Source organism: Pinus tabuliformis, chromosome 7, assembly GCF_031772625.1.
Source record: "Pinus tabuliformis cultivar Carrire ecotype Pingquan chromosome 7, CPIR1, whole genome shotgun sequence".
Taxonomy (NCBI): Eukaryota; Viridiplantae; Streptophyta; class Pinopsida; order Pinales; family Pinaceae; genus Pinus; species Pinus tabuliformis.
Genome location: NC_142293.1, coordinates 1,480,389,803 through 1,480,461,891, shown reverse-complemented (window position 1 = coordinate 1,480,461,891; position 72,089 = coordinate 1,480,389,803). Strand labels below are relative to the sequence as shown.

The following is a 72,089-nucleotide window of genomic DNA, read 5'->3' as shown; positions in this document are numbered from 1 at the left end:
AAATATATATATATAATACATGCCTCAAAAAAGCTATTAAAAATTATTAATGAAATTATAAATCAAGATTTTGTACTTCTCACATTGTTTTGCAACTATGCCAAGTGATTTCAACAACGCTAATGTATTATTAGTACTAGCTTTAAAGTTCTAAACCTACTCTTTTGTCTTGAACATGAATATTTTTTTTCCCTGGAGTGGGAAAACCCTATCATAACTATTATAGTAACAAAAATATAACTTCACATAATATTTCAATATTTAAAAATAAAAAAATTCATAATCGCTTAGGGTTTCTAGCTTGTTATCAACCTTGAATAACTAAATAAACTTAAAAGAAGTCCTTACACATGTTTAAGTTTAGTTTATTTTAGGTTGCACCTTATCTTCTCCTTTCCCATATTTTAGCTCTCAATCATGTGAAGGTGCCCTTTTTATAATTGAAGATGAACTTTCTCCCGCATCACATGAGAAGCATCTCATAAAGCTATATAACATACCAAAAATAAATAATATAAAATTTTGTCCAATCATCGCTTTAATGTATAATGCACTTTAATGTATAATGGAGGCGAATATATGCTTTACTTGAAAGTCAAGACTTCTACTTTATCGTCAACATATGGATGGAATTCAGGAGTTATCCTCTGTGATGTAATTTGTCCGAGAACTAGAATTAAATTTGATGAGCTGAACATACACGTAAGAGGGTGTACTTTGTAGGACTTTTTAAATTTGGAATCTTAAAATCATTAGAGTAAGAAGGTATTAATATTATTAATTTTAATTTAAAATATTATAGGAAATGTTAATTTTTTATTTATTTATCAAGTTTAATTTTATATTAAAATTATATAATATTTTAAAATTTAATATAAAAGAGATAGTAAGATTTGTTTTATTGGAATTAGAGGTGTTCTCCAATTCAATATGGAAGAGAAGTTGTAATTTCCAATCTTTATCTAAATAAAAATATTAAAATAATAAAAATAAAAATAACTCTACGTTAAAATAAAAATAACTTAAACAATATACAGTCTCCACCATAAAAGTCCGGTGTTACCTCTAACAGCCAAATGAAACAAAATATCAGAGGCAGACAACAAAGTATGCAATAGCATAACCCTCCTGGCACCTAAACCCTTCGGTTATCAAAGCCCATTAAAGAACAAACTAGTTAAAGCACAAATACTCCGTGGAATTGCCTGAATGATCATTCCGCGTCCAGAAAGAGGAGTTGTGACCAATTTCGACGCTCCTCCCAAATCTTGGGCACCACTAAAACCACCATTCCACCTGAAAGGAGCAATAGTGTTAGAAATTTGTGCATACAATTAAGTTTACAATCGAAATGGGGAAAACAGAAACTCAAATTTAATAATCCTTACCCAGAGATGGAAATCTGGGTAGAAACCCTTATCCCTTCAGAACTCGGGCACGGGAAAAACATATTGCACCTACCAAGGAAATCCAGAATTGACTGAATACATTTATGGAGCCTCATGCAGATCGACAAATCACTCAACAAAGGATTCAAGATATTGATTACCATAGCTCGGAACAAAACATTCCTCTGAGCAGTTGAAACCCTCATCGGAATGAAAGAAATGGAAAAGTGACATCCAACTCTAGAGGCATAGAAATCTGAGATCCCTCTTCGTCGTTTGATCATCTCAATGACTGGGCACCGTTGATAGGGAGCTCCCTCCAACGCTAACAGCAAGGCAGTACCATGGGCAAACACACAATAGGAGCAAATACATCACACCTCGATCAATTCCCACAACTTCAGCATTAACACCGTAGGTCAGCAGGACTACAGGAGTAATAAATATCACAACTGATTCACCGGTGGTAGTAAATGACTCCAGTCAATCTTGGGAAATGATATGACGGAATATCCATAAAATCGTCGGATTAGATTAAGATATGATCATGTGTATTCATGTTGAACATAAGACATGCCATTGTTTATATATATATATATATATATATATATATATATATATATATAATGATGTGTTTGACCTTAGACTCTGACAAAAAATATAAAGGTAACGACAGTTTGGTATTATATCCTAGTGCCATCATATATATTAATAGTATGTGTAATTTCAAGTTACAGTTGTAAATATTGCCATTTTTTTTTTACATAATATGACAGGTAGATGTGTGACATATGGTATCAGAGCGCTCAGGTTGCCAAACTGAGACCTTTGGAATAAAGAAATAACAAACTCGGTGATGTGCACGTAGGAAGCAGGGAGCAGTCAACATGAGGAGAACAAGAATTTACCACATAGGTTCGTAATGGGAGCAGGACCAACATCATTTCAGGAAGGCAATCCTGAGGTTTGGGTGTAGTTGGGCGATGAGCCGCGAAATACCGATACAGATATCATGGTGACTGTACAAGAATTGAAGGATGAGATGGCCCGACTACGGGCAAACAATGAAAGACTGATGCTGGAGTAGGAAAAAATTATGAAGAGTCTATCTGATAGACAAAATCATCAGCCACTAGTCCCTAGCCCTGAACATGGAAATATGACAGGGGAACAAGAGTTTCGAACTGAGAATGTGGAAACAAAAGGTGGCGAAGAAAATCATGAAGAAGAATCAGATAATGTGTCAAATCACAAGACATAGAAAAGGCAGAAAATGGAACTTCAAGGGGAATTCCGAAAAATAAAGCCTCCTCTCTTTGATGGTGAACAGGAAGAGGCGGCGGAAGCATGGCTCATCAATATGAACAAGTATTTCCAGTTGTATGAGTATGACCATAATCTGAAGGCTTGTCTGGCTATTTTCCAGCTACAAGGGAAAGCCACACTGTGGTGGGAGGAAGTAAAAATAGTTCGAGTCAATGAACAAAGCATAACCTGGAAAAAATTTCAAAGATATTTAAGGAAAAATATCTAACGGAGAGATTTTATGACGAAAAAGAAAAAAAGTTTCATGATCTCTGGCTGGGCCAAATGTCCATGGATGAGTTCATAACAAAGTTTACATCATTACTTCAGTATGTCTCTTACATATGCGAAGAAAAAGCAAAGGTGCAGCGATTTATCAGCAGTCTCTCGTTGTTCATGAAAGAACGACTGGAGTTTGAAAACCCAAAAACCATGGACGAAGTTATTCATAAGGCGTGGATCTGCTACTAGCAAAACAAACCAAAGGGAGATATGAGCAAGAGGTGGGTTGACAAAAAGGGAAGTAAATTTGTTCCCAGCCATAAGGGGAATAAGGGCATAGGAAACAAGGGATTGTATAAAGGTCAAACTAACCGGAATATGAATAAGAATCAACCCAGATTTAAAGTACCAGGCGAAACCAGGATGAATGAGCAAGCTGGCAGAACTGAAGCAGATTTAACTAACAGACCACCTGTACAGTGTTGGGGATGCAGAGGCCTGCATTATGTCAAAAAATGCCCACACCGCAAAGGAGTTGATCAGATTTCGCAAATACAAGAAGCATCTACAGTGGGAGAAGTGGCAAGAAGCCTCCCTAAAATTAATGCCGCCCTTGAAGACCATCAGGCAGAATTTCAGCCAACCATGGTTGAATTTGAAGGTAAAGTTTTTGACCGAACTATATCTATTTTAATTGATCCTGAAGCTACCTTGAGTTATATTAGCCCCAAGATAGTGGAACAATGTAAATTGCAAGCTGTCAAGTTTAAAAATCCCTGGTTAGTACAAATAGCCAAATGAGCAAAAAGAAGATTTTTGGCCAAAGCCAGTAATTGCCCTCTAATATTAGCTAATCAACCTATCATGGCAGATCTGAATTTGTTACCCCTAGGTTCATACAGCATCCTTATAGGTATGGATTGGTTGGAAAAACATTGGTCCCTTATTAACTGTAAGACCAAAACCATTAATTACCGGGATGAGAAAGGAGAAAGGCAGGAAATTCAAGGTATTCAAAAACCTCTGCAAATAAGACCTGTAACAACCTCCCAATTAGAAAAATGCATCAGAAAAGGCTGCCAGGTTTATGCAATACAAGTAGGGTACGCTGACTCTAAAGATAAATCTGTTTCATTAGAAAACATACCAGTGGTACAAAATTTTCTGGATGTATTCCCTGAGGAAATCCCAGGCCTACCCCCGAAAAGAGACATAGATTTCACCATTGAGTTAATTCCAGGAGCTGCCCCAGTCTCCTGAGCCCCTTACCGTATGAGCATACCAGAGCTAACAGAATTGAAAATGCAGCTACAAGAGCTGCTTGATAAAAGTATATCCGCTCCAGTGTGTCCCCTTGGGGAGCTCCAATGCTTTTTGTTAAGAAAAAAGACGGAACATTGCGAATGTGCATGGATTACCGTCAGTTAAACAAGCTGACCATTAAAAATAAGTACCCCCTACCTCATATAGATGAGTTATTTGATCAGGTAAAGGGTGCTATCATATTCTCAAAGATCGACCTCCGCTCAGGTTATCATCAGATCCGGATAAAGGAGGAGGATATAGCAAAAACAACATTCAAATCTTGTTATGGACATTATGAGTTCGTAGTGCTGCCTTTTGGGCTAACTAATGCCCCAACAACCTTCATGTGTCTCATGAACAATATATTTCATCAATACTTAGACAAGTTTGTATTAATATTTATTGATGACATATTGATCTACTCTCAGAGCTTAAAAGAACATAAGGAGCATCTCTGTATTGTTCTACAAGTCCTAAGAGAACACCAGATGTATGCTAAATACAACAAATGTGACTTCTTTAAGGAACAAATCCAGTACTTGGGACATATCATCACCAAGAATGGAATCGCAGTAGATCCAGAGAAAATAAGAACTATCATGGAGTGGCTGGTACCGAAAGATGTAGCTGACATAAGATCATTCATGGGTCTAGCTGGATATTATAGGCGATTTGTGGAAGGTTTTTCTAGGGTGGCATATCCTATTACCTCTGTGCAAAAGAAAGGAAAAGCCTTTAGGTGGACCCCCGACTATCAAAGGAGCTTTGATCAGCTCAAGCATCTCCTTACCACCGCACCCATTTTGAGCATTGTTGATCCTAATAAAGAATACGTGGTTTGCACGGATGCTAGCAAGGAAGGTGTAGGTGGCGTATTAATGCAAGAAGGCAGGGTTGTTACCTATGACTCCATAAATCTTAAAGAGTACGAACAAAAGCATTCAACATACGACTTAGAACTAACAGCGATGATTCATGCCTTAAAGATGTGGTGACATTACTTGATGGGTAAGAAATTTCTGTTAATGACTGATCATCATAGTCTAACAAACTACTTCAGACAACCCACTTTAAATGCTAGGCAAGCTCATTGGGAAGACTTCCTAAGTGAATTCGATTTTGAAATCAAACATTTGAAGGGAAAGGAAAACCAGGTTGCGGATGCCTTAAGTCGAAAGGTAAATTTTTTATATGAAATTTCTTTCAGTGAATCACGAACAACTTTTTATGAGAAGATTCGTGAAACAGCCATGCAAGATTTAGTATATAAACATTTATGGCAGCAAGCAAAAATTTCGAATAGCCATGAACAACAATTGGGATATGAGGTAAATTCAGAAGAATTGTTGATTTATAGGAAAATGTTATATGTGCCTAACCAGAAACATCTTAAAAATTTAATTTTAGATGAATATCATAAGATTCCTTATGCAGGCCACCCCAGATACCAGAAAATGATTTCTTCCCTGAGAAAGGAATTTTTCTGGCCTGGTATGAAGAAGGAGGTAGCATAATATTTAGCCAGATGTCTGGAATGCAAATAAAATTTGAGCACCAACACCCAGCAGGATTACTCCACCCTCTGCCTATTCTTGAATGGAAATGGGAAACCATATCCATCGATTTCATTATCGGACTGCCTAAGTCAAAAAATCAAAATGACTCCATTATGGTGGTAGTGGACAAATTTGGCAAATCTGCTCATTTCATACCAGTCCAGTCAACTTATAAAGCAGTACAAATTGCTAATATCTTTATGCAAAACATTTTTAAATTACATGGGATACCCAAGATGATCATTTCCAACCGTGATGTGAAATTTACATCAGCCTTCTAGAAGGCCCTTTTTGAAGGATTGGGCACATAACTACACTTCAACACCGCATATCATCCTCAAATGGATGGACAGACGGAGTGATTAAATCAAGTAGTTGAAGACATGTTGCGAACTTATGTAATGCAACAACCATCGAAATGGGAGGACTACTGCACTTCGTAGAATTTGCCTATAACAATGGATACCATACATCTTTACAAACGAGTCCCTTCGAAGTGTTATACGGACATATGTGCCGGACACCCTTGAGTTTGAGTGGTCTAGAGGACAAGTTGATGTTAGGACCAGATATGTTAGAGGAAATGGAGGAGATGGTGAAAAAGGTTCGAGCCAATTTGAAAGTCGCTCAGGACCGACAAAAGAACTTTGCTGATCGGAAAAGAAGCTTCTGGGAATTTCAAGTATGGGATCATGTTTACATTCGAGTGTGAGCCAAGAAAAGCACCTTGCAATGGACCAGATGTGCTAAACTAGCACCCCGATTTTGCGGGCCTTTCCAAATTTTAGCTCGAATTGGACCAGTGGCTTGCCTTACCCAGCCACATTCGTGTGCACAATGTTTTTCATGTTTCTCTACTTAAGAAATACATTTATGATGCTAAACACATAATCAATTGGAAAGACATTCAGGTAAAATATTCAATAAGTTTCTCTTTTAAATACAGATTTATTAAACAAGCTGGTTGATGACTTAACTTGTTTTGTTGCTATGTATAGGTCGAACTGGAAGGCGAGTTCTTGGTCGAACCTCTGGTTATACTAGATCAGAGAGAAGTAATGCTGCCGAAACACGTTATCACCCAGGTTAAAGTTCAATGGCAACACTATGGGTTGGAAGAGGCCACCTGGGAAGATGAGCAGTTTATGAAGGAGACCTTTTCGAATTTATTTTCAGGGAGAAAACATTGGGACGATGTTACATCTTGGGGGGGAAGATGTGATATCCCCAGACCATGTAAATATTTAAATTACTACAAACTAAACAAACTATTTATTTTCTCAGTTATAAAAACTATTTTTCGCAATTTAATTATTTTCTTAAAAAATGAAACAACGGTTATCAATAAATATTATTTTACTTGCTAATTAGTTAGAAAGACAATTACCTGTCCCTAACTGATTTCTTGAGGATTTATTCAAGAATATCAAGAGGATAAGGGTATCTGAGATCAGGAATTTGTGAACAAGAAATGAAGGAAGAAAATCTGTGCTAATAGGTCAGACATACTTTCCAGTGGCTACGTCTGGTTTGGACCAGATAGCTGAGCTTCTAATATTAAAAAGGAAGAAGGTTCCTAAATCAGGAATAGCTTGGGGGGAGACTGACTGTGACAATAGTCTCAAGGTTGGGAGGCAAAACAACAAGTAGCAGGGTCTAGAGTTGGACCAAATCTGGCAGATAGCGAAATCCAGATAAGTGGAAAACCCTTACAGTAATTAAGTAGGGAATCTGATATGTAGTTTTCTAGTTAACCTATGCTTGTTGATAGTTAAATATTTGTAATTGTTAATTGATAAGTAGTGGAGAAATATTGAACTCAGGCATTTTGTTTTAATAGCTTTGAAGCAACTTTCAATATCTAGTTAAAGTAGTTATATTTTCCAACCCTCATGGAATGTTCAGTAGAATAACAGAAATAATCAAGTATGACAGAGTTTAGATAAGTAAGCCTTATGGCCAAGTTTATAAACGAAATAAGCAGAGGAATGTCTAAAAACCTATGCTAATTATAAAATCAATATAAACATGCAAGTGTTACTACACATATCTGATAACTACCAAAACCCTAGTCTACGAGTAAGACCGTAAACATATCATATCACATAAAGTAGGGCAAAGTGAGAATCTGAACTTTGATGTTCATTATAACAGTTTAATAAATAAACAGTGAAAGATTTCCATACTATATAACAGAGAGAAAAGAATAAAAGATCAAAACTCTGATAATAACAGAGACCTTTTTATCAGTCAATTAAATAATCAGTGAACCACTTATGCTAACTAAAGGAAGAATGAATGGAATAACCGGGTTCTATTTATCAGAAACAATTATCTACTTGCTCGTAGGATTTAAAGACACAAATTATACATTTATAACTTGTAAATAAGGAATCCCTTGTCACGGCCCGACGGGTTATGGAACCCCGGCCTGACTACACACAGTCATTTCGCAAACCACATATTCAGATTTAGAATAAATGATGCATTACTCGCTAAAAGCATTGAAACCCTCTTTCCTTGCCAAAACTTACTATATATATATATATATATATATATATATATATATATATATATATATATATATATATATATATATATATATATATATATATATATATATATATATATCTAGAGAGTTACCAAGAAAACTGAGAAAATAACTTAGACAACCGCGATGCAAGCCAAAGCTGGGAAGCATCTTAATAAGCCAGTCAAAGTCTCATATCCGAGAAAGCACAAGAGAGAATAATTCAAAGTTGGGTTGGGGAGATTAACCACCGCACCCTTAAACAATATACAGTCTCCGCCATAAAAGTTCGGCGTTACCTCTAACAGTCGAATGAAACAAAATATCAGAGACATACAACAATGTATGCAGTAGCATAACCCTCCTGGCACCTAAACTCTCCGACTATCAAAGTCCATTAAAGAACAAACTGGTTAAAGCACAAATACCCGATGGAATTGCCCAAATGATCATTCTGCGCCCAGAAAGAGGAGCTGTGACCAGTTTCGATGCTCCTCCCAAATCTTGGGCACCATTAAAACCACCATTCCACCTGAAAGGAGAAATAGAGTTAGAAATTTGTGCATACAGTTAAGTTTACAATCGAAATGGGGAAAACAGAAACTCAAATTTAACAATCCTTACCTAGAGATGGAAATGTGGGTAGAAACCCTCCTCCCTTCAGAACTCGGGCACGGGAAAAAAATATTGCCTCTACCAAGGAAAGCTAGAATCGAGTGAAGACATTTATGGAGCCTCATGCAGATCGAAAAATCACTCAACAAAGGATTCAAGACTATCGATTACCATAGCTCGGAACGAAACCCTCCTCTGAGCAGTTGAAACCCTCACCGAAATGAAAGAAATGGAGAAGCGACATCCAACTCCAGAGGCATAGAAATCTGAGACCCCTCTCTGTCGTTTGATCATCTCGATGACTAGGCACTGTCGATAGGGAGCTCCCTCCAAAGCTGACAGCAAGGCAGTACCATGAGCAAACACGCAACAGGAGAAAATACATCACACCTCGACTGATTCCCACAGCTTCAGCGTTAACATTGCAGGTCAGCAAGACTGCGAGAGTAATAAACATCGCAGTTGATTCACCGAGGTAGTAAATGACTCCGGTCAATCTCGGGAAATGATATGACAAAATATCCATAAAATTGCCAGATTAGATTAAGATATGATCATGTGTATTCATGTTGAACATAAGACATGCCATTGTGTTTATATATATATATATATATATAATGATGTGTTTGACCTTAGATTCTGACAAAAAATATAAAGGTAACGACAATTTGGTATTATATCCCAGTGCCATCATATATGTTAATAGTATGTGTAATTTCAAGTTACAGTTGTAAATATTGCCATTTTTTTTTTACATAATATGACAGGTAGATGTGTGACATTCATGTGGAATATAGCCTAGATCCATCTTAGCTCCGTATCTCTATTACACTAAAAAAGGAGGTTTGAGAGATTTGATCTCTCCACGGTTGATAGATTTAGAGTTAAGATAAATCTAAGTTGATTTATTTATAATCTTATATACAATAGTTTCATTTAATATTACAAGTTTAGTGCAAACCTTTTATAGTTTATCTAAGTTGATTTATTTATAATTTTACATACAATATTTTCATTTAATATTATAAGTTTAGTGTAAACCTTTTATAGTTTTTACTTTTTGAGGATGAGTTTTGATTGAAATTTGGCTAGAAATGATTGAAATGGTAAATTTGAGTTACAAATAGATTAAGTACTTTGGGTTTTTTTAGACCTTGAATTGTATATGTTTTTAAAAATGCATTTCAAATTATTTATAATTTTATATACAATATTTTCATTTAATATTATAAGTTTAGTGTAAACCTTTTATAGTTTATCTAAGTTGATTTATTTATAATTTTTTATATAATATTTTCATTTAATATTATAAGTTTAGTGTAAACCTTTTAAAGTTTTTACTTTTTTCAGGATGAGTTTTGATTGAACTTTGGCTACAAATTATTGAAATGATAAATTTGAGTTACAAATAGATTAAGTACTTTGGGTTTTTTTAGATCTTGAATTGTATATGTTTTTAAAAATGCATTTCAAATAATAATAATAATAATTGCATTATCTAATTCTAACTAAGAAACAATGAAATATAAAAGTTGAAATTTGGTCATTATATGAATTTGACTTTTCAAACTTGCTTCGCTAGAATTTGACTACAAAATCTTTGCTAAAATTACATCTTTGGGTTGTTAAAATCTATTTTTAACGTAAAATTAGATTCAACATGGTTGTATGTCATTACATTTTGCAACATTAAGGATTGATATTTGTAATTCAATCCAAGATGCGACTTTAACATCAAATTATTGTAATTTATTAAGCAATAAAATATTTAACCTTTTAATTAAATTATTTTATTTTATTTTATTTATGTTCAATAAATTTTAAATTAATCTTGGGTGGGGTGACGATCGAGATAGAGGGGGAGGGGGCGAGGGGCAGGATGTTGTCATCCCACTTGGCCAATGGACCAGGGGAGGTGGCAACATGCCCCCGTGAATAATTCATGACGTTGATATGTGGCAGGTAGGCCGTCATTCTTGCCAGCTACACCATGGAAGTAATGGATTTGGAAATGAGCTAGTTACCATTTTGGTCGTGCATAATTTGAGTTCCCACTCTTGTCGTTCTAATGCGAGAAAGGACTTCACCCATGGCTCTAAGCCCACATCCACAATTCAAGTTTGTTTCTATGGCAAGTAGCATGTAGGGGTACCTGAGTTGGGAGCTTACAGGGACTGAGACATGCTTGGCATGGTGTTATTTACAACTAGACCCTAACATGGTTTTGACTACCGAAAAGCTGCCTTATAATTCAGGAATTTGACAATTCAGGGGAGTTGGTTCCCTCTCTACTTTGCGGTAATGCTTTGAAACTGGTAATATTGGTTTTCAACGTAGAAATGTTATTAGTCCCTATTCTTTGTTCTCCTGCATGTTGGTCATCTCATCATTTTCTCTAGTGCTCGGGCTTTTCACTTTTCATTTCTTCTCCCCTTGTTCTTGGTCGTTTCCTTCGAGTGTCCCCCCCTAGTTCTCATATGGCCTCATCTCCCTTCTTGGCCCATCCCCCTCTTTCCTGTCCTTGGGCTCCCTTGTTCCTCTGCAATGCTTCCTCTCCCTCTTGCTTCATATTGCTCCATCTTACTGCATGCTCCGCCTTTTGAGTTTATTTGATGCAGATTCCCACTTTGGTGTATTTTGGTCAATTCCTTATCTAGGTTCACTTTTTATCTTGCCCCTCCCTTTGTGCTGACACAACCTGCATATCTCATTAGAGGTCCCTTTAGCTTGGTGATTCTCTATTCGATACTCGACTTACATGGCACTCCTCCCAATTCCTTGAATCCTTGAGTCTATTTTGATGTTTGTTCGAGCCTTACCTATTCTCTAACCGTTCCTCCATGCCTTGTCAATGAGTGTGAGTTCGGAGGGGTGCCAACTATTACCAAGAGCGGGCCCACAAGGATATTGCACACATGCATCATCTTTTGGAGGACGCTACCTCTCACTTTTGTGACCTCATGCCGAGACCCATTTAAGAAGAGCTCACCCGTACTAAGGGGAAGCTTCCTCTCGTAGACTACCCCTCTTAGATACAAAGGTTGTTATTGAGTCGACATATCAGATTTCAGACACAGGGCTTATGAGAGGCCATTTTAATAAGTATATGCACATAATTGATATCTAATGGCACATGAAATTTTTACTAGGGTGCACTCTCTTAGACTGGCATGAGCATCACGTGAACATTCTCCATTCCCTTGAGCATCTGCATCAGCATGTGAAGGACTTAGATTAAAGGATGGAGCGTATTGTACAACATCTCAGCGTCTCCCCTTGACAGGCGGAACCTCCAGAGATAATAAAGAGCCCAACCAGGTCATTGTGACAGTCTTAGACCCTTCTGCCTAGTTTTTATCATGTCTATGCTTTATAGTTCTTTTGTTAATGTTGGTTTTCTACAGTGCTTCTTAAACGAGATTCTCAGTTTTTGTATGTCAAATTTTGTATCTCCTAGTACTCAGTTACCTCTAAAGAGTAAATTTTGGATTTATTTAGGTCTCCTTATTGAAAGTTTGACTTGACTTTTCAATTTATCATATAATTTCTAGTTTTTAATGCAATGCAGTTGAACATACAAATAAATAAATACATTTTAAATTAAATTAAAATAAATCTAAATTAATTTAATTGTTAAAATATTTTATCATCCATTTTTTATTATAAATGCATCATTAATTTTAATCTTTAAACAATATTATATTATTTAATTATTTATTTATAAATAATATAAAATTCAAATAATTTAATATTTATAATAATAATGTTATAATTTTATTATAAATACATCATTAAATTTTTCTCTTTAAACAATATTTTATATTGTTAATTATTTATACATAATATAAAATTCAACTAATTTAATATTGTTATAATAATAATGTTATAATTTAAATAATATTATTATAAATTTTTAAGTAAGTTTATTTTAAATAATTGGGAAGAATAACTGTGATTTTTTTAACACATAATTGATTTTTTATAAATACATTATTATAATAACTTTTAAAGTGGGATGTGATTTTGAATTTAGAAAAATATTTAAGAATAAAATACTTGATTATATACTAAATATATGATTTTAATTTAAAATCATAAAATTTAAAAACTTATATACTAAATATATGATTTTAATTTAAAAACATAAAATTTAAAAACTTTTATATATATATTAGTAATCAAATTAGCTTATCAAATTTTGGAATTTAATAAGCTAAATACTATATATATATATAATTCAAAAACCTTTATATGATGATGATGATGGTTAACGTCCACTGAGACCAAAATTTGGACTATTGGACCTAAAGAAACGAATTATTTAGTTTGATTTAAGATTTTATTCCTATGCTCAAAAAGCTTGGAGAGAACCCTCCCGAGCTCACTGTAATTCTGACAATGTAAAAAGCTAGGAAGGTCAGTATTGCAACAAAGATTTTGAAACTCGGATCTAATGTGGTTGTACCCGGGGCACTTTAAGAGGAAGTGATTTTCATCCTCGATGTTCGTATTCTCACAGAGATGTCAGAACCTTCCCATCCATGGTGTTTTAGGAACTACCCAAGAACTGCCCAACTACTCGTTTCACTATGGAGCTCATGAGAGTCCGTTCTAATCTTGGCTATATTAATTTTTTTCTTTGAGCTAGTTAAAATAGAGAGATAATTTTGATCTTCTAGGGTGGGGTTGATGACCTCCTTATAATATCTTAATTTTCTTTTAGCTGCTAAATCTTTCTCACGCCACATTTTTTCTTTGAACTTAGAAGTAACAATATTTTTAATGTTATTAATGTTTTGCAATGCAACATTCTCGTCGATCTCCCAATGGTTTAACCAGGCCTGGTGTCTTTATACCAACCTCGTTTGAGCCTTAGGTGGTTTTGGCTGGAATTGAAAGCTAGCTTAGGAAGTCTATGGTCTCCTATGTTATTGAGTTTGTGCTTGTACAACACAAGCCTAGTCATAGCTAGTCTCTCGATAGGGGATAAACCCACTTCTATAAGGAGAATAGGATAGAGTGTGTTGCTTTTAATTTTGAGGTTATATGTTATACAACGCTTCTAGATTTGCTCAATCATTCTCCAAAATTCTCTAGAGATGCTACAACCCTAAACCTCACACCCATATAAGATAACTGGAGTGACTAAAGTTGAAATAGTTGACGTGCTAGAAAACAATATATATTAACTTTTTTCTAATTATAACTAAATTGCAACAACATTATATTATATTTAAAATAAGGAAATCATGATAAAGATATCTTATCAAATATTTATATTTGATATTTTAATTAAGATTTATTTGATAAAAATCATCGAAATATATTAGATTCATCAAATTAAATTATCAAATTTTGGAATTTAATAAGCTATATATATCAAAAAAGAGATCACTTGGAACATAAAGCTCAAGAATTTTTGTTTTTTATTCTTAATATAAATTTAATATTATTATAATTTAATAAGATTTTTAATAAAATTTAATATTTTATTTGTAAATATAAAATTGTATTTATTTATAAATATGTATTTTGAGGTGTTTGATAAAGTATTTATGTTATTAAGTTTTAAGAATTCGTTGAATAAATTAAATATGAAATTTTTCTTTAAAAAGTAATTTATTAATTTATTTTATTTTTTATTTTTGAAGAGGTAAGTTTTTTAATTAAAGTTTGTTTATAGTTTACCATTCATAATTTATAGAAAATAGATCATTTATTTTTATTACTATCTATAAATCATGAAAAAGAAATATAATATTTGAAATGTTTTTTTTTTTTTTTTAATTTCCTAAAAAAATATCCATGTCAATATTTTGTTACAATATTTTATCATTTTTAAAAATGTTCAAAAATAATTTTGATGACTTTTATCACAAAAATTTTAACTAAAATATCAAATATTAATATTTGATAAGATATCTTTATCATGATTTCCTTATTTTAAATATAATATAATGTTGTTGCAATTTAGTAATAATTAAAAAATAAGTTAATACATATTGTTTTCTAGCACATCAATTATTTCAACAAAAACTATTTCAACACAAATAATTTAATGAATTTGTTTTCTTTTATAAGGCATAATAAAAATTACAACAAAATAATTTAATGAATTCCTTTTTTTAATTGGACACATTAAAATTTGTACGAGACATTATTAGATGATCTTATTTTGAGATTTTGAATATATTATAAAAGAAAAATATGTGGTTCTATTTTATTAACAACATGCACATTTAAAGAAAAAATGGTTAACACTATTATTTTTATTTATTTATTTATAATTTAAAAATCACATTTCAATTTGATAACATATTCATTACAATTTACTATTTATTATGTTTGGCATATAGATTTAGCGAGAGTTAACATATTCATTACAATTTATTATTTATTTTATCTTTGACATAAAAATTCTTAATTAAATTGTCACACATTACTTTCAATACATATTTATTACAATTTACTTTTTTGAACTTAAAATTATTACTTTCAATACATATTTATTACAATTTATTTATTTGGACTTAAAATTATTAAACAATATCTCACTTCCAATTTTTTCTAAATAATATTCCAGTTTCTATCTCTTTTCGTTATTCTTAAATTAAATTTTGCATCTTTTTTCTCCTACTGATTCTTAAACTATGTTCATCCATCATAATATATAAATTTAAACTATGTTCATCCATCATAATATATAAATTTTAACATATCCTTTTGAATATCATTCTATATTAGTTATAATGCTTACTTCATACTAACATATGCTAGCATACCAGTCTTAATATAGTATGCTTTTTAGGTCAATAAAAAGGTATAATAAATCTCTTATCAATCTAATTGTTAATTAAATGTTTAATAAACTTTGCATTCTTGGGTGTAAAACATATTATTTAAATATTTATGTATTCATAATAAATAATTAAATATAATAATTTAAAATAATTATAAAAAATTAAAATTTCATTTTTCTTTTAAACTATTTCACTTTAAATATAGAATTTAATTACTTACAATTTTCAACCAACTATAATAATGAAATAAAATATATTTAATATTTTAAATATTTTTTTACAACTTTTTTCATCATTTCTATTTACATATTATTCTACATTATTATATTCTCTAATATAAAACAAACTTTTAAATTTCCAGTAATACTATTATTAATATAGTAATTAAATGAATCTAAAACACAATATAAAATTCATAAAATTGTTCATAACAACTACGTGTATGGCTCAACGACCAGGATTAATAATGCGCACTATTTAGGAATTTTGTCTACGTTGTCTTTTCCCGATTGAGGCGCTGTCAAAAAATGTCTCGCGGATGAATACGACGGACAAATCTATGGCTAGAAATGAAAATACTACGAAATATTTGTATTTTTATAAAAGAAGAAATGCATTTATTGTGGATAATACGCACCTCTATCCACAAACAACCATTGACTGCAATATGACGAGAGCCCACTTGTGCCTGTGACCTTTTGCACCAACACATCCACCCAGAAGAACCCTCCTAAAAAGGTTAATTGAACAAAGCGTGATGATCATTAAGAGTCCCCAATTGTAGGCGAGGTCCAGAAGAAAATATGTCTACAAATTGTAGTATAGTATGGTTTAGAAGGGATCTGAGGGTGGAGGACAATCCAGCCCTTGCAGCTGGAGTGAGAGCAGGGGCAGTGATTGTACTGTATATTTGGTCTCCAGAGGAAGAAGGCAACTATTATCCTGGTAGAGTTTCGAGGTGGTGGCTCAAGCAGAGCCTTGCTCATCTGGATTCTTCATTGAGGAACCTCGGTGCCCGTTTGATTACTAAGAGATCTACAAACAGTATATCTGCTATTCTCCAAGTTATTCAAGAAACTGGAGCCACTCAGCTACTCTACAATCATCTCTATGGTAAGCCATTGTGGAAGCATTTCAGTGTTTATCATATAGGTGTTAGGTTCTGACTGTGTGATGCCCATATTGGAAAATTCAGTGTTGAAATATTGGTCATCATAGGAATTTCAGCTTTAAAGTGATGCCCATCAAAGAATTTTAAGATTTTGGGTGATTCCAATGAGAACTTTCAGGTTTTGAATGCTACCCATCATTAATGTAGTGTGTTGGCAATGCCTATGACGGGTTTTGAATCACAAGCATATCATTTTCAATGATTGAACAATGTCCGTTATGAGAATTTTGGGATTGGACTGACACCCATCATCGATTTCAGTGTTGAAAAATTGTTCATCATGGAAATATTTCATGGTTTGAGCGATACTTATTATAATATTTAATAATTGGAGCGTTGCCCATGATTGAAATTTCAGCTTACGGGTAACACAAATTTTTTTCTCTGTTTTTCTTTTGGAAGGAGAAATATTTCCTTAAATTCCCCCACTTTCAATATATCCAAAATTGTGGGGTGTTCACAGGTTTAACCAAATCTATCCTTGGCCCTTTAATACTTTTCACATACATATCTAACCCAAATGGGAGAGCCGGACTTGCTCTATATTCTCACTCCATAAACCTCAAACATTTTTCTTAAATAGATGTTAGGAAACCATTTTTCATAGATCCTAATCAAACTTCAGAGACATTGTGACTGGTTCCTGTAACACTTACAACTTAGGTGTTTGGCTGCAACAGTGATGCCATATTATCTCAATATTCTCTCTTATTTGTATAAGTTGGAGCTTGCCATAATCTAGAAACCCACTGAACAGAGAAGTCATTCGTGGCGTATTTTGGCTGATAAGGGTCCATTTTTTCTTCTAGCAGTTGCATATCCTGCAACAGCGTCTGAAGTTCATCCCTGCCCTTTAATTGTGATAGCTCCTGCTGTCACCCACCACAAATTGAGAATTAGCAAATGTCCCTATTCTCAATACTTGTAATTTGAAGTCGTTGAACTTTTTTGCCATTCTCACCAAGAGCTTACCAACCTCCCCACTTATTTCTTTAGCAAGTATGACGTGTTCTTCTCCATTGTAGAGAGTCCATCGTCAGGGCTTTTGTTATCCTCTCCTACCCTCTCTTTGCAATTTTCTCCAACAAATGGTGTTCCATCTGAATTCATTTCGTCGTCCTTGGACTGATTGTCCTTGGTTGCTTTATTAATTCTTTTGCACTTGGGCTCCTGTAATCCCTTTCCTTTCTCACAAGTAATCTTAATCCTAGTAATCTCTTCCACAGTTTTGCCCCAGTGAAAAGAATGCAATCCTTATGTTTAACCTGTTCAAAATTCCATAAACTGAGATTCATCTAGGTCATTATTAGGAATAATGACGTTACTTCCTCACTTTTAGACATGATTACAGCACCTACCTTACTACCTTATTCGTCATCTGTTTACTTTCTGTTGATATCATAAAGCGAGATGATATCAAATTTCCCCATTATTTCATTTACTTTTCAATATCTTGATTCTACTTTCGAATATATAGGTGATGAACTTTTATTATCCATTCCTATAATGATCTTAGATTTTTCTTTCTTTTCAAATGTTCTTAAGGCCTGGAATCTTGCCAAATGAATGCACCTAATCAATAGATCAAAATCGGCATTATTGTTAGAGGCCCAAATAGACTGAACCTTCACAGTAGACTAATCTTTCCATGCCTTCATGATCCCTTATCACTGCACCTCCCTCTGCTTTATCTGGTATTTACTTTTATAAGCATTGAAATAGAGTTTCCAACCTCCATATCCAGCGACTTTATGAGTCATTGTTGTCGCCCTTGTTGAATCTAACTAGTAAGTCCTGTTCTTTAATGGGAAAAATGTTCAGTGTTGGATTGCCCATTGTATAAGTTTTAACTTTTTCATTCTTTTCTTTTCTTTTTTTGGTTTTCAAACCGCAGAGAAATAAAGTCTGTCAGTTGTCCACATATTACGCTTTCCCAGTTAAGTTGCTGGTGCCTTGCTAGCTCCCCACGGGTTCACCCTCTAATCCCGGGTTTTCTTGATGGAGGACGGTAGTAACAAATATGAAAAATACTGGCTGGTAACCCCAAGTTCAGTGGGATTTGATCCCTAGATCTCTGTGAGCTTTCACACAAAAGCATCTACCAATAAAGATAACCCTTACGCTGTAGCTGTTTAAAGTTGTGAATGGTACCCATTACCATCAAAGCAATCTCAAGTCTGAGTAATAGCCACCAAAACATTTTTAATCTTGGTACTGCACAAAGTATAAATTTCAGGTTGTCTGGAAGCCTATCATATGATATTTTGTGCTGGAGCCTTCCTTTACCCTTGGGATTTCAGTTTTGTGTCATCCTCATCACACCATTTACAGTGTTGCACGTTGTGTACTTCATAAAATTTCAGTTTTTCATGATATCCCTCATTGTTAATGAAATTTTAAGTGTCAGAACATTGCGCACAATAGGAACTTCAGGTTTTAGGTGATACCCTGTATTTCAGAAATTTGAGTTTTTTGATGATGCCCTTCATTGTCAGTGGAATTTTTACAGTCAGAACGTTGTCCACAATAGAAACTTCAGGTTTTAGGTGCTACCCTCTCTACCATTTTCAGGTCTGAACCTTGTACCCGATACAAATTTCAGGATTTATATGATAATCATCATGTTTCATTTTCAGTACCAGAAATTTTAAGTTCCAATTGATGTCTGCCACATCCTTCACATATTTGGAGCAGAACATTGCTCACTGTAAATTTTCAGGTTTTCAAAGTTGCTCTCCATAATTCTTTTGGTGCTGGAATATTGCTCATCAGTGGTGCTGGAATATTGCTCATCAGATACATTTTTTTGAAATTCTGCTTATCTTACTTCATGGAAGTAATAAATATATTATAGAACACAGATTTCTATCACAGGAACAGCAAGGGTACTGAGAATTTTTTTGACCAAAAAAACCCAAAAGACAAGCATATTCTGCTGTGCATGTTATGAGCCGAACTGGTTCAACATTTGAATATCCAAAATAAAGAGGATAAGGTAAAAAAAATTAACAAGGATAAAATAATTATTAATATTGAACGAGATGATTACAATGGTATGTGATGTTTTGTATAAATATACTAGTCATATACACGACCTTAGATTTATTGTTATTAATATCATATATTGTATTATTATTATGTAATGTAGTTTTATGTACATAATATGTCCTCCCCTCGAGGGATGCTTTGTCCTCAAGGCATGTTAAGAGCAAAGTACATCTTCACTTCAATTGGTACCTCTTTTGCTTGAGAAGTTATTATTGTTCTCATGGTTCGAGAAACAAAATGGTAAGACTAAAGTTATGAACAATATTGTCACATTGTAAAAGGGTCAATCCATTTTTAATTGATTCTCTTAGGAAATGTATGCTTAAATATTTGATTAATGACTCTTTTGATTGTGATTGTGATTCTTTGTAGATCCTTGAAATTAAGTCAAATTGGAGTTCCAATATTTAGGAACGTGAATTAAGTTTTGTTTTGAGTGATGTTGGTAAGTTGGTTGTTCCATGCAATGACCTCTATGATTAGGTGGATGATACGATCTATTAGTTGAGCTTCCTTTTGAGATAATGGGTTTGGAAAAACGTACTTCACTTTTCACTAACTTGTCAATAACTTTGGGTTGAGATACAATTTCATCAGTGGCATCTGATCCATTCACTGTAGCCGATCTGTAGATGTTGCCATGCCCACTGATGACAGCTTAACTTCTTCATAGATAGATAAATTTTAATGGGTAGTGACACTTAGTTTTTTTTCACTTGGGCCCAGTATGAGGGTTATGTTATTTACCATTTGTAGCTTAACTTTTGAAAATATCGTTTATTTAACGAAGTCAGAGGATGTTTCTTTGTTGAAACTTAGATTATTCTTTTTCAATAATTTTTTAACTTCTTTTAGTAAGGCTTGACCATGCCTTTATATACCAGTAATTTTCATATCTTTATTTAATAAAAAGTTTCTCATATTTTCTCTTAAGATCTTATCTCTTTGAGTGAATTTTGATCATTTTGAAAAACCACATCTAGTACATCTTCTATATCTTTTGATGAGAGAATTTCTACACACGACTTCATAGCAAAGACCTGCAATGCTATCTTCTTTTATTAGGGAAAAGTGTCAACTATTTCTTCTCCAAATCAAGGTGAAAGCACCCAATGCCTCCTGATATGACCAACTTAAACTGATGTTGATGTTTTTGCACATTAAATACATTTAGAAGTGGGATTTGGACACATAATCAAGGATCCACAATTTTATATTATTTATTGCAGACAACTTTTTGTTATCAAGTGGGATTTGGACACATAATTGCCAATTAACAATCATATATTTTTTACATAAAATTTATTTTTTGAGACACATAATCACCAATTGACAATTAATTTTTACTTAATATATATATTTTTCTTATATAATAACTTTTCAATAATTGGTTTGTGAAATCAACATTAATATAATTAAATCTTCAAGTGTGATGTTCTCACTATTAAATCTTGATATACTTCTTGATGTGAACTTGGAGATTTAAATTCTTCAATCTTCACTTAATATACTCATTTTTAAATTGTAGTTCTGTTTTTTTTTTCCCGTAAGAAAAAAGTCGTAATTTTATTCATATTAATAAAATTACATTTTGTAGATGCCATAGGCATATGCAGATGGCTGTCCCTGTAATGTCAGGCAGCAAACAGAGAAATAACACAAAATAGCAGATGACTGTTCCTGTAATGACAGGAAGCAACAAAAAATAGAATAACAGAAAAAAAGAGTTCCAGCAAGCCTAAACTTTCCTTCCTTTCTTCTTCTCCACCCGCCGCCATCCTCCAGAGTCAGGTGTGGGTGTAATATTAGCTAGCTGGTTTTCCATTGTGATCAATTGAAGTTCTTTGTCAGATTCCGAGCCTTCTGAGCCATGGGTTCGTTTGATGCCACTTACTTCCATTTGTAACTCTTGATGCAGATCTGGAATGTGCGGCCCCAAATGAGTAGCTGGGGAATTAACTTCCTGAGATTGTTTCTGTCTCATTTGGGGGTCTGGTTCTGTCTGGTTCTCTGTATGTTCCACATTGATGTCTTCTTCTTCCACTGGGTCGGTGTGCTGCCAGCCTTTGGGCTTTTTTTGTTGTTTCTTGGTTCTCCTGAGGTCCTTTCGAGCAAATGGGCAGTCATATTGAAGGTGCCCTGTTGGCATGCAGCTTCTGCACCGAAACGCTGTGTTCTCATAGTCAAGCTGCTATATCCATTGGGTATTATTGAAGTTCAGTGTGATGTGGTCAGGTAGTCCCTGACTCAAGTCCACTTCTACACATATTCTGGCAAATGTAAATATTCCCCTGATAGCTCTGTCTTCATCCATTTTTAGGAATTTCCCAAGGGAATTCCCAATGGCCATTAATACTTTGTGATGCCAAAAATGTAGTGGGAGCCCATGTAGCCTTACCCAAACAGGCATTGTTGAGACTATCATTGTATTGGCGTCGACCAGGGGGTGGTAAAGAGGCCAGCACTGCCCCAAAACCAAGGCCCCTGATTGATAATGCTGTCTCTGTCTTGTTCTGTGTTAAATCTAACTATGAAAAACCCTTTGGGGCATAGGTAAATTTCACAGTTAGATGTCCATGTTGAAAAGATCCATTGGTGCAAGGCATCTGATTTTGGCCAGAAACCGTTAAATCTACAAATAACTGCATTCTTAGATAAATCGGTGTGTAAACTAGTTACCTCTGGCATAGATATTTGTAGAGATGGTGATTCTGACTTTTGTTCAACAATGTAGGGTCCTGGTAACTCTGTTGGCAGATCTGCTTTATTTTTCATTTTTTCCTTCCCTTTTATTGCATCCCGAAAGGAACCTATATTTTTAGAGCTGGTTCCAGTGCTTCCTCCACGCAGTCGGAGAGTTAGGATAATGGTTGAATCTTTGGCTATGCCATAGTGCTGGAGGGTTTTGTTGTCCTGCATACTGTACCCTGAGTAGATGAGATTTTGAAAGCGTGCAGGGGTTCCAAGGCGATCCTGGATTTCCTTTTTTAACGCATGGATGCTCATTGCCTTACTGAGCCGCATGCAAAAGTGTTTGCCCTCAATCACTTTGATAAAAATCTGAATCAGATCTGCTTCCGTGCTGGGTAGATTGGTCTTGTGGAGCCCTCGCTGTACCAGATCAGCGTCCATGCGAAGTGGATCGATCTTGTTGAACCCTTGCTTTGTTGGATCTGGCCGTTTGGGAGGTGATAGCGCATCATTCTGTTCAGCCTTTATTTGTATGGCCGTTCCCGACCTGTACATACCTCCCTTATCTTTAATCGTAACTGAATCAGAGTGGGATTGCAGATCTGGTGGGTAACAGGCTGTATTATCCACGCCATGTCCAAAATTTAAGGGTTCTGATGGCACACTATGAGATAAACCCTGAGTCTGCGTTCGTGACCTGTATGAAGGCCGACCTGCCACAAGGGACCGATTGGCCACGAGAGTTTTGTTATTCGGCCCTCCGTAATGCCAAATCCTGTTCTTTGTATTCGATTTTGGCATCCCTCTATCCGCTTTCCTGAGGGGGCTATCTGCTAGCACACCTCCATCCTTTTCCTGCAGCGTGGCGGCGGTGTTCAGGCATCCGGAAACCCTAGCCATCTCTCCGATCCAAGTCATTTTTTTTCATTTAGAATTATTCTAACTATAGTTAGAATTAATTTTTTCTACATCGTTTTTATTATTTAATCTCTTACTAAAATCAGACTCCCGATCTTATCTGATTGATATAAAAGGGGGGAGGGTGCAACACTAGGACTTCCCGGGAGGTCACCCATCCCAGTACTACTCTAGCCCAAGCGCGCTTAACTGCGCAGTTCTGATGGGATCCGGTGCATTAACGCTGGTATGATCGCACCCATCATTAAAACTAACCATGGACGGTTTTAAATTGTAGTTCTGTTAATAGGGCACTTGAGCAATTAATTTTAGAAACAATTTTTACTGGTCTTTGTTAAAGTAGGGAACTGTCTTGACTATCTATTACTTTACATTTTAATTTTATTTTTTTAATATTTTATGAAAAGTGTAAATTTCATTTTAAAATGATTATTAATAATTTTTTCTAATTTTATGAATTTTAATCTTTGACCAGTTGAAGAATTGTGATGGACATGTTTGCATTTTATGTTTTCAAGTATTAGTTAGACTTAAAATTATTTCATGAATTTAAGTTTTGTTCAGTTCAGGAATTGTGATGGACCCATTTGCCTTCGAATTTTTAAAGTATTTGTTAAACTAAAAGTTATTTTGAAAGTGCACAATTTTAAAAATTAATCAACCGTAGGACGTAATTAATTGATGTCTTGCTATTCACGTTTAACTTGCAAGTCAGAAATGTCTTTTCAAACAATAGAGCATGTACACTAGATGGGGCTGGGGGGCCGGCATTAAAAAGCTAATAATTTCATAGGAATGAAATGCATTCGAGATCCCAAATATCAATATTACCATGTTTATGGCAAAATTTTTGGAGAATACTTATTTTGTCAAGGTTTTGCCCACTTTTTGTTGATGGCTATACTCATCTCAAAACTGTTGCTCTTTCATTGTTGCCTTAATGGGGATATTGTCCAATTAGAGACGGTGACACCGTCAACACTACAAGCTAGTATAGGCATTATTTTGTTGTTGTTGTTGAGATATCTATTTGAAAACCGACAGATCTGCACCATAGATTTGATTGTGAATGCATGCTGTTTGAAGATCAGCATACCTGCAACATGGATTTGATTGTGAATGTTTCTTATGACTGAGAGCCCAAGGAATTCTCCTGTTGAGATGATTCCATGCTGTTGCTGTTGAAATCAGTAAAGAATAGTCTATTAGAATTGGCTAATATTAAGCACCATGCACTAAGCCAACGATTGGCTCACTGCTTTTACATCTTGTCTATTGGAGACTAAAGTAATATCCAATTAATAGGATAAAAAGCCAGTGAGCCAATGATTGGCTTAGTGCATGGTGCTTTATATTTGCCATTACAATTGGTTAAAGAAACAAAAGAGAAAGAGCAAAGAAAAGCCAACAAAAGACAAACAACAAAAAGCCAACAAAGAAAAGAAGACAAGAGCAAGAGAGGTTAGCACCTTGGACAATAGGACAAGCAAGAAAGGCTAGTTTGTTTTGTTTCTTTGTTTTATGGTCAGTCATTTCATTTATTCGTTTAATAATATGTGTTTAGTCATGCAATTTTTAACTCTTGTTGAAGACCTGAAAGCTATGTGCATCCATAAGTATCAGAGCGAAAGCATGGATCACTGCTTTTACACTTTGTCTATTGGAGAAGACTAAAGTAATATCCAATTGATAGGATAAAAAGCCAGTGAGCCAATGATTGGCTTATTGCATGGTGCTTAATATTTGCCATTACAATTGGTCGAAGAGACAAAAGAGAGAGCAAAGAAAAACCAACAAAAGACGAACAACAAAAGGCCAAAAAAAAGAAGAAAACAAGAGGCAGAGAGGTTAGCAACTTGGACAATAGGACAAGCAAGAAAGGCTAGTTTGTTTTGTTTCTTTGTTTTATGGACAGTCATTTCATTTATTCGTTTGATAATATGTGTTTAGTCATGCAATTTTTAACTCTTGTTGAAGACCTGAAAGCTATGCGCATCCATAAGTATCAGAGCGAAAGCATGGATGCTGAAGCTTTGCAAGTTCATATTCTGGAAATAATACCAGTACATTGAGTTCAACTCTAGGCTTAAAGCAAGTCCAAGAAGTTGAACAGTTTCCTCCAGTAAGGAAGCCACCGTAAGTACAACAAGGTTCTTATTGCTGCGACTACCATTTGTTCTTCATGCCAAACGACTAACAAATCTCAGAGAAAAGAAATTGAACAACTGTGGTTCAGGAAGGTTTATGCTGTCAAGGAAAAACGAATATATATATAACAAAACGAGCGTTACAATGTGGAAAAAGTCGAAGTCGGGATTAATTCGGCAAGGGTCCAAAAGTTGAAAAACTCGGCAAAGTCGGGAGTTTTTCGAAAAAGTCGGCAAAAAGTCGGCAAAATTAAAAAAATACAAAAATATTCATTTTAAAAAAAATCCGGACTTTTTCAATAAAATCCCGACTTTTTCAATAAAATCCCGATTTTTTCAATAAAATCCCGATTTTTTCAAAGAAAAAAAAATCATTAAAGAAACTACCACGATTTTTTGGAAAAAGTCCCGATTTAATCCCGATTTTTTCGTTTCTTAAAAAGTCGGCAAAAAATCGGCCGATTTAATCCTTTTCTTGAAAAAATCGCGTTTTGGGGAATAAATCCCGATTTTATCGGGACTTTTTCCACACTGCGTTAAACAAGTTGATTTCTTAGCAAAGAGATTGGACCCCAATTGCACTACTCCTTAGGGTATGGACTTGTGCGATTTCTCAAAAGGCAACACGTTCTTTATAAAAGAAGAATCAGCAGGTATCCCTCCCACGATGTGTACTTTCGCTTCGCTTCCCTTCCCTGCCTCTCCATGTTGGGCTTGTTTATCCACTTCAACTTCTAGACACCTTGCATCGCCCTATGCATGTGAGACAAGGGATATATGGATTACATGACAATGCGAAAATATAAACTCCCTAAAATTCCATAGGCTCTGGGAAGTGATTATGCAATCTCGACAGCTTCAAAAATTATGACTGGACTTGAGAACCATTGGCACATGGAAAACGAAACCCCATTAGGAAGACTTGCAGTATTGTTTAAATGATTGGTATTTAAGTATGCAATGCGCTTTTATTTTGGGGGTGGGGGACATGTAGAACAAAATTACATGGTAGTAAAGAGAACTGAGACATATGATGAAATCGGCATTTTATGGTGAAAAAATAAATAATTGTTTTTTTTCACGTAGAAAAAAATGCTGTTCCTGGTTATTCATATTTGAGGCAAAGAGAACTATCACATTTGTTATCTTCAAACAGATATATCTGCTATAAATATTTGAGTCAAAAAGAACTATTACATTTGTTATCTTCAAACAGATATATCTGCTATATATCTGTTCTTATACATTGGATATTTCTTTCATATTACACATTTCAAAAAACATAATTACTATAATCTTTATAAACTAATATTTGACTAATACTTCCTCAAAATATTACCATGTTTATGGCAATTTTTTTGGAAAATACTTATTTTGTCAGGTTTTTCCCACTTTTTGTTGATGGCTATACTCATCTCAAAACTGTTGCTCTTTCATTGTTGCCTTAATGGGGATATTATCCAATTAGAGATGGTGACACCGTCAACACTACAAGCTAGTATAGGCATTGTTTTGTTGTTGTTGTTGAGATATCTATTTGAAAACCGACAGATCTGCGCCAGAGATTTGATTGTGAATGCATGATGTTTGAAGATCAGCATACCTGCAACATGGATTTGATTGTGAATGTTTCTTATGACTGAGAGCCCAAGGAATTCTCTGGTTGAGATGATTCCATCCTGTTGCTGTTGAAATCAGTGACGAATAGTCTATTAGAATTGGCTAATACTAAGCACCCTGCACTAAGCCAATCATTGGCTCACTGCTTTTACATCTTGTCTATTGGAGAAGACTAAAGTAATATCCAATTAATAGGATAAAAGGCCAGTGAGTCAATGATTGGCTTAATGCATGGTGCTTTATATTTGCCATTACAATCGGTTAAAGAAACAAAAGAGAAAGAGCAAAGAAAAGCCAACAAAAGACAAACAACAAAAAACCAACAAAGAAAAGAAGTCAAGAGCAAGAGAGGTTAGCACCTTGGACAGTAGGACAAGCAAGAAAGGCTAGTTTGTTTTATTTCTTTGTTTTATTGACAGTCATTTCATTTATTCGTTTAATAATATGTGTTTAGTCATGCAATTTTTAACTCTTGTTGAAGAACTGAAAGCTATGTGCATCCATAAGTATCAGAGTGAAAGCATGGATTACTGCTTTTACACTTCGTCTATTGGAGCAGACTAAAGTAATATCCAATTAATAGGATAAAAAGTCAGTGAGCCAATGATTGGCTTAGTGCATGGGTGCTTAATATTTGCCATTACAATTGGTTAAAGAGACAAAAGAGAGAGCAAAGAAAAACCAACAAAAGACGAACAACAAAAAGCCAAAAAAAAAGAAAACAAGAGCCAGAGAGGTTAGCAACTTGGACAATAGGACAAGCAAGAAAGGCTAGTATGTTTTGTTTCTTTGTTTTATGGACAGTCATTTCATTTATTCGTTTGATAATGTGTGTTTAGTCATGCAATTTTTAACTCTTGTTGAAGACCTGAAAGCTATGTGCATCCATAAGTATCAGAGCGAAAGCATGGATGCTGAAGCTTTGCAAGTTCATTTTCTGGAAATAATACCAGTACATTGAGTCCAACTCTAGGCTTAAAACAAGTCCAAGAAGTTGAACAGTTTCCTCCAGTAAGGAAGTCGCCGTAAGTGCAAGAAGGTTGTTATTGCTGCGACTACCATTCGTTCTTCATGCCAAACAACTGACAAATCTCAGAGAAAAGAGATTGAACAACTGTGGTTCAGGAAGGTTTATGCTGTCAAGGAAAAACGAAAATATATATAACAAAACGAGCAGTAAACAAGTTGATTGCTTAGCATAGAGATTGGACCCCAAAAATATTGCACTACTCCTTAGGGTATGGACTTGTACGATTTCTCAAAAGGCAACACGTTCTCTATAAAAGAAGAATCAGCGGGTATCCCTCCCACGACGTGTACTTTCGCTTCGCTTCCTTTCCCTGCCTCTCCATGTTGGGCTTGTTTTTTTTTTCTGGGTGCTCCACTTCAACTTCTAGACACCTTGCATTGCCCTATGCATGTGAGACAAGGGATATATGGATTACATGACAATGCGAAAATATAAACTCCCTAAAATTCCATTGGCTCTGGGAAGTGATTATGCAATCTCGACAGCTTCAAAAATTATGACTGGACTTGAGAACCATTGGCACATGGAAAACCAAACCCCATTAGGAAGACTTGCAGTATCGTTTAAATGATTGGTATTTAAGTAGGCAATGCCCTTTTTTTGGGGGGGGGGGGGGTGTGGGGGACATGTAGAACAAGATTACATGGTAGTAAAGAGAACTGAGACATATGACGAAATCGGCATTTTATGGTAAACAAAAAAAAATTGTTTTTGTTTTTGTTTTGTTTTTACACGTAGAAAAAAATGCTGTTCCTGGTTATTCATATTTATTCATATTTGAGTCAAAGAGAACTATCACATTTGTTATCTTCAAACAGATATATCTGCTATAAATATTTGAGTCAAAAAGAACTATTACATTTGCTATCTTCAAACAGATATATCTGCTATATATCTGTTCTTATACATTGGATAATTGTTTCATATTACACATTTCAAAAAACAGAATTACTATAATCTTTAGAAACTAATATTTGACTAATACTTCCTCAAAATATTACCATGTTTATGGCATTTTTTTTGGAAAATACCTGTTTTGTCAAGGTTTTTCCCACTTTTTGTTGATGGCTATACTCATCTCAAAACTGTTGCTCTTCCGTTGTTGCCTTAATGGGGATATTATCCAATTAGAGACGGTGACACTGTCAACACTACAAGCTAGTATAGGCATTGTTTTTTGTTGTTGTTGAGATATCTATTTGAAAACCAACAGATCTGCACCATAAATTTGATTGTGAATGCATGATGTTTGAAGATCAGCATACCTGCAACATGGATTTGATTGTGAATGTTTCTTATGACTGAGAGCCCAAGGAATTCTCTGGTTGAGATGATTCCATGCTGTTGCTGTTGAAATCAGTGAAGAATAGTCTATTAGAATTGGCTAATATAAAGCACCATGCACTAAGCCAATCATTGGCTCACTGCTTTTACATCTTGTCTATTGGAGAAGACTAAAGTAATATCCAATTAATAGGATAAAAAGCCAGTGAGACAATGATTGGCTTAGTGCATGGTGCTTTATATTTGCCATTACAATTGGTTAAAGAAACAAAGGAGAAAGAGCAAAGAAAAGCCAACAAAAGACAAACAACAAAAAGCCAACAAAGAAAAGAAAAGAAAAGGCTACATGAGACGTAGGGCTGAGATACTTAACGAGATATGATTTTATCCAAGGTCAAGGTAGACAAGAGAAAAGATAGTTAATGATCTACTTCAGCAAGTACTATAGCACATGCCTTCAAAGAATCCCCAAGTTGAAGGATTATTTTCTAGAGTTCCCTCTTGGTGTGATGGCTAGGGCATCAAATTTCCGGATATTCCACTGTAAGAAATCCACCAAAACTTGAGGATCACTAGAGGGGACACTAAGGAAGAGTTCTATCCAGATGGAATTCAAAACACAATCCTCTAATGGATTTCGCATCAAGCCCTAGAGAGGCCTCCTTATCCTTAAAGGGATGAGGAAAAGAAGGTGAGAAGAGAGAAATTTTCGAGTTTACGGTGATAATCTATGAAACTGGATTCGTCCCCTAGGGCCCACGAATCACGAATCCAGCAAATTGGACACGATTCGTGTCCGAAAATCGGGACACATTGTGTCCGATTGGGACACGATCAAATCCGAATTATGTCCCGATTTTCGGACACGAATCCGAAAAAAGCTACTTGCGCAGTGTTAAAAGGCAAGTAGGAAAAGGGCACAACTGGAAAGGAAGATCACACCGGCTATGATACTCATCATGAGGATTATATTGAAAAGGGAAAATGATCATAGGCCCACCATTTCCAACGTATGGCTAGGAAACAATTACCTCATTTTGATGATATGAGGAATGACAAGACAAAGGTCCTATCAGTATCATCTTCAGTATCATAATTAGGGTCTTGGTCAAAGCGATGGTCATCAATCTCCCACTTCCCTTCCTTAATATGGAAATAATCACTAATGTCAATGTCCGAGGGGGGAGTGGGGTCATCTTTCCCAAGATCTTCCTTATGCTCAATGAAGGCTTCCTCTTGAATATCTAATGCTTGGCAAGCATGCTTCCTAGCTCGGAAATGCTCGAAAAAGTTATCAAAGAAGGCTTCAATTGACAAGATGCTCCTAGGCTTGCAATTATATAACCATGAATGATGACCATAGAGGGATCTCATGAACAATATTATAAGGACATCATGATGATCCACCTCAACACTTGAGGCATATGCAACAAATCTTGCCTCATGATTAATTGCAGAAAGCGGATCCCCATCAAATTTGGGCACCGCACGTATGATAGTCCATGTGACATGATTGGGGTGTCTAGGGATGCCAACGATGTCGAAGGTGGGGATATCATCAAAGAAAGGCATCTTATTAGGTTACACATGTCAATTATGTAGGAGTTGCTAGGGTCAATTTGAAGGTGCCTTGAGAGATGCTTGCTTCACCCTACAAGCATTGACCTTGAAGCTCAATGAAGAACAAGGGCTTCAGTCGTCCAATGGAGTCGCCAAAAGGATTTATCAATGATGTCGTATAGGAATGAGACACACGTCTCCTGTCCCTAGAAACAACGCCAAAAATGTTGCCACACAATCTAGTAGGGGTCCTAGGAAGGGTACCTAAGGGACAACTACTAGACCAAATGACAACAATGGGACAAAGGCCCACTGTCACCACAACCTAAGTCCCTTACTCTTGGATTTTCATTGACGGGAGGAGTCCCAATATGACACACTTGTGATAGATATGTTTGTATGGTAGGTTTGAAGTGAGGGAAGGTGGCTCATTCAATGGAAAAGTTCAATAAATGTGCGAGCTCTTGGAGAAGCTAGTAAGACTTTTCACGAAAAAAACCCTTGAAAATAAGGCTACACGAGACCTAGGGTTGAGATATTTAACGAGATATGATTTTATCCAAGGTCAGGGTAGGCAAGAGAAAAGGCAGTTAATGATCTACTTTAACAAATAGTATAGCACATGCCTTCAAAGAATCCTCAAGTTGAAGGATTAGTTTCTAGGGTTCCCTCTTGGTATGATTGCTAAGGCATCAAATTTCGGAGATTCCATTGTAAGAAATCCACCAAAACTTGAGGATCACTAAAGGAGACACTAAGGAAAAGTTCTATTTAGATGGAATTCAAAACGCACTCCTCTAATGGATTTTGCACCAAGCCCTAGAGAGGCCTCCTTATCCTTAAAGGGACGAGGAAAAGAAGGCGAAGAGAGAGAAATTTTCAAGTTTAGGGTGATCATCAAGGATTTAGGACCATTGCCTAGCAATTGGGAGAATTGGAGTCAAAGATAATCTTAATAAGGCAACTCGCTCTTCAAGGTGACCTAGAAGCAGCTTCGCTAGCCCTAATGAAGCAACTACACAACACTTATAGATATTTATAGTTCAATAACAATTGTTAATGGAGTTTCAATGATACATATGCAAAGAATCCCCTAGGAATATTCATTCATTCATCATCTATGAGTGACACAAGCAAAATTTCCCAATAGCTTCAATGCTTAAACAATCTTTCATAAATTAGGGCACATTAACAACCATGAGACAATATTCCACGCATTAGACATTAACCACAATCAGAAATATAGCATTAAATAACACTAACAAGACAATGAAGAAAATATCCATCCATCACAATGCCAAAAAGAAGCTCCAACAGAGATAGTGAAACTTTCCAAACATCAAATTGCATCTAAATCATCCAAATTCGTCGACAAATTGTAGGTCCAAAATTTCAAGAAGAGATATCGAAAATCCAAGTGATGACCACTAGGGAGAGGCTAGTTCTGTCCTATTCATACAAGTGTTAAGAGTTCAAATTACAAAAGAAGAAGCCCCTTTACATGCCTAAAATGCTAAGTAACCAACCCATGGTTACAAGCCACGATAGCTCAAAAATTAAATCGAAATAGCCCTCTTAAGCCCACGCAAGGCTGACATGGAGGCCTAGAGGGGTAGTGTTGAGGCCTCATGTGCTAAAGATGAGAGTGAGGGCCTAAAAAATGACAATGAAGAGGGGGATGCCCTCCATATGCTGCAAAACATCTCCAAACCCCTGTTTGGGCCTTCGTGGGCTCCAAATGGGTCTCATGGGTCTCCAAGTGGCTCATAATCAAGTCGATGCTCTATCAATGAGGCTAGAAGATGACACATGCCCTCCCATGCCTCCCTAGGAACGACATAACCTCCTCTGGGCCCTGGATCAGTTACCAAGTGTCGGGTGCAATGTGTAGCCGGTTGGGCAATGTGGTCCAAGTGCATCATCATCTTTGAATAATTAGGGCACGAGCAAGTGAGTGGTGGTGTTGAAGAAGCCCATGGTGTGGCAATCAATGCTTTGCATGGATAGACGCCCATGGCTCTCAACGCTCACCTGACAAATGCCATTGTAATTTTTTGGATGGCTTGGACCCTGTATAGGGAGGCCAAGTCCAAGATGAAAACCCACCTGCAATCCTGTATAAGATCCAATGCATCTTCTCACCTCCCAATACAATGATTCATTAGTGTAATTGAGTAAATAAGCTTGCTAATCAAGGGCAGAAGTGGACACTTCATAGTGGGTTTTCCTTCCAAATTTGGGGCTTTAGACATGCATTAGTGTTACCTCCCTTGGCAAGAGAGGTTAATGAAGGACCTGATCCAGGTGGCTCCAGAGATGCTCAGAAGTCAAAGAGGGTTCAATAAAAGCTTAAAAATCAAAGTTCTTGGATTCCACCCAAACCAGGAGCAGGTCGTAGTGCTCGTTGTTCTGATTCCAACGGCGCGAACGACACCTCAATCCGAGTTTGTATGCGGAAGTTATGCCTGTTTGAAGTTTGTGGCAAACAGTGAAAATTTTGACAGCAGGTGGACCCACATGTTGCCACGTGGCAGCGCAGTCAACAAGGATAATCAACATTGGCGAGACCCATCGCTGACATGGTAGACACATGGCATCTTGATTGGATGCTGACAAGATGATTGTACACATGGCAACTATGTAGATGTTGATGTGGCATGCAAGTGGACCAATGGGGTTTTGTCGTGTGGGCCAGTCAATGGTGCCACGTGGCACCCCAAGACGGTCAAAGTTGGTTCAAACATTGAATTGGTTGGCGTGCACAAATTGCATTCAAATTTCAACAGATTTTGTTTGGGTGTTGTTTTAAATATACATATTGTTATAACCTACTATATATATATATATATATATTTAAACAAATCACAACCAATGTTTGTTTGTAAACCAAAATAGGAGAGTCCATAAAGTTTAACCGTGGGACCTCCCACAACCACAAACCACTTAACCTAGTCGCACCAACCAAGTGGGCTAAGGAAGTCTTTGTTAACTCTGCGCACAAAAATGTTATATAAGCCTTTGTTATTTACATGGGAGGGGGTCTTGAGCATGAAATGAGAGCCACTCATAAACTTGTGCATGCGATGGAACCAGGACAGGTGCGGAACCTTGCTGGTGCAATTTTCGAGGCAGGTATATTTTAGGGGAATATTCTCTAAAATATTCCATAGAATATTCTCATGTAGAATCTTGGAGGAATCTGAAAGTTTCCCTAGAGGGTGATTTTTCATAGTGATAGAATCATGTCAACTTTATACTCAAACGAATCAGAATTTCGCAGGGAACGTGACGATGTGGTCCGTTTCCGCATCTAAGAAACATAATTTCAGGCAATCAGTGGTGAGTAATCTTTGCAGAATCTTGTGGAATCTAAAAGATTCTCTTGGAGGTTGATTTTTGATAGAGGTGGAATGATGCCAACTTTATAGTCATTTTTCACAGAATTTCGCAAGGAGCGTAGTGGTGTGCTCAGAATTTTTGTTCGAGTAGCAGATTCTTCAGCCATCTCCAAGAGTGAATCTTTGGGAGAATCTTCAAGATTCCCAAGGATCCAGATTTTGACGGTGTCAGAAAGGGGCCAAGTTTATAGTTGTTTGACACGATTTCACGCCACGAATTCAACGGTGTAGTCCATTTCGTCAGCAGAGCTTCACATTTTCAGGCCATCCCTGAAAGTGGAGGTATATGATGCAGTGATGCCATGTCTTTCTTTTGATTTGCTGAGATGATGTTTTTGTTGTTGAGATCCTTGTTACCATTATGTTGAAGGATACTTGTATGCCATGTCATGTGAGAATTTATTAGCTTGTCATGCTGAAGGAGGGCCCATTTGAGTGAGAGTTCCTATAGGAGAATGTCTCGTGGAGAGACATGCCACTCTGGTTGAGGGAATTTATCCTTGTAATGACAAAGAATGTACTATGTACTCATCATCATCTTGCAACATTTAATGAAGCGACCTCCCCACTCTTGACATCAGGCCCAGAGACGTAACCCACATTGGGTGAACTCCGTTATCAATGTGTGTGTGTTCTTGATTTGATGGTCGTCGTTATGTTTCTTCTTCTTTGAAGTATGCACATGTGGTTGTTCTATACTCTTTCATATGCAATTCTGCTAACATCACAAAAGTAAAAGATCTTGGTTAATTTCGGTAGCTAAAGAGATCTAGATTAGGACCTGATTAGGTGGTTTCAACCTTCAAGGGAATGACAGGTCCAAGGTACACCCTTCAAATGGCTGGTGGCATGTGAAATAATGATGGAACAGAGTGGGGAGAAAGGGAAGGATCCAAGCCACATGCCGTGTCTCGTGGAGAGACATGCCACTCTGGTTGAGGGAATTTATCCCTGTAATGACAAAGAATGTATTATGTACTCATCATCATCCTGCAACATTCAATGAAGCGACCTCCCCACTCTTGACATCGGGCCCAGAGACGTAACCCACATTGGGTGAACTCCGTTATCAATGTGTGTGTGTTCTTGATTTGATGGTCGTCGTTATGTTTCTTCTTCTTTGAAGTATGCACATGTGGTTGTTCTATACTCTTTCATATGCAATTCTGCTAACATCACAAAAGTAAAAGATCTTGGTTAATTTCGGTAGCTAAAGAGATCTAGATCAGGACCTGATTAGGTGGTTTCAACCTTCAAGGGAATGACAGGTCCAAGGTACACCCTTCAAATGGCTGGTGGCATGTGAAATAATGATGGAACAGAGTGGGGAGAAAGGGAAGGCTCCAAGCCACATGCCGTGGTACAAGGGTAGCTATGATGAGGAAGGCCCACACCTTGGGTATATGAATGTAGGAGGGAGCAATTGTGGTACATGAGTTACCCCAACCTTTGTTTTTCCACCTTCATATGCCTTTTGCCTTTTATTGATTTTTATTTATATAACTGTGCAAGGCTCAAGGGGATGAGAGAATGATGTGTAAGATATAGCAGTGATTACCCACTTAAGGTTGGGCAGTTCATCGCCCACCAAGGGCTGGGACATTCATGGGTTCCTTAACAATGCAGGGGGCACTCATAGGAGCCCTAGGAACCAGGGTGATGGCCATAATGATAGGGGGTAGAGCTCATGTTTGGATTTTTCGAATGCACTAAATATTATTGTCTCGACCATCTTTTGCATTTTGTGGTACATTTCCTGTTATATGTGGCCATATTATGCTTTTATCTCTTTTTTTTTTTTGGTTGCATTAACCTCCAGGGCATTGATCTAGGCCCGTTCCAAGGTGTGGACAAGGGGAAGGGGAGGCTAATGTCTTGTGGACCTAATGGACAAATGTGGACCCAAATAGGAAAAATGTGAAAAGGGCTTGTAATGAGTGGAGGGGAGTGAAATATATGGTATCTGGAAGCGGGACCACGTGACCAAAATCAGGGTTTGCCATGTAGCGCCACTCCTAAAGCTAATAGCAAATAGAGGGATCCCACGGGACTAGGATATAGGATTAACTCCCTAGTTGAGGTAAAGGAACAAGAGTATAGTCAAAGCCCTTCCTTTTGCCAAGTTGCCCAATACTCCATGCCCATGTTTGCCCAAGAAAAACAAACATAAACACCCAATTACATAATGAAAAATCAATGAATCATACCATTGGGATTAGATGGCCCACCTTCAAACATACAATCATGACAAATGAGCGAGGGTATACAATTGTTGGCTCAGGCGGCAGAGAAAGTAGCACATCAAAGCTATCAGGTGGCTGCAAGGGGTTGCTGGTTGCTGACTGGAGACAAAACTAGGAGAAAATTTCTCCTATAGGGGTCACCCATTGTTGGTGGGTAATAATGCTGATGGGAAAGGCTTCACGGAAGATGGCCTTGCCATGTTACTAGCTAAAGGAGGTCCAACACCTTTGAGTGCTATAATGAGAAGAGGAAGCAATCGTGGAGGCGTGAGTTACCTCTTTCCTTGACTTGCTTTTTCCACCCTTCTAGTGCACCTTTTACTTTAATCATTTTAATTTATCTTTCTTCCTTGTATAACTTAGGAGGCCCAACTTTCTTTTTTGATTTTCCAATACCCCTTAAAGATGTAGCATGAAATGCTTGAGAAACTGGGTGATGGCTAATGAGAGGGATAAAGTTCATGCTAGGCTTTTTCCCACTTGCTTACTATGTCCCAACCATCTTTTGCATTTTTCTTTTCTTTCATTGTGGCATCATATACTTTTATTATTCTTTCAGCTTCATCAACCTCTTAGAGCAACTTTTTGGGCCCTAACTCAGAGATGAGGATATAAGGAGCCAATCCCAATGACAAATAACAATCAACCCAAAGAATGGATGTGGATAACAAGAGAAACATGGAATGTGGTAAGCATGGATTACGTTGGGCATGCTATTTCATTCAATGCCTTCTATTAGTGTCCCTCCTAAAGAAGGACCTTAGGGAAGTCTCACTAGGCTAGGGGCAAAGGATAGCTTCCGAGGTGAAGCATGGGAAAAAGGGTACAATCAAGAGAGGTCAATCATCGAGCTTAGCCTTTTATTCATATTAGTATGCCCCAAAACATTAAATGAAAGCACATGATTACAAAAATGGTTAGTGTACCTTTCGATAGATCACCTACCTTCCTTCAAGAAGCATGCCAGATGGGAGAGAGAATTGACCAAAGCATAGATGGAGAGCTTTGATGTAAATCAAGGTTGGGGGGCAGCGGCACCCCTCGAATCCACTCCCGAAGCATGCTCAGAGCAGGAACGCATTGGGGGTGACCTCGGGAATGCTCTCCTTGCCAATTCAGGAGCGATAGAGGGAGATATTGAAGATTGGAAACAATAAATTTTTGAGTGGGGAAGCCTAATTTTCAAGCCTATGACCCTAGTATTGATATGCAATTCATTGTAAATTGGTAATGTTAAAAAGTGACATTCTCTTTTATCTTTCATTTTCATTCTATTACTTAAATTTTTAACATTTCCATGAAATGACTCAGGATGTTTGAGAGTGGTTCCAACCTTGTTGGATTTCATATGGAGAAAGTAGAATTTTAGATCTCATTCAAAATCCAACAAGCTTATCAGTATTTCAGGATTTTAGGATTGGGGGGATTGCAATGTTTCCATTGGATTTTGTCATATACTAGGGTATGGAATTCATATTTGTTCAAGAGCACCAAGCCCTCGATGTACTTTAATGTCAGTGATATTGGTTGTTGAACTCCTCTATCATGACCCTACTAAAAATGTACCCATCACTCAAACAAAATCTTGACATGACATGCTACATTTTTTCTATCTTATATAATGCTTAGAGGGTGATATTAATGACAAAGATCCCAAGATAGGCATTGATTTTGATGATATGCAGGTATTTGTTGTAGCATGATTTTTTTGGATGCTAGAGGCCATATAGAGCCTATTTGTTGATGTATTTTTGGTTCAGAGATGGATTGCACTCAATGCTATTTTGGTTATGTGCACCCTTACATGCTATATAAATGAGAACTTGTAATTTGTGGACCTATGGTTGATGAAGATTATAACTACTAGATGAATGATGTTATATGGTTTAATCCATGTTTTAATGTTTTTTTATTACTAATTCATCATTCTACATGCTTTTGTTGACACATATGCGTCAAGATTCAAATATATAAATATATATATTATATAAAAATTGCTCCCGACCTGGAAGCTTTTTGAAAATGTCACTCCCCTCACTCACTTCCGCTTCTGCTTCCGCTTCCCGCTTTTCTGCCACTCCCGAGTAGCCTAGATGTAAATCTATTTATGGGCCATCATAGGGCTATTGGCTGGGTGGCTGACAAATGAGGAGAATTTTTTTCTCCTATGGGTTACCCACTTTTATGGGCCATCATAGGGCTATTGGCTGGGTGGCTGACAAATGAGGAGAAATTTTTTCTCCTATGGGTTACCCACTTTTGGTGGGTAACAATGCCCATCGGTCCAATGAATATATATATCATAGTGGGATATTGAGAACTCTATCCAAACTAGGATGTGAAAATGTGAGAAGCTTCTGCCAAAAGTTTTCATCTCAAGGAGTGAAAACTACCAAGGTGTAGCAGGATATTCATGGTCCAGGACTGACAGCTTTAGGACTATGCTTTGCTTTAGCAAAATAGAAAATGAAGAACCACTTAGTAAATTACAATGCCCAAGAATTTCCTTGCCAAAATCTCCGTAGACCAGGGGTGTAATAACAGCCTTTAGAGACATGCATGCCAGTAAATACCCGACCGGGGAAAATTTGTAAACCTTGTCAAAAGCTTGATCTATATGATTGAAAATGCACTGATAAAATATTGGTTTTGAGCAAAGGTATCAAAGGCTGAGTGATTATGTAAATCTGTTTGTGGGCCATCATAGGGCTATTGGCTGGGTGGCTGACAAACGAGGAGAAATTTTTTCTCCTATGGGTTACCCACTTTTGGTGGGTAACAATGCCCATCGGTGCAATGAATATATATATCATAGTGGGATATTGAGAACTCTATCAAAACTAGGATGTGAAAATGTGAGAAACTTCTGCAAAACGTTTTCATCTCAAGGGGTGAAAACTACCAAGGTGTACCAGGATATTCATGGGCCAGGACTGACAGCTTTCCTTTGGCAAAATAGAAAATGAAGAACCACTTAGTGAAGTTACAATGCCCAAGAATTTCCTCGCCAAAATCTCCTTAGACCAGGGTGTAATAACAGCCTTTAGAGACATGCATGCCAGAAAATACCCGACCAGGGAAAATTTGTAAACCTTGTCAAAAGTTTGATCTATATGATCGAAAATGCACTGATAAAAATATCGGTTTTGAGCAAAGGTATCAAAGGCTGAGTCAGTACCTTGTCAAATCCCTCTGGGGCCGGAGTCCTTTTAGGTGCCATTCTCTCCTTTGAAACCTATAGAAAGCACAAAAAACTTCAATGCTGCTTTCTGGGACATTATTTATGCCAGCCCTTGAGGTGAAATTAATCCTGCTTACAGCAAAGATCCACTAGCCAACTGGTCACGTTAATGAAAAGTCTAAGAATGACCCTACAATTGTGCAGAATAGCCTTTTGATGCATGATATTATTTATTTTCTTATGAAATTTCAGATTTTGATTGATATCCATTGTCAAGATTTCACTGTAGCAACACAAGTTTCAGTCTTGCAAATTGCATCTTCTGTAGTTTGCAACTTCCGTGGTAGTATGTCAGATGAAAATCAAATGATCTCTTTTAGATGGTATGTACTTTATTATCATTGGAATGTACTTTGTAAAGGTGTAATAAGATTAATGAATCTGCATGGAACTAAGTGGAGGAACTGGAAGAATGGAGTACCCAAATTATGAGATTCTATATGATATTTTTTGTGGGAGGCATATAATGGATTCAATTCGTAACCTTGAAATCCTAGGTTCAAGAGGCTGATAATTTGTACAAACTAATGGGTAATATTGTGTCTCTTTGTGTTTCAATATTTTAAATGGAAGCGGATGTGATACTGTTCAATGTTCATAACCTTATCTGTAAAAAATATGTCAAGCATTTTTAGATATAGGGTCCTAGTTTTGTGAGTCTGTGTTATGAAACCAGCTGAAGAAAAGATAGAAAAGATAGATCAACGCATTAGAATTCAGCCTCTTCGAGGGGGCAACCTCCTTTACATTACATGAATGAACAATTCTTGGATGATACAAATGACAAAACCTCCTTTCTATATATAGGAGTCTAGGGAGTCATAATATAATCCAACCGACCTAACAATAATAATATAAAGCCACAAAAATAACTATAGAGGGATTCTATGGGGCACAGGAATAACAATATGGGGGTAATAGGGGCACAACAATATAAATAAGGGGTATAACTACAATAGTAATGGGGTAATCACTAGTATTATAGGGACCCAACATGCCCCTCTCCTTCAAAAAAGTGTTGTCCTCAACGCTTGAGTAGTTCTGGATACTTCTGCATAAAATTCTCATCCTCCCATGTGGAATCTTCAGCGGATAAGTTCTTCCACTTGATAAGATACTCTGAAATTGATCGATTTCGTAGCTGTCGAGTTCTTGTTTCTGTGACTGCTTCCGGTTCCAATATAATTTTTCCTTCCTCGTCAAGTTCTGGCAATATTGTTTGAATTGGGAGCTTGTCACCTATAACCTTCTTTAAACATGAAACATGGAAAACTGGGTGCAATCGAGAAGCTGCAGGAAGCTCCAATTTGTATGCCATAGTACCAATCTTTTGCAACACCTTGTACGGACCATAATACTTTGGTGATGATTTATTATCCTTCTTAGCTTGCTTTAGGGACATTTGCTTATATGGTTGTAGCCGTAGGAATACCCAATCACCTACATCAAAACTTCTTTCACTGCGATGTTGATCTGCCTGTTTTTTCATTCTATTTTGTGCCAACACGAGGTTATCCTTTAAGAGTTGGAGGACTTGTTGTTGATGTTCGATGTGATGTTCCACTGCCTGAACCTTAGAATTTTCTCTTAAATATGATGTGATGGATGGTGGTTGATACCCATAAAGTGCCATAAATGGGGTCATTTTTGTTGCTGTATGGAAGGAAGTGTTATACCACCATTCAGCCAGAGGCAACCATTTGACCCATTGTGTCTGTTTATCAGATACAAAGCAACGAAGATATCCTTCCAAACATTTGTTTACTATCTCAGTTTGCCCATCAGATTGAGGATGATAAGATGAGCTATGAGCTAACTGAGTACCAAGACAAGAAAATAATTCTGTCCAAAAATTTCCAGTGAAAATGGGATCTCTGTCACTTACAATAATCTTTGGGCTTCCATGTAGCTTTTGAACTGTTTCCATAAATGCAGTAGAAACTGTACTGGCTTTAAATGGATGTGATAATGCACAAAAGTGTGCATACTTGGTAAGTCTGTCAACTACCACCATGATGACACTCTTTCCCTCAAACTTGGGTAAACCTGTGATAAAATCCATTGAAACCTCCTCCCAACGTTGGCTTGGAATGGATAAAGGTTGTAATAGACCCGGTGTCTTAATTGTTTCAACTTTATTTTGCTGGCAAACCAAACATTCCGCCACAAACTTTTGAATATCTGATTTAAGGCCATCCCAAAAAAATTCCTTCTTAACCCTGTGGTAAGTTTTTAAAAATCCTGAGTGCCCTCCTAAGGGAGAAGTGTGCAATTCCATAAGAATCTTTTGTTTTAGCTGGGAATTCTTACAGAGGTATAAGCGATCTTTGTACCATAACGAATCATTTTGCCAGCTAAATGTATCAGAAGTACTGGAATCTTGTTGTAGCTTTCGAATAAGTGCCCACAATTTTTCGTCATTCTTCCATTCCTCCCTTGCTTCGTTTATCCAATCTGGTTGGATAATAGAAATGGCACACAACAATGCTTCCACATCCTCATCCTTTCTTGAGAGTGCATCTGCCACCACATTTTGCTTCCCTTTTTTGTAGATGATTTCAAAGTCATAACCCAACATCTTTGTGACCCACTTTTGTTGCTCTTCAGAGGATAATCTTTGTTCTAAAAAGTATTTAAGGCTATCATGATCCGTTTTTACTTTGAAGTGTCTTCCCATTAGGTAGGGTCGCCATTTCTTAAGTGCATGGAGTATTGCCAACATTTCCTTCTCATAAATAGCTTTGCTTAAAAACTTTCCCTTGATTGGACGACTTTCGAAAGCAATGGGTCTTTCATCTTGCATTAGAACAGCACCAATTCCATTTCCTGAAGCATCACATTCCACAATAAAGGTTTTTGTGAAGTCCGGTGTAGCTAAGACCGGTGCTTGGCACATTGCCTCTTTAAGATGTTCAAAGGCCTTTCTTGCTTCTGGAGTCCATGAAAATGAATCTTTCTTCAATAATGTTGTTAGAGGTGCTGCTATTCTCCCATAATTCTTAACAAACTTGCGATAATACCCTGTCAACCCAAGAAATCCTCGCAGATGCTTTATGGATGTGGGGATTTTCCATTCCTTAATGGCTTTAATTTTGCTAGGGTCTACCTTAACTCCTTCATGAGATACAATATGACCCAAATATTCCACCTCCTGGACTCCAAAGAAACATTTGGATCTTTTTGCATATAATTGTTTCTCCTCCAATAGTTGTAGCACCCTATCAACATGTTCAACATGATCCTTCCAAGACTTGCTGTAGATTAGTATATCATCAAAAAATACTAACACAAATTTTCTAAGGAATGGTTTGAAAATTGAATTCATCAAACCTTGAAATGTTGAAGGTGCATTGGTAAGGCCAAAAGGCATGACCAAAAATTCATAATGACCCTCATGAGTTCTAAATGCCGTTTTCAGAATGTCTTCAATCTTTATTCTGATTTGATGATATCCCGAACGAAGATCCAACTTGGTGAAGTAAATTGATCCATGCAATTCATCCAGTAATTCATCAATAACAGGAATGGGGAACTTATCTTTAATAGTGAGCTTGTTGAGCTCCCTATAATCCGGACACATGCGCCATGATCCATCCTTCTTGTGCACCAATACTACTGGAGCTGAGAAAGAACTTTGACTCGGTTGAATTATACCAGCCTCTAGCATTTCTGCAACCATACTGGTGGGCTCCAGTATTGTAGCAATAATGCTACAACTCTTGGAGCTTCCTATCTCTAATTTTATCAACCCGGTAGTTCGTAACAAACTTGGAAGCGACGATGCTGTATGCACAAGTACTAGCTCTTGTCGCAGCTGTCACTTGGTCAGCTGGCACAAGTCCGCTAGGGCTCAAGCCAACTTCTATATATTCTCAGAAGAAGCTTTCTAAATGATGAACGAAGACTATCTGAAAGGAAATTAACCTACTTTGCAAGAATAAACTGAAAGCCAACCAAAACATGGAAACCCTAGTAAACCCTAATCTGACTAGCTTAATCTCTATGATGCAATGGTGGGAGTGCAAATGTCTAGAAATGATGCCATTACTTCTAGTGATATGAAATGCATGAACTTAAACTACTTCTATTGAAAAGAACATTATTTTTGTATTTTTGCTTAAGTGGTTGGAGTTATTATGATTTTGTCTCTTATTAGGTTTTGACTGTGCAGGGGTAGTGCGAAGGGAAAGAAAGCTTGGGAAAGGTCAGGAGGGCTAGGAGAGGTTCCAAGGGATCCCTAACATCATTCCACAGGAGTCCACAACGTTCGGATGCTCGGCAACCGAGTTTGCAGGCTTCTACAGGATGTCTGCAGGGGATCCTACAGAAAACTCGGGATTTCTACAGGAAGTCTGCTAACTTCTACAGGATGTCCTACAGTCGGAGTTTTAGGTAATGGAGGAGTGAAGGGACTGTATGGATGGATGGGTAAGGTGAAGGAGGAGCTTGAGATGGCTCAGGGACAGAGAGATAAGACGGGGAAAGAGTGGGTACAGTTGGTTGGTGGATAGAAGGGTGGAAGCAATGGAAAGTTGAAAAGGTGGAGCTGCGCGAGAAGTAGAAGGGTTGGAAGGCTAACGAGCTGAACAGAGGATGGGTAGGTGACTTGGGCGCGGTTGAGAAGAAGAAGAAGATAACAGAGTGATGCAACGCAGTGTAAAGGAAACAAATCTGCACAAAACCGAGAATTCATCAACCTATTCTAACTGTGTTATTAAATCAATGAACAGCAATGTAAATTGTGGAGAGAAATCGTGCATGGTGTTGGAACGAAGAAGTATTGCTCAAGATCAGAATGCATGGAAGGTTTTATGACCGAAATGATTGTGTTGCAGCTTGCATGAATGTATAAGACTGCGTTTTTTGGTGGTTGGTACAGCCCACACCCCCAATCTCTAAACAGAGATGGCAGCGAGTGCACTATCAACCTTTTTTGGAGCTCTGATGAATTACAATCCTCCTACTCTAATCTAAGCTGCTGAAAGCACTTTAACCATAAACTAATCCTACTCAATCACACTAAAGAAATTAAATCAACAGACTGTGTTTTCCAAATGCATGTCAGAACAAAGAAATGAAGTGCTGAAAGGAAAGACAAGTAACAATACAAGGAAAAGGAGGTCTATTGCTCTCAGGTTGGGCCCTAACCTGAGAGCTATAGCTCCCTTAGAAACTCAGAATTGAATCCAAAGCTGCCTGCCTTTATTGAATAATCATGAGTCTAACATCATGCCAAAACTGGCTTACAAAAAGCAAAAACCGAGCTGTAGCTCGTGCTTAGAAATTGCAACAGTAGTTCAAAAGTTCAAAAAGCTTCTATCAAAGGCTACGGCCTTCATATTTATACATGATGAAGATCAAGCTGGCTTCCTCAATTAGTGGAGCTTGGCTGTCCAACTGAAAGTTAAACTGCCGTTCCTGTAGAATCCGTTGGCTGCTTTTAAGCTCGGTGGGGAGAGCTGTTGGAGCTCGGAGTTAAGGTGGAAATCACGAGGAAGGTCATCAAGACTGTGGACAACCTCCCTAAAAACCCGCAATGCCACCTTGGCTGTCTCCTTGTCTCCATTTGCGTGGTCTTTGCTCCCTTTAATGCCAAAAAACCTGAAATCATCATGTATTAGCCACATAGATATAATGCCTGCCCTTCTTCCTACAAATAACACGAATATACCAAGAAATGAATGCATAAGTGATAAAAGATGAAGGGTTGAGCAAGGTAAGTAGGCCAAATGAGCCCAAATTGTTACCAAAAATTGGGGCTCATCATCACCCCCCAGCTAAAATATTTGCTCATCCTTGAGCAACTTAGTCCAACTCTTCATCCTTCATTGCTTTTACTGCTACCCTTACATCCCAAGCCTCTGTAGTAGTGTCCTCCTTGCTGGTATGAAACCCAACTTTCTTGTTCACCTCTTCCCATTGTTCGCTGTCATCCTTCTCTGTGCTGCCTTCAATCAATCCTAGCAGCAGTGGTGGGCTGAGTTTAAGGCCAATCCAGCTGGCCTGGAGGTTTTGCATGGATTTCTTGTAAAGGTCTACCCTTACCAAAGCTTCCCTCATCCGAGTTGGGGTATGGTACTCTCGGATTTTCAAACTGTGTGCCAATGTATTCCACCTGCGTGTGCATGCTTGGGCAGCATTTTCTCCTAACAATCTTTCCATGTCTTCAAAATGAGCTATGGCTTGGGCCTGTTGATCCATATATCTTAATGAAGCTGTAGGATCAGTAGACAAGTGTTGGTGTGCTGAGATGAGTGCAACTGGATCCTCTGGTTCTGCTCGAATGAACAATGGCTCGTTCAATTCTCGGTTCATGACCGATTTTGCTTCAGCTGCGCTTTGATCCTCATGGTTCAACCATGAAGCGAACGCCATCAATTGCATATCACCCAGGGCAGTATTGGGATCCCAGGAAATTATATTAGGCAAGGCCAAATTATGGAGGTAAAACTCCGCTAATTTGGCTTTATCTTCTGACGAACTAGTACTGCACAACTCAGAAAATTGCTGTGGGTCTTGGATTTGAGAAATACCTCTTTGTGCCAAGTTATTTATTTGGAACTGCAGCCATTGGTCTTTCAAGTACAAACCATAGGATTTTGCAGGTTGTCTGCACTGTATTGCCTCCATGGCCCAACTGGCCATGCAGGCCAATTGTGCCTCTTTTTGCTGCAGCTGTTCTTTTAGAGCTTGCACTTCAATTTGTGCTTGCTGTTCTGCTTCCTGTAGAAGTGTCATTGGCTCCTTAAGACCGGTGGTCAGCTCCTTTTTGCCTTGTTGTTCTTCTGTGGTGTCCTTGGAGGATGTACCTGCCCCTGCCCTCAGCTCCTGTAGCTGCAATCTTAGCTTCTGGTTTTCTTCCTATAGGTACATTCTTTGGCAATTAGCCACATGTTTAGCCATGGCTAATTCACTCCTGGCCTCCTTGAGTTGCTCTTGTAAAGGACCTATGTCCGCCACACCCTTTGACTTGGCGATCTTCATCCACGTGTGTGTACGGACTCTTTCTTCCTCTAATGCAAAAAACAGGGGTACAGTAAATTTCTGCGGTATGATTTTGCCCGCCTCTAAAAAGGTGTAGTATGAACTCAGACTAGGCTGAGGGCTGGGCTCTGGTATATGTTCTTTTTCTTCCTCTGTAGGTGGCTCTACCTCACCCTCCCTCGGTGGTGATGAGGGTCCTTCTCCTTCCCTCCTTTCTGTTTCCTGTAGCCGGGTCAGAGTTTCCTGTAGAACATTTTCAGCCTCCTGTAGCCGAGCTTTTTCAGTCAACAGGTCTAACCTTTCTTGCCACTTAGTTTTCTTTGGGCTCCCCTTCTCATAGGTGACTGTTATCCTTGAGGGGGACTTTTCCTTAGGCGAAGTAGAGGTATCTTCAATAACGATCGGGCTGCTGGATTGAGGCTGTGGTTTGCCCGTCTTTATTCGGACACTTCTTCGAGCTTTAAAGTATAGAGGGGTCTCCCTCTTTCTTTTCTCTTTTGGCTTAGGTGGCGTGCTGAGGGCGGCCAGCACAGCTACTGCCTCCCTTGCTAGAATGTCCGCCTTTTTCTCCTTGGGTTTCACTTTTTTAGGGTTTCGTGTAGAAGACCCTGTTTTAGTCAATTTCGGGCTTCCTGTAGAAGACCCTTTTTCTGCTTTCGGGCTTCCTGTAGAAGCCTATTTCTGCTTTCCTGTAGACACAGGTGTCACCACCTTGGTTTGCTTTGCTGCATGAGTTTTGCTTTTTGGTTTGGTTGCGGGTGCTGATGAGGTACTTTTGCTGATGTGGACCTCCTCAGCTTTGTCCGTTCTGCTTTGCAACCTTTTCTCTCTTGCTGTCAAGATGGGTGTGTCACCTTTTTCTTTGTCATCCTTTTTCTCGTGCTTCCTCCTTTGTTCTTTCTTCTGCACTGTGGTCGGGGTCTTCTGCCTGTTTCTTTCTTTCCCGCGGCCACTGATTCCTTCTCCTCACTGCTGGAGGAACCACTTTCTTCAGTCAACATCCTTATGTCTCCATCTCTTGTCAGATTTCTGAATGCTTCCCATGAGAGAGGAACCTTGTATGAATGAAGTGCATCCTCCACGAGAAGTTTGATCAATCCATGGTGGGCTACCTGATCTGGTATGCCTTCTTTTAACTTTGTGGCACACTCAATTAGAGACTGTAGCAGGAAATAAGGGATGCTCAGTTTGTTTTCTACAGGGAGATCAATCTGGTGCCTCAATTCAGTGAGCAACCTAAAGTGATACCCGTACACAATGCTAAAACGGCCTTCACAGGTTATATACTTCATGATCTGCAGGCTAACTTCATTCCATGGTGGCAGCAAACTGGTTCTACGCACCCCATTTTTGTCCTCCGAGAATTCCTCCTTAGGTGGAAAGAATTCTTTCTTGGCCTGCTAGCTCAACTTCCTTTCTTCCTTATCCCATGGCAAACCCATTGGAAGTTCAGTAATTCGACTGATATATTGCGGGGTGAGCTTGAGGCTTAGGCCCCTGAAGTTCACAGTGGCCACTGTTTTGGATTTCGGCCTCAAAGCTTGTAAAAATTCTTCTGCCACTTCGTCGTCATAACCCTGCAACTTGTCACAAAAGGATATCCATTGCACCCGTGTGAAGAGCTCCACCACCTCCTGGTTTTCTCTCAACTTTGATGAATCAGTGGGTTCCCGTCTAATAAACCCACCCGGCATGATAAAAACTGTTGCTTTAACTAGAGGTGGCAAGTGCGGAAGAAATTTAGCTTACTGAGACAGAGCGTAGAATTACGCTTCTGTCATGCACATAATCCACGAAACTTATCCCTGAGGACCTTAACACAGTTTAATTACACTGACATCCTGTAGAACGACAGTCTATGCACAGCAGACAACAATTGCAACAATTTCCTACGACCAGACTGTAGACGACGATTCTGCCACCTTCAAAAACCAATTGCATGGAGAGTTCAGGGTTACCTTTTTAATCTGCCACCTTTTTACGTGAGGAACCCGTCTTCCTGTAGAAACAGCGTTCCTGTAGGAGCAGCTTTCCTGTAGGAGCAGCGCGCGATTTCCGGGGAATACTACAGTGGGTCTGCGCTTTTGCTGTAGCTTCACAGGCGTTCTGATAGCCAAAGGCTCGGAGTTTCGAACTGCAGAGGGATCTGAATGTTCACTCGAGTTTCAAACGGTGAAGGGTAAATGCATGCGGGCAATCTAGCTGATTAGATTTGAATTGGCGGAATCCGTGGCGCGGGGGTAAGCTGTCCCCGCCGGACCGTTGGACGACGTCATCCCATCATTTGTCTGCGAGTTCCCTTACTGCGCATCATCTCCCGCAGATCCGCCGCCGCCATTCTCGTTAGACTCGTTTTTCCCGACGGGATTTCTCTCACGTGTGTGCTGCCCATTCCTTTTGTCATGGCCGCCACCCAAACATCCGACTAGACCATTAACTGGTCGACGTGGCCATTCAAATGACCATACCACCGCTCAACCCATTCACCTCACACTTTGCAAACAATTCAAAGTAAAATTCATGCAATCTGATGGAAGGAAGGGTCGAGACACTTACCTGCGCGGCTGCAACACGATTTTTCGGCTTTTGGACGATGATGAGTGGATCTATCTGCCGCTGATGAATTTGCACAGGCCCGGAGGTTCATGTTTACAGGCTGCCGACGATGGATTGGATGCTTTGGCTGCATGCGCCCGCGTTTCATTGCATATGGCCAGCGCTGTGAATGGTATCCACTCTAGCGGGCTTAACTGTTACAGGACTCCCGCGGGATGTCTTGTAACAGTTCTTCCTCCTTGGGTGCATGCTGCACGACGAAGGATCTGGCCTCACGATCACGCTCCCGGAGCTTCTGGATGACTGGGATGGATATGGTATGAGATCTCAGCATTTGTTTATCTTAAAAATTGCTTTCTCCTTGATAACTCATCGATCTGCTTTGCTGGTGCAGGTAACTTCGTTGCATGTCGACAAGGATGGTGGAACAAGGTGACAACAGTGTGCAAGGGTGACAACAGTAGCTTGCATGCGTCCAAACCGATCCTTAGCCGTTAGATCTCCTCATAAAATGAATTCTGGGCCGTCCCGAACTTCTACAGGAAGTTTCCTGTAGAAATACAGAGCTTCCTGTAGAAAGTTTGCGTTTCCTGTAGAAAGTCTGCACCTTCCTGTAGAAAGTCTGCATCTTCCTGTAGAAGGTCTGCATCTTCCTGTAGAAGACTCAAGCCATGATGAAATTGTGCACATACCTTGGAGGAACTGAATATTCTTGGAGGAGGTGCTGGTGAGGTCTCCTGGCAGCATGATAAGGATCCTTAGCCTTGAGTTGAGAGGCTTCCTCTCCTCCATAGAACACCTGCAACCTGCATGCAATTTCACATGATGAACTTGCTGTCTTTGTCTTTTTTGCTTATTGTTTTTTCTTTTTTCTTTTTTTTTTTTGAAAGATAACAGGGGCGCCTCAATGAGGTTTTCACCCTTGCCATCTGCCCTGAGCGCCTCAGAGAGGTTTTCACTCAAGGATCTTTTTCAAATCTTTTTTCTTCTTTTTTTTTTTTTGAAAGACAATAGGGGCGCCTCAATGAGGTTTTCACCCCTACCACCTGCCTTGGGCGCCTCAGAAAGGTTTTCACCCAAAGATCTTTATTATTATTTTTTTTTTTAGATTTTTCAGGGTATGCCCAAAGCAGAGGCAGAACCCTTCTCTATGACCAACACTGACTTCTCCATAGTTTTGATGAACTCTTGTCTTGAGAGAGGCTTCCTGTAGATCTTCAATCGATGCCCATTGACAAGCATGGGGATGGCTTCCTCATCAATGGTCTGAATAAGAACAGATCCATTGTCATGACATTTTTCCACTGCATATGGTCCTAGCCATCTGGTTCTCAGCTTCCCCTTGAAATCTTTGTATCTGGAGTCATACAACAAGGCCCAATCTCCCGGCTGGAATTGCTTGTCATGGAGGTGTTGGTCATGCCACACCTTTCTCTGAAGTTGAACCACTTCCGAGTGAAGGAGGGCCTGCATCCGGTGCTCATCCAGTCCATTCAGCTGCAATAACCTTTTTTGCTGTGCATGGCTGAGATCTAGGTCCAGCTGAGCTGCCATCCTCAAAGTGTTGTATTCAAATTCAATGGACAGCAAAGCTTTCTTCCCATAGACCAGCTCATAAGGTGTGAAGCCGGTGGTGGTCTTCCAGGTTGTGTTGTAAGCCCATGTGGCCTCAACCAGGCGATCTGCCCAGTCCTTTCTGCTGCTGCTCACCACCTTAGTCAAGATCCCTTCCAATGCTCTATTGGTGACTTCCACCTGCCCATTTGCTTGAGGGTGATAGGGGGTGGAAGTCCTATGCTTGATCTTGTGATGAGCTAGTAAGTCTTCAACCAGGTTGGATGTGAACTGGCTCCCTTGATCGGTGACCAGCTCTCTTGGGTAGCCAAACTTGTAGAAGATGTTTTCTCTTAAGAACTCGGCCACCTTTTCTTCTGTTGCTGCTTTGATTGCTTTAGTCTCTGCCCACTTTGTCAGATAGTCAGTACACACAATGATGTAAGACCTTTGCCTTGAAGGAGGGTTGATTGGACTCACAAAGTCCATACCCCACTTCTCAAATGGCTCAAGAGTCACTTGAGGTTGGAGAGGCATCTCATCCCTTTGAGTCGGTTTCCCCATTCTTTGGCATTGGTCACATTGGCTGATATATCTTCTGACATCTTGATGAAGTGTGGGCCAATAGTAGCCTGCCTGCAGGATTTTGAAGGCAGTCCTCTTTGCTGCAAAATGTCCTCCACAAGGCCCATCATGACAGGTGAGGAGGATATCAAAGACTTCCTCTTCCCTTACACAACGCCTTAAGATCTGATCGGGGCCAAGCTTGAATAGATTGCCCCCGATCCAAGTAAATGAGGCACTTTTTCTGATGATTCTGCTCTTCTCTCTTGAAGATAGGTGCGGAGGGAACTGTGCTGAAACAAGGTAGTTTGCTATATCAGCAAACCATGGAGAGAGTGATGAGATAGCAAACAGATGCTCATCGGGCATCTGGTCATCCACTGTTCCATCCTCATCTGCAGACAAATCCAATCTAGATAAAAAGTCAGCAACAACATTTTCTTTACCTGGTTTGTCAACAATGGTCAAATCAAACTGCTGCAATAAAAGTAACCATCTAATAATACGAGCATTCACATCTGGTTTATTCATTAAATATCTAATTGCAGCATGGTCTGTATGTACAAATGTTTGATAGCCAGTGATATAATGTCGGAACTTGTTCAGTGCATGGACCACAGCCAAGAACTCTTTCTCAGTTACAGTGTAATTCAGCTCGGCTTTGGACAAGTTTTTGCTAACAAAGTAAATGGCATATGGAAGTTTCTGCTCAACTTGTCCTAAAGCTGCACCTATGGCTTTGTTCGAGGCATCAGTGTGGATGTGGAAAGGTAGGGCCCAGTTTGGACCTCTCAAGATTGGGGCTGACACCAACTTGTCCTTTAATTCATTCAAAGCCCTCTGACAATCGTCAGTCCATTTAAACTCCACATCTTTTGCCAACAGGCCAAACAATGGTGAGGCTAGCTTGCTGAAGTCTTTAATGAATCTCCTGTAATACCCTGCTAATCCTAGGAAACTCCGAACATCCCTTACCTTTTGAGGAGGTGGAACCTTCTTGATGAGAGCAATTTTGTTAGGATCCACCTGTAACCCTTGGCAAGAAATGGCATGGCCTAGCACGGTCCCTTCAGTCATCAGGAATTCACTTTTTTCAGGACTAAGGGACAGGTTCATCTCAATGCATTTGGTTAGGACTTTTCCCAGATTGGACAATGCTTCCTGGAAGTTGGCTCCATAAGGAGTGAAGTCATCCATATAGATTTCCACTGCATCATGGACCAGCTCCGAGAAGATGCTTAAGACAGCTCTCTGGAAGGTAGCAGGAGCATTGCATAGCCCAAAGGGAAGAACTCGGTAGGCAAAGGTACCCCAAGGACAAGTGAAGGTGGTCTTATCTTGGTCTTCCGGGCTGATTTGAATCTGGTTGTACCCGCTAAACCCATCCAGGAAAGAGAAGAACTTCTTTCCTGCCAGTCCATCCAACACTTGATCTATGAAAGGTAGAGGGAAATGGTCTTTCTTGGTAGCTTTGTTCAGTTCTCGGTAGTCCACACAGATTCTCCACTTCCCATTTTTCTTGGGAACCAGCACCAGAGGGGACACCCATTCACTATCTGAGATGGGGTAAATGAATCCGGCATCCAACAGTTTTTGCAATTCTTCCTTGACAATGTCCTTAAGGGCTGGATTCATTCTCCTCTGAGGTTGTCTAACCGGTTTACAATCCTCTTTGATGTATATGTGATGGGTACAGACCGAAGGATGAACTCCTTTCATCTCCTTATAGCTCCAAGCAAAAGCATCTAGATGGCTGGCCAACAGGCTACACAGCTCCTTTTCCTGGGAGGGAGATAGGGAGGAGCTGATCTTTAACGTTTTCTCAGGGCCGAACTCCACATTTTTGACTCTAGGAGTGACAGGGTTGGTTGTACAAAGATCCACTAAGGTGCTGGCTTGGGCATCCTCCACCAATTTCTCTAAGGATAGTGCACTGGAAGGTGGATTCTGGATAAAGGTCTCAATCAAGTCATCCTCGGTTGGGGGGTCTCTTCTAGTGGTATCTAGGGTGCACAGAGGTGCTGAGTACACTTCATCCTCTTCTCCTTCCTCCAACCAAAGTGGTAAGTCATGCTCTAAGGAGGGTTGGGCAGGAGGGTATAGGACTAGCTGCTTGGACATAGGACCATTTTTGATGGTCATGTTTCCTGCACGACAACTTATGTAAGCATCTGCAGTGGCTAACCAAGGCCTTCCCAGAATAAGAGGATATCCAGTAAGCTTTGCCTTGGGTTGCAGAACCAAGAAATCTGCAGGGTATTCCCAAGAGTCGATAGAGACCAAGACATCCTCCACAATCCCTTCGGGAGTCACAGTGGAGCGATCTGCTAGTTGCAGTACTGTCGAGGTCCTCCTCAAGGAACCCTGAAGATTGAGTTTGAGCATGGTATCCATGGTCATCACATTAATGGCAGCCCCCAGATCAATCAAGGTGTGAGGTATGATGGTGCCATTGATGTGGACATCTACTACAGGACTCCCAGGATCTAGATACTTTGGGCAGATGACTTGTCCTAACATAAGGTCAGACAGTTGTCCTAAGACATTGATGGTTGAAGCATCTCTCTTTCGCCTGCCTGGGTGTTTGAAACACTTTTCCTTAACCAGTTTGTTGTATATTGGCACATCCTTGATGGCTTGGAGAAGTGGTATTTTCACACACAACTGCTTGAGCTCACCCAGAAGTTCATCCTCCTCTGGGTTGGGTTGTGTGGTGGCTGTTAGTCTCTCAGGAAAGGGTGGAATAGCCTTTGGTTCACTTTCCTGTTTATCTTCCTCATCCTCTGGGGGAGGAGGTTGGCGATCTGGAAGAGTCTTTCCAGATCGAAGATTGATCTCCTGGATCTCCACAGCATAAGTAGGGCATGATGTTTCCCCAGTGTATACCTGCTGGGCCTGTCTATTGTTGGGGTTCGGGTTCGGTTGAGCAGGTATTTGAGGTTGCCTTGGAGGAGCAGGAGGTAATGGTTGAGGTTGAGCTGGTGGTGGAGGCAAAATGGCAGGAGGAGTGTTGTACTGGGGCCTCCACCCCGACTGAGGTGCATTCCACTGAGGCTGCGGCTGGGCATGTGAGTGATATGAATGAGTAGTGGGTTGAGTAGGGTACTGAGGTGGGTAAGACCATGGAGGCGGCATGGACCAAGAAGGATGAGCAGGGGGACCCCAGGAAGGCATAGGAGTCGATTGGTTGGGGCTGTAATAAGCTTGGGGTGCCCCTTGCATCCCCTGCTGGTAAGGTCTAGGTCCTTGTGGCCTTCTTTGGTTGAGGAAATAGAGAGGTTCAGTGGGAGCTTCTGTCCCTTGGTACATGGCTTTAAATCCAGGTAAGGTTGGACATTGGTTTGTGGGATGGTCCTCCTCACAAACGAAACACACTTCAACTGAATGCAATGGGCATTCGTTCTTAGGGTGTCTCCTTGTACATCTAGGGCAGAAGATAGCCAAGGCTCTCTCAGCTTCTTCCTTCTTCTGCTGGATCCTGAATGTGTCCAGCTGCATGGCAATGGTCTGTCTCACCTCACTCTTAAGATCTTCTAATTGATTTGCAAACTCATGTTTGGAGAAAGGGACACCAGCTGAGAGGAGGTTTCCTCTACCTCGTTTCCGAGCTGCCTTGGAGTGGTTTCTAAACACAGTCTTGATGTCCTCATAAGGCAGTTGGTAAATATCCCCCCCAGCTAACATGTGAAGGGTATCTAAGAGGTCTTCAGGGACTCCTCGGAGCAGGACCAACTTGAGGGATTCAGGGTCAAGTGTGCACCTGGCCCGCTTATAGCTAAGCTGGAACCTCTCCTCATAATCCTCTAAGGACTCATCATTTCCCATGGTCATCCGAAAGATTTCTCCCTTGGTTTCCTTGGACCTACAGTAGTCCCGGTATTTGGCATTGAAAGCTTGCTGCATCTGAGCCCAAGTAGTGATACTATTCCCAGGTAAGCCCATGAACCAGCGTAATGCTGCATCCTTAAGAGTTGAAGGGAAGAGTTTCAGCTTCTGCTCATCTTCAGTATAGTCATAGGTTCTACAAAGGACAACAAACTCAAACAGGAAGGTATCAGGATCTTCAGTAGTCAGTCCATGGAAGTGAGGTAGAGCGGAGGGACTAATGTTTTTCATTTTCATGTCTCCATTGGTCTCTCGGATGGGGAAGGCACCTTCTATCCTCTCATCTTCTCCTCTATTGTCAGCCATAGCTTCAGATGGGATGGTCTCTAATTCTTCTTCTGCTATAGGATCTTCGTATATCTCAGGAGGTTCACCTATAGGTTCTTCTGGATCACTGTCACCGAAGAAGAGAGAAGGGTGACTCAGTGATGTGGTGGGGGTATTGGGTAGGAATTTGCCTGTCTTATCTCGGTTCCTACGAGGCATGAAATGGAAAGACTTTTTTTGATTGCTTTTGTTTTTTCTCTTCTTTGGTACCTGCAAAACTGAAACAGATTGATCTACAACTAACTATCTTACTGAAATAAAGATGCAGAATTGAAAGGAAAGCAGGAAAGAACTAATCTACTTTGCTCAAATGAAATTGCAGGAATGGAAATGCTAGTCTACGCTTGCAGAATTGAAATGCTAATCTACGCTTGCAGAATTGAAATTGCGGAATTGAAAGGCTAATCTATGAAAGCAGGAAATGTCTATGCTACTTTTGCAGAATGGAAATGAAATAAACTACTTGGCAGAAGGCAAGAGTAAGAAAGTAGAAGAAAAGCAACAATTACTAATACTCTGACGCTTCCCCGGCAATGGCGCCAAAAAGATGGTGGGCTCCAGTATTGTAGCAATAATGCTACAACTCCTGGAGCTTCCTATCTCTAATTTTATCAACCCGGTAGTTCGTAACAAACTTGGAAGCGACGGTGCTGTATGCACAAGTACTAGCTCTTGTCGCAGCTGTCACTTGGTCAGCTGGCACAAGTCCGCTAGGGCTCAAGCCAACTTCTATATATTCTCAGAAGAAGCTTTCTAAATGATGAACGAAGACTATCTGAAAGGAAATTAACCTACTTTGCAAGAATAAACTGAAAGCCAACCAAAACATGGAAACCCTAGTAAACCCTAATCTGACTAGCTTAATCTCTATGATGCAATGGTGGGAGTGCAAATGTCTAGAAATGATGCCATTACTTCTAGTGATATGAAATGCATGAACTTAAACTACTTCTATTGAAAAGAACATTATTTTTGTATTTTTGCTTAAGTGGTTGGAGTTATTATGATTTTGTCTCTTATTAGGTTTTGACTGTGCAGGGGTAGTGCGAAGGGAAAGAAAGCTTGGGAAAGGTCAGGAGGGCTAGGAGAGGTTCCAGGGGATCCCTAACATCATTCCACAGGAGTCCACAACGTTCGGATGCTCGGCAACCGAGTTTGCAGGCTTCTACAGGATGTCTGCAGGGGATCCTACAGGAAACTCGGGATTTCTACAGGAAGTTTGCTAACTTCTACAGGATGTCCTACAGTCGGAGTTTTAGGTAATGGAGGAGTGAAGGGACTGTATGGATGGATGGGTAAGGTGAAGGAGGAGCTTGAGATGGCTCAGGGACAGAGAGATAAGATGGGGAAAGAGTGGGTACAGTTGGTTGGTGGATAGAAGGGTGGAAGCAATGGAAAGTTGAAAAGGTGGAGCTGCGCGAGAAGTAGAAGGGTTGGAAGGCTAACGAGCTGAACAGAGGATGGGTAGGTGACTTGGGCGCGGTTGAGAAGAAGAAGAAGATAACAGAGTGATGCAACGCAGTGTAAAGGAAACAAATCTGCACAAAACCGAGAATTCATCAACCTATTCTAACTGTGTTATTAAATCAATGAACAACAATGTAAATTGTGGAGAGAAATCGTGCATGGTGTTGGAACGAAGAAGTATTGCTCAAGATCAGAATGCATGGAAGGTTTTATGACTGAAATGATTGTGTTGCAGCTTGCATGAATGTATAAGACTGCGTTTTTTGGTGGTTGGTACAGCCCACACCCCCAATCTCTAAACAGAGATGGCAGCGAGTGCACTATCAACCTTTTTTGGAGCTCTGATGAATTACAATCCTCCTACTCTAATCTAAGCTGCTGAAAGCACTTTAACCATAAACTAATCCTACTTAATCACACTAAAGAAATTAAATCAGCAGACTGTGTTTTCCAAATGCATGTCAAAACAAAGAAATGAAGTGCTGAAAGGAAAGACAAGTAACAATACAAGGAAAATGAGGTCTATTGCTCTCAGGTTGGGCCCTAACCTGAGAGCTATAGCTCCCTTAGAAACTCAGAATTGAATCCAAAGCTGCCTGCCTTTATTGAATAATCATGAGTCTAACATCATGCCAAAACTGGCTTACAAAAAGCAAAAACCGAGCTGTAGCTCGTGCTTAGAAATTGCAACAGTAGTTCAAAAGTTCAAAAAGCTTCTATCAAAGGCTACGGCCTTCATATTTATACATGATGAAGATCAAGCTGGCTTCCTCAATTAGTGGACCTTGGCTGTCCAACTGAAAGTTAAACTGCCGTTCCTGTAGAATCTGTTGGCTGCTTTTAAGCTCGGTGGGGAGAGCTGTTGGAGCTCGGAGTTAAGGTGGAAATCACGAGGAAGGTCATCAAGACTGTGGACCAGTGTGGAAAAAGTCCCGATAAAATCGGGATTTATTCCCCAAAACGCGATTTTTTCAAGAAAAGGATTAAATCGGCCGATTTTTTGCCGACTTTTTAAGAAACGAAAAAATCGGGATTAAATCGAAAAAGTCGGGATTAAATCGGGACTTTTTCCAAAAAATCGTGGTAGTTTCTTTAATGATTTTTTTTCTTTGAAAAAATCGGGATTTTATTGAAAAAATCGGATTTTATTGAAAAAGTCGGGATTTTATTGAAAAAGTCCGGATTTTTTTAAAAATGAATATTTTTGTATTTTTTTAATTTTGCCGACTTTTTGCCGACTTTTTCGAAAAACTCCCGACTTTGCCGAGTTTTTCAACTTTTGGACCCTTGCCGAATTAATCCCGACTTCGACTTTTTCCACATTGCTGTGGACAACCTCCCTAAAAACCCGCAATGCCACCTTGGCTGTCTCCTTGTCTCCATTTGCGTGGTCTTTGCTCCCTTTAATGCCAAAAAACCTGAAATCATCATGTATTAGCCACATAGATATAATGCCTGCCCTTCTTCCTACAAATAACACGAATATACCAATAAATGAATGCATAAGTGATAAAAGATGAAGGGTTGAGCAAGGTAAGTAGGCCAAATGAGCCCAAATTGTTACCAAAAATTGGGGCTCATCACATACGTTCAATTTCACTTTTTTGGACATAGGGATATCTGTACGGCCTGATGTTTGGAGGAACACTTCCTGGAATCAGATGAATAGCATGATCATGATCACGCATAGGTGGGAGACCCTTGGGAGTCTCAAATACCTTGAATGATTGTCCAGGACTTTTTGGAGATCTGGAGAAATAGATGATTCCAATTTGGAAACATCTAGCGAGCATAATTGTGCAATTACACCTCTTTTCTCATTTTTTAGAAGCTTTGTCATACCATGAGAGCTGATTATCTTTCCTGGTTTCCCTGCAATACCCCTTAATTCAACTTCCTTTCATTCCGTAGAAAATTTGATGAAAAGTTCTTGAAAATTAAAAGCTATTGTACCCAAGGATTGTAGCCATTGGACTCCTAGTACAACATCCGCACCTCCCATTGGAATGGAAAGCATTGGGCTAGTCAATACATATTCTCCCATGGATAGCTTGATATTATGGCACTTTCCAGAGCAATTTATTGTTCCTCCATTTGCAATCATCACTTGACACTCTGGTGCTGGATATAGGAAGCAATTCAATTCTTTTGCTACCCTACAATGAATAAAATTGTGGGTGCTTCCTGAATCAATCAACACTATTACCTTTTTCTTCTTGATTTGTCCTTCTATCTTGATGGTTTGAGGAGTGGTAATTCCCGCCAATGCATTACAAGATATGGTCGGATTTATTTGTTCTTCATCTAGGCTTTGTTCCTGGAGTATATCTTCTTCTTTTGATCTTTCTTGCTCCTTTTCTTCTTCCTCTTCACAATCTATGTAGAATAATTTCTTCTCAGCACACTTATGACCTTTAGTGTATTTGCTATCACAACTGTAACAAAGCCCTTTTGCTCTTTTTTCTTCCAATTGTTGTGGTGTCAACCTTATAGGTTGTGGAAGACTAGGGGCAACAACACTTCCATCTTTATAGTTGTGAGTGGTATGCTTCCTGGTTGCCATAATTTTGCTTTCCATTTTTCTTGCTAACCTGAATGCCTTCTCTAATGAATCAGGTTCCCAAAGGCGAACATCATGTTGGATATTATCTTTTAAAGACCCTATGAACACATCAATCCTATGCTCCTCTGGAATATCTTTTACCCTTATGTTCAATTTTTGGAACTCCTCAATGTGCTCCATTACTGAACCCTTTTGTTTGAGACTTATCAATTGGCTAAAAAAAGTGTTGCTTTTTGTATCTTCATAATGTGCTATCAATTCTTCCATAAAAATTGCCCAAGTGATAAATTGTTTACGAGAGCAAAGCCATTGATACCATACAAACTGATTTGGTTCCAAATATACAGTTGCCATACGTACCTTTTGTGCGTTTTGCACATTATTGAGATCGAAGAATTGCTCCATCTGTAATATCCATGTGGCGGGATCCTTGCCATGAAACTTCCTCATATCGATTTTTGGAATATGGTGATTCTTCGATCCAACATTAGTGTCTATGGAATCATGATTAACATTTCTTTTGTTCTCATCATGAGTTTCCGTTACTACCTTTTCACCATTAGTGATCCTTTCTTGTAGCAACTTCTTCAATTCTTCCATGTCTGTCTTCAAATCTATCTTCAAATCTGCCATGTCTCTCTTCAAATCTGTCTTCGAATCATCCATCTTAGCTTCCATGCCCTTCATCTTAGATTCCACGCCATTTATCTTAGATTCCACGCCACTTATCTTAGCTTCTGTTAGCTTTTGTGAGCGTGACATTTGTTGCATTTGTTATTGTAATTTTGATATATCATGTAGCATTTCTTCCTCTTCTTCATGAGTCATGCTAGAGCTTTCAGGTTCCTTACTAGGTGTTTGCATTTTCTTTCCTCGGGGCATCAGTTACCGATAATAATGCTTTACTATGCCCTTTGAATTCCGTTAAACCAAGCTTACACAAAAATTTAAAAAAAAACTACACACCTTTTTTCACTTTATAGAAGCCTGATATTGAATCTGATGTATCTCTGTAATTTCGGATCATCCAGTTCTGAAATTGCTACCTGTAGTAGCCTTCTGCGTCCTCTTTCCAATGCCACAAGTCTGAGCCAAATTGGATTCTCCAAGGAAGAGTTATGTGAAATCTCCCACAGTGACTTGCTTTTAGACTGGTTCAGTAGAGCGAACTTGTACGACGTGCCACGAGTCACTGTTTCAACCTTTGAATCTGAAACACACACACAAGAAACTACAGTCCGTCCTCTTTCTGTACCTTCTTACGAAATTTCAATCCGATCCCCAGAGAGAAAGTTATGACGATTTTCCCCAGGTCACCTGTTTTGAATGTAATTCAGGAGTCTGCAAAAAGACCAACTTCCTCAGATCATATCTCCGCAAATATCGTGCGAAAAGCTATGAAATTCGGACCCAAGGTTCAGCGCGATTTCTTCTCAAATGGGTTTTTTTTGCGACTTCTGAAACATCACAGAAAAAAAGTTATAGCGAAAATGCCACAATGACCTGTTTGGAGCAGCGAAACCCTAGAATCCAAAGCTCTGATACCAAATGTTATGAAACCAGCTCAAGAAAAGATAGAAAAGATAGATCAACGCCTTAGAATTCAGCCTCTTCGAGGGGGCAACCTCCTTTACATTACATGAATGAACAATTCTTGGATGATACAAATGGCAAAACCTCCTTTCTATATATAGGAGTCTAGGGAGTCACAATATAATCCAGCCGACCTAACAATAATAATATAAAGCCACAAAAATAACAATAGAGGGATTCTATGGGGCACAGAAATAACAATATGGGGGTAATAGGGGCACAACAATATAAATAAGGGGTATAACTACAATAGTAATGGGGTAATCACTAGTATTATAGGGACCCAACAGTTTGTAATGTTTACGAGACCCTCTAAGGGCCTTTTCATGGGAGGCATATAATGGATTCTATTCCTAATTATGAAATTCCAGCCTCGATAGGTTGCCAATGTCATACAAGCTAATAGGTAGTATTGTGTCTCTTCGTGTTTTGGTTTTGTAGATGGAAGTGAATGTAATAATGTTTCTCTGTATAATATATATTAGGTCTCTTAAGTAGAAGGTCCTGATATTTTGAGCCCATAATGTTTCTGAGATCCTATAAGGTCTTTTTTGTGGGAGGCACATCATGGATTCTATTCCTAGTTAAGAAAGACAAGCTGGAGGCTGATAATGAGATATAAACTAATAGGTAATATTGTCTCTTTGTGGTTCGTTGTTGTAAGTGAATGTAATAATGTTCACCTGTATAATATATAAATTAGGTCTTTTTAGATATAGGGTCCTGGTTTTGTGACCCCTTACTCATCTTGCATTCGACTGGGGCCTAAGAAGACCAACTTCAAGCCATCATAAGAATGCAAGCTTGGAACACCATCTATCATTATTGTTTTCTTTTACAAACATTGCCCTATCATAAAATAAATTATGTTTCAGAGCATCATCAATCGGGTAATTTAATTCCAGAACTATATGTGCCACTTAGTGTAAGTTTTGTAACATAGCCACTGATAAATTTCTTACATGTAGAGTGTTGGCAACTGTCCGATTTCATCGTTGGAACAATGACAATTATAAATATCAGTTTCAGAATGTTTTTATTCTTCAAAAGTTAAGAGCCATCATACAACATCAGTTTTTGTGTCATCTTGGTACTTCAGTTTTAGAGCATATTAAATCTACAAATCATTGTAGAAGTTCTACAAGGTATTGAAACCCCAGTTTCCTGTAGTGTCAGTACTTAACTTGATCAGGCTGTAACAACTAATTTTACGTTATGCATTTTTGGTGAATCAGATCCTTTGTCGCTTGTTCGTGATCATAAGTTGAAGCAGGATCTCTCTTCTCGAGGCATACTGGTGAGAACATTCAATTCAGATTTACTATATGAGCCCTGGGAGGTTAAAGATGAGGAAGGACATGCATTTTCCACCTTTCAGGCTTATTGGAATAAGTGCCTTAACATGACATATGATCCGTCAGCTCCCCTTCTACCTCCCAAAAGGATTGTTGCAGGTTTGCACTCTGCTTTAGACTCTTCTTAAATGGCACTCTCGTTCTTCTTTTCCATACAGTTATTTTCCATGTTAATGTCAACTGCCACAGAGTGTCAAGAAAGAGAAGGCTTTAATTAACTTACATTATTTTGGACATATTAGATTTGCACTCTTGCTGAAAAATCTAGTGCAGAGCTGAACCTTAAGGAATCACATAATTTTCAAGGTTAATAATAAATATATATCAATTTCCACTCATTGAGTACCCACAACAGGGATCTAGGACTTCAATTGCTTTGATAAGCATTTTTATTGCGGTTCCTAAACATACTACTGGATATTCCACACTATATCATCAATACTTTTAAATTTCTGACCTACCTGTAATGTCAAGGATATACCTTGGATCTCAAGCATAGTGGATGGGTATTCTTTTGTATTTCAATAATGAATCCAATTTGTATATATAAGAAAAATGTAGGTAATGCAAATAATTAAAAATAAATAAATTGTGGTCATGTTTATTTGATTGTATGCCCAATTCGTATTGTCTTCAATAGTTCAAAACTTGTTTTTCCCTTTCTCCTCATCAGACATAATCCTTCTCTTGTTATAAATGTACTTTGACTACGCCTTTGTATTTTTGCAGTTGCCTTCACTTCATTCCCTCAAATGGTTCCCTTGCTTTTGTTTTTTATGGAGTTGTTTCGAAGTTCAGGGACTACATTGCATAGCATGGACTTGTTTGGCTTAGATGCTAGGTCTAAGGGGTGACTATTCTGCCAAAATTGCCTGGGACATGCCTCGAGCTTTATCCCTTTCTGAGACATGCCATTTGGGTTGGGCAGACCACAGTGAGAATGGAACCCTTTTGGACAATTTAATACTCCATTGACATCACCAACAAGCCAATGTCACATTGGGAATAGTTCCTTTGTTTTATTCTATACAAGATAAAAGTGTGCATCTTTTACAGAACAATTCCAATATACAACAGTAAGGTTACACAACTAAAGTGCTTCTTGGGCATAATCAATTAACTGTACAGGAGGGAGTTAGAAAATAATCTACCAACAGTCCACCAATCAATCTGATGCCTTTCTTCATCCTTGGATTGTGGTGTTCATGTGTCATGCCATACATTTGGCTACAGTATGTGTCTTCAATGTTTATGCATTTGTCTCATTTGGAATCAATCTGAGTTCAGAAAATTGAGAAAGATATACAAGAATTCACTTTTTTCCAAGAACATAGATTTTGGATGTATGAAAAGTTGAAAATCATACAAGTGCCATGGCATAGCGTGGCAGAACTGGTATGAATTGAACTTTTATCGATAGGTGTTGATAGCTAACAACAGTCTACTGAGAAACATTTCAACTTTCCTGCAATGTCTCTGAAGAATAGGACCTTTATATCTCAGATGATTATAAACTTATTGGTATAATGAACTTTGTTGCCATAAGTTCAGTATTTTAAAATTTCAGTCAATAAGTGGTATGTCCATTGAATTCAAATGTGTCAATTTTGCTTATAAAGCATTTCTCTAATAGAGAAGTTTTTTTTTAAAATATATCTATAATTTTGTTAAAGCTTAAGATAGGAAGCATTACCTTTGCATTTTTTCAAGTGATCAAACTACTTAAGGCGCCTTTCAGTAAATGCTAATCAGCTGCTAATCAGGTTCAATTATAACTGGTGAAGACTTGAGCAGTGATCTTTATCTAAAGGTGTATCATTGTTTGTCCCACATCCATCAAATGACACAGTTAGTAGCCTGCATTATGGAAACTATAATGAAACTGCTTGCGGACAACTAGTAGGGATCAAGCACACGGGAGGCACAGACTAGATTTGTGATTAGTCTAGACTCCTACCTGTGAGCCTCGAGAGAAGCCTGGGCCCACCCTTATGGTCATCCAGTTGCACTCTATGATATGCTAAAATTATACAGTGTTTTTCATGGTTGGTGGAATCACACCAGTCTTATCCTAATCAATGCCATAGTAGACATTGCAAGCCAACATTTGTGTGACAAGTTTTGGACCAAATATTGATCCTACAAATTGACATTCATGGTCTAACAACAATTGGCACAAAGATGTGCAGCATTTACTTTTGTAAGGATTTGACTACTTGCGGACGACAAATACTAAGCACCCTGCAGTAAGCCAATGATTGGCTTACTGCCTTTTCATCCTGTCCATTGAATACCATATTATTCCCATCCAGTGGACAAGATGGAAGGGCATTAAGCCAATCATTGGCTTACTGCATGGTGCTTAGTATTTTCCCTTGCAGACTACCCTTTTGCACTAAAATTTAAGTTATATAACGAACAAATAATGATGCATAACATAACAGTAGACAGCGATGGCTGATTACTAACATATTGTATTTTACTAAGATCAAGGTGAACACACCTCACTGGAGCTTTACCTGTGTTAGCTGCTTATTGATATGCTTATTAAATGCATGGTCATGTATATTCAGGTGAAGTGTCTAACTGCCCATCAGATGATCTAAAACTGGAGGATGAATCTGAAAAGGCCAGCAATGCACTTTTGGCAAGGGCATGGTCACCTGGTTGGAGCAGTGCTGACAAGGCTCTAACTGCATTTATCAATGGACCTTTGCTTGACTATGCACTAAACCGTCAGAAAGCAGATAGTGCGACGACTTCTTTGCTGTCACCTCATCTGCATTTTGGGGAGTTGAGTGTTAGAAAGGTGTTCCACCTTGTTCGCATCAGACAAGTTTTGTGGGCTAATGAGGGAAATACTTCAGGAGAACAGAGTGTGAATATGTTTCTGAAGTCAATTGGTCTCTGGGAATATTCAAGATATTTGAGTTTCAATTTTCCTTGCAGCCATGAGAGGCCACTTCTTTCACATCTTAATTATTTCCCATGGAGGGTTGACAGGGATTACTTTAAATCTTGGAGGCAAGGTAGGACTGGCTATCCGCTAGTTGATGCTGGGATGCGGGAACTTTGGGCAACAGGATGGTTGCATGATCGAATCCGGGTGGTGATCTCTAGTTTCTTTGTTAAGGTTCTCCAACTTCCCTGGAGATGGGGTATGAAGTATTTCTGGGACACGCTCCTGGATGCTGATCTAGAGTGTGATGCTCTTGGATGGCAGTACATTTCTGGCTGCTTGCCAGATGGCCGTGAGATGGATCGAATAGATAATCCTCAGGTATGTTACAGTACAATCTGAATTTGTGTACTAAACACAGATACGGTTCTTGCATTTAACTTATTCATGGATGAAAATATATTAGGATTTAATTTAAATATTTTGACTGTTCATATTTTGGGTATTTGGGATTATGCGTAGTTTGAAGGCTACAAATTTGATCCAGCGGGAGAATATGTCCGTCGCTGGCTTCCAGAGTTGGCTAGATTGCCCACACAGTGGATTCATCATCCATGGGATGCACCACAAGCTGTTCTTCAGTCTGCTGGAGTTGAGCTGGGTTCCAACTATCCCCTACCCATTGTAGAGATATCGACAGCTAAAGAGCGCTTGCAAGATGCCCTTTCAGAAATGTGGCAACGTGAAGCAGCTGCTAGAGCTTCTTTGGAAAATGGCACAGAAGAAGGTTTGGGAGAATCATTGGAAAATGCCAATGCCTCATTGTCAGAAAATATGGATGTTGACAGAGAGCCAGTTAGAAACAACACAGGTTTTGCAGCAAGGTCACAAGATGACCAATTGGTGCCAAGTATAAGCAATATGGTGCAAAGGGTAGATGTAACTTATACTTTGAGTCAGGCTGCATCTTCTGCTCGATCTGAACAAGCAGAGGTACCTTCTAATAGAGATTCAGGAACAGCTTCTGCAGCTTCATCTCAACAATTTTTAGGACAGTCCACTTGGTCCATGACAAGGGGTTTAATTGAAGATCTACCAAATGTGATTAGTCATTATCCCCAAATGCAAGCCCTAGATGAACAGAGTGAATCTCATTCAACTGCAGATTCTTCTAGTATCTTGAGAATGCGAGATGATACAAGTAGTGGAGGCATTGTACCTGTCTGGTCGCAGTCTTTATCAGGACATTCACAGCAGTTCCCAGAGGAAGGAACTGTTCCTGGAACAGCTGAATCTAGTCTTCAGCAACAATTACACAATCATTCAATGGGAACCTGGAGACATGGGCATAATCAAGGTGCGGTTCAAATGTCCAAGTCAGTGTGTTCAGAATTTAACTTTAAGTATGCTGTATTGTGAATATTGACCCTATTGCTGTTTTCCTCCAAATTTTTATATGCAGGCAGCTTCACAATCATGCTAGACCAAGGAGCTAGGAGCTAGAGAATGTAGTACAGTCCAATGATGTAGTGTAGTTTTGATATCCTTGTCGAGAACTGCAATGGCTGTTGAAATTCCCTATGCTTGAATTGCTAGGAAGATAAGGTGTTTATATCAACAATACTTTCAGCTTTGGAAAAAACATGTTTGTAAGAGATTTCATGCCTTGGTGTTGGAGGGCCTGTGATTCATACACCTCATTTTTAGCTGTTGTATTGCAGGTTTGCAGTGTAAAGTAAGTTCTATTGTTTACAAAGGGGAGGAAATACTAGCAAAGCTTGCAGTCTAGATTGTCTTCGTATATTGAGGAGTTTTAAGCCTTATTCAAGCGCAGCGTATACTTGTCTACGTATATCAGACTCTAAATGTTAGTTTAGTCGCAACCTTCTCCAGAGATGAAGACTGCTGTAATATATTATTTTATCATGTATTATTTGTAAAGTTGTCTATTAGCATTTTAGCCAGTCAACGAAAAAGTTGGTAGATTTTATTTTGAAAAGAGTACAAATTCTGCTGTAATTATCATTGCAATCAATTTTTGTAAGTTTGATCTGCACAAATATTCTCTCTGAATTTCCATGCCTTTCATTCAAAAGATTTGCTGAAGTTTTGTTTTCATTTGAATATATTAAATTTGTTTTCTTTTGTTCTTTGTTTTCTGTAACTGGCATTTGCCACTTCGTGCAACTTAAAGATGTGAATTGTTCTATTATAAACTTCTACATTTTTCTTTCTGATTTTCTTTTTTCTTTCTACAGTGTAACTATAGCAATGCTCTCGTAGTTTTCTATTGAGAAGAAAGATACATCGATGTCAGAAATATGTCAGATTGTTCAAGTTCACTGAAATTCCATGTAAAAAAGTTCTAAGAAAGCTAAGTTTGGACTTTTCTGGCCTGATCATATTTTACGTTTCTCCTATGGCGTCATCCATCCTTCATGCTGGACACAATGTGGATGCGGTAGAATGCATAAAAATTTATACCCTTTCTAATATATACCTTCTTCTCAAAGTATTTCAACAATCATCCACACCCTTTTGCTTGAAGACACATGCAACTAAGTACAATATAAATTTATTGTTAGTTTTATAAAAAGTACTCAATATGATTCAAATTTCAGTTTTTTCAAATTGCAATAACCTGCTGGTCATTATTACTGAATTCTTCCCTTTCATAAGTCTGCCTTGTAGTTTGGAAACAACACCCTCAGTTGTCTCTGCTATTTTTGGCAATCGAGAAAAAGTTTCACATAATTAAATAAGTCACTTGGTTCTCTTCTTACTGTGTTTCTGTAAGATAATCAATGTCTATGCTGCCAGCAGCCAATGGAATACAAAGAAAGGAAAAAAATAGCCCTCAGACAGGAACCAGACAATACAAATCCAGAGAGCATTTACCAGCAAGTAATATTTGGATCTGACTACTCGATTAGATCCTATGAGGTCTAGATTGTTTTCTAGAGTAGATTAGTCTGTTAAGCTTCCACCTAGAGCTGCTGCCAGCCCCTAAAGGGAGGTGAATTGGAGGGCAGCAAGGACCTAAAAGAGCGTCAATCTCCTGAGAACTTCAAGCTCCTTTTAAAAGTGTTGCTGAATTGCAAAAGGTTTGCAGGAGAATGGGGTGAATATCCCATGTTTCCTGCTCTCAACTGTTGTCCCATTTTCATGGATATCACTTTAACCTAGACTGTTTTGACTTTTTCCTCTCTTATTTCCAGCTCAAATTGAATATTTTTTCCCCTCTATTCTCAATTGGCTGACAACCCTGTTTTTTCTTTGCTGAGGTGGTTGCAAGGGTTTCCAAGTAATTCACCTCTTGGGGTGTCCTTTAAGATAAGTCCATAAAATATAATGCCATAAACCAATGTTCCACCAAGGTTCCGGGACGAGGGGGTGAGGGAGCGAGGATACGCGGGAGCGGCCTATGCAAAAGCTCCCCACCAATTTTTAGGAAACGTGGGGGGGCCTCAGGGTCTTAAAAACTTATAAATATAAAATATAATTTATTAATTGAGTCCACTATGACAATTGGGTTCGAATTGAAAAGCTGCAAAGCATGATCATTGATATGAATATCATTACCTAATATCATATAAATTTAAAATTCTAATTTATAATCATACATCATACATTATGATTAAAGTTTAAACTTTAAACCATATTGATGTTCCATTTCTTACTATGAACATTGAATATTAAACAGTGAATATTGACATAAAATTATAAAAGTCAAGTTTGATACATCATACATCAAGAGTCCAAATTTTATAGAATTATAAAAGATTAAAGTAAAGTCTGATACATCAAGAGTCAAAATTTTATAGAGTCAGAATAACATAAGAACATCAACATATCAAAAGATAAACGAGCATAATTTTGTTCAAGCCTCAAGGTAATGCCCCGCTAGTCTCTGCATCCAGTTGCTGCATGAATAAATCAGGATCAACCGTATCATCATCTGAATCTGAATCACTAGCATTCTCAAACATGCTAAGTGGCACACCAACCAACCCCATCTGTCTCTCATCAAGTCTCTCCTCCATATCTACCTGTGCATCATCCTTTGGATCAACATCCCATCATGTTGCTGGTCCCTTCAAATACTCAGGTGTCTTCCTATGCTCAAGACGTAGGGCACTGTGCACAACAACTAACTTCTCCGCTCTTTTAGAGGTAAGCTTGTTCCTCTTGATAGAGTGGATGAAGCTATATGTGGACCAATTCCTCTCTGCTGCAGAGGAACTAGCAATCTGAGACAACAAACGCATGGCTAGATCTTTGAGCTCTGGAGCACCATCCCCATGCATCCTCCACCAACCAATCGGGTCATCTTGGGCTAGATCTATGCGATCTGCCTGAGCACCACGTGTGTTGAAGGGGCCACTAAGAGATGCAAACTGAACAAACTGTCTTCGAAATCTTGACCCCTCCTTCTCATTGTACATCTTTGCAATTGCATCTAGGAAGCCATTCTTTACGTGGATCATCAATAGGAGGCACCCTCCCAGGTCTCTCAACATACCATTTTGGGTTTAATGCATATGCTGCCATGTGCAAAGGTGTGTTCATGCGATCCCACCTACGCTGAATGATGGGTCGAATCTAGGAAGTATAGAACTCTAATGAGGGCTCCCTCTGCTGAATGGCTACCTTCACACGACCCAACATGCTATCAAAGGTCTCATAGGTTTCTCCAAGACTAGGAGCATCCGAATCAGTGTAACGAATGACCTCCACAATAGGGCCCAAGAATGACACCAAATAAGAACAATCTGCCCACCAATTATTGTCCAACACCTAAAGCTTGACCTTCTTCCCAGTGTCTGTCTTTGATTCTGACCACCTTCCCCACTCTGAACTCACAACCAAAGATTGTAGAGGTGCTTGTACCTCTATCATCCTCTCCAATAAGAGAAAATAGCTAGCATATCTAGTATTAGTGGGCTTGAGGAATTCCTTCCTCCTGTGAGCCCTGTACATAGCCAAGGAGGTGTGGTGGTTGCAGATAAACATCTGCACATCTCTTGCCGCTAACACCAAGTCTGATATCCAGTGAATCTTGCCAATGTCCTTCAGTGCATTATTGAGTGCATGCACACAACAAGGAGTCCAAAAAATATGTTGATACCTGTTTTGAATCAATAACCTAGCTGATCTACAAACTGCTGCTGCATTTGTCACAACCTGCACCACACTATCAGGCCCAACATCCTCTATAGCTTCTCGAAGAAGCTCAAATTGGAAAGATGCATCTTTGCGCTTTCCAGATAGTGAACAACTTTAAGAAAGAATGGACCTTCTAAAGATGTCACTATGATGTTGATTAGTGGGTGTTTTGGATGTCAGTCTATTCATCCATAACAATAGAGCGACCAAACCTCAACCATGTTTGTCTCATTCTCTTTCTGCACATTAATTTTGAACACTTGTCTATCTAAAATTGTTGTTCATAGTTTATGTTCTCCGGGGAGTACATATGAAGGCCCTATTTTTGCAATTGCTTGGACCATTTCCTTGTAATAAGGAAAACGAACAACATGGAAGGGAATTCCATTGGCAAAAAGAATTTTTCCAATTGCATCATCTGTGTCATCTCAATCTAGAATGTTGTACATCCCAGACACTGTACCACCCATTGCACAAGAACGAGATGCACCAGTAGAAACCTGTCTTTTTTGATGAAGCACTGGATGGAGGAATATTTGTGGATGGATCAACATGTCTACTAGAAAACAATCCTTTTCCAGTGGCTGCCCTTTCTAGCCTCCAAAGTTGCTCTCTTTGAGCTGAATTCAGGTTCTGTGAGGGACACATATTGACTCTTTTCCCTGTAATAGCCAAAATGTGTTGCTTCACCCTGGTATAGTTGCAAACAAAGTGATGCCCACAAATATTGCAGACCCAATCACGTGAGCCACCACCAACTTTTGGATTCTTTTTCGGCAGTCTAGCTGCATAGATTAGAAGTGGTTTTAGAGGATTAAATGTCCCCTTCGCAAATTTTTCCATCTCTTTTGGTGGACCTCCAGAATCTACACCATGCCTATTCTCGTATCTTGCCCCCTTGTGACCGCTTTCAACTTCTTCTTGTGCATCTTGTGGCTCACTACCACTGTAGCTACTGTCACTGTTCTCACTGTTCCCAGAAGAAGTTTGACTCTGACTCATAGTTGTAAGTTGTAAGTTGTAACTTTGTAAGTTGAATGACAAATCAAAATGTAAGTTGCAGCCTGTAATGAAAATAAAAAAATTTAAAAACATTACATAGGC

General features: G+C 38.6%; 1 protein-coding gene and 1 non-coding gene across 2 annotated transcripts; one reads left to right on the top strand and one right to left on the bottom strand.

The window, feature by feature from the left end:
- The first annotated feature begins 16,384 nt into the window (after positions 1–16,384).
- CRY1 (cryptochrome 1) lies at positions 16,385–67,964 on the top strand. Its single transcript, XM_089459916.1, has 6 exons — positions 16,385–16,834; positions 62,801–63,019; positions 65,494–66,200; positions 66,342–67,176; positions 67,282–67,424; positions 67,541–67,964. Exons 1-5 carry the CDS (start codon positions 16,525–16,527, stop codon positions 67,320–67,322), a joined length of 2,112 nt encoding a protein of 703 aa, XP_089316042.1. The 5' UTR covers positions 16,385–16,524; the 3' UTR covers positions 67,323–67,424; positions 67,541–67,964.
- On the bottom strand, positions 23,671–23,789 carry LOC149253435 (5S ribosomal RNA). Its single transcript, XR_016267490.1, has one exon. It is a non-coding gene; the product is annotated as a 5S ribosomal RNA (ribosomal RNA).
- Positions 67,965–72,089: the final 4,125 nt, after the last annotated feature.

Bases quoted from the DNA above. Each gene is read 5' to 3' on its own strand.
- CRY1 (XM_089459916.1), top strand. From the start codon at position 16,525: ATGTCTACAAATTGTAGTATAGTATGGTTTAGAAGGGATCTGAGGGTG. The intron at 16,835-62,800 runs GTAAGCCATTGT...TTGGTGAATCAG, and splicing joins ACTCTACAATCATCTCTATG to ATCCTTTGTCGCTTGTTCGT. The intron at 66,201-66,341 runs GTATGTTACAGT...GATTATGCGTAG, and splicing joins ATCGAATAGATAATCCTCAG to TTTGAAGGCTACAAATTTGA.